This window comes from Pongo abelii, chromosome 14 (genome assembly GCF_028885655.2).
Source record: "Pongo abelii isolate AG06213 chromosome 14, NHGRI_mPonAbe1-v2.0_pri, whole genome shotgun sequence".
Lineage (NCBI taxonomy): Eukaryota > Metazoa > Chordata > Mammalia > Primates > Hominidae > Pongo > Pongo abelii.
This window is the reverse complement of record NC_071999.2, coordinates 41,359,951-41,432,039: the sequence shown is the minus strand read 5'-3', so window position 1 is coordinate 41,432,039 and position 72,089 is coordinate 41,359,951. Positions and strand designations below refer to the sequence as shown.

At 39.8% G+C, this 72,089-nt stretch overlaps 1 protein-coding gene across 7 annotated transcripts; it reads right to left on the bottom strand.

The window, feature by feature from the left end:
* Nucleotides 1-25,260: 25,260 nt before the first annotated feature.
* CCNA1 (cyclin A1) lies at nt 25,261-39,745 on the bottom strand. Of its 7 annotated transcripts, none has more exons than XM_024230888.3 (9): nt 36,406-39,745; nt 35,362-35,550; nt 30,741-30,987; nt 30,425-30,549; nt 29,748-29,971; nt 28,432-28,636; nt 27,374-27,487; nt 25,823-25,956; nt 25,261-25,517 (listed from the first exon to the last, which is right to left on the bottom strand). In XM_024230888.3, exons 2-9 carry the CDS (start codon nt 35,524-35,526, stop codon nt 25,466-25,468), a joined length of 1,266 nt encoding a protein of 421 aa, XP_024086656.1. In that variant the 5' UTR covers nt 35,527-35,550; nt 36,406-39,745; the 3' UTR covers nt 25,261-25,465. The 7 variants fall into 7 exon arrangements, with proteins under 7 accessions (XP_024086656.1, XP_024086658.1, XP_024086655.1 ...); XM_024230890.3 differs by having other exon boundaries at nt 35,362-35,547; XM_024230887.3 differs by lacking the exon at nt 36,406-39,745 and adding an exon at nt 35,854-36,359.
* Between the last annotated feature and the right edge of the window lie 32,344 nt (nt 39,746-72,089).

Below are 72,089 nucleotides of genomic sequence, written 5' to 3'. Positions count from 1 at the left end.
AAAAAAAAACTGTTAAAACTGTTTAACAAATTCAGTAAAGTTACAGGATACAAAATCAACATACAAAAAGCAATAGCATCTCTACATGACAACAAAAAAATCTGAAAAAAATAAAGTTATTTCATTTGCAATAGCTACAAAAAATACTTAGGAATAAAACTAACCAAACAAGTGAAAGGTCTCTACAATGTCAAATATAATACATTGATGAAACAAATTGAAGAGGACACAAAAAATTGGAAAAGTATTCTGTGTTTGTGGACTAGAAAAGTCAATATCGGCAAAGTGTTCGTGCTACCCAAAGCAACCTACAGGCTCAGTGCAATCTCTATCAAAATACAAATGACATTCTTCACACTCACACACAAAAAAATTCTAAAATTTATATGGAACCACAAAAGACTCAGGACAGGCAAAGCCTTCTTCAGGAAAAGCTCTGAGCTGAAGATATCACATTACCTGACTTCAAATTATACTACAAAGCTGTAGTAGCCAAAACAGCATGGTACTGGCATAAAAACAGACATACAGACAAATGGAACGGAATAGAGATCCTTATATAAATCCACACATTTATAGCCAACTCATTTGGGACAAAGGTGTCCAGAACCTACAATGGGGAAAAGACAGTTTCTTCAATAAATGGTGCTGGGAATATTGGATATCCTTAGGCAGAAGAATGAAACTATACCCCTATCTCTAACCGTATACAAAAATCAAATCCAAATGGATTAACAACTTAAATCGAAGACCAGAAACTCTAAAACTACTAGGACAAATCATTGGGAAACACCTCAGGACAATGGCTGGGGCAAAGATTCCTAGAGTAATACCTCTAAAGCACAAGCAACCAAAGCAAAAATGATCAAATGGGATTACATCAAGTTAATAAGCTTCTGAACAATCAAGGAAACAACAAAGTGAAGAGACAGCCTACAGAATGGAAGAACATATTTGCAAACTATTTAACTGGTAAGGGATTAATAACCAGAATACATAAGACACTCAAACAATTCAATAGCAAAAATAATAATTTTATTTTTAAATGGGCAAAGATCTGAATAGACATTTCTCAAAAGAAGACATATAAATGGCCAATAGGTATATGAAAAAATGTTCAATATTGCTATTCATCAGGGAGATGCAAATCAAAACTACAGTGAGATATTATCTCACTCCAGTTAAAATGGCTGTTATCAAAAAGACAGAAAATAACAAATGCTATGAGAATGGAGAGCAAGCGAACCACTTTTATTCTGTGGTGAGAATGTAAAGTAGTACAGCCACTACAGAAAACTGTATGGAGGTTCCTTCCAAAACTAAAAATAGAACTACCATATGATTCAGTAATTCCACTGCTGGGTATATATCCCAGAGGAAAAAAATCAGTATATTGAAGAAATACCTGTACTTTCATGTTTATTACAGCACCATTCACAACAGCCAAGATATAGAATCAACTTATGTGTCCATCACTGGGTGAATGCATAAAGGAAAAGTGGTATTTATACACAATTGAATATTATTCTGCCATAAAAAGAATAAAATCCTTTCATTTGCAACAATATGGATGGATCTGGGGGTCCTGGTGTCAAGTAAAATAAGCTGAGCACAGAATGACAAATATTGCATGTTGTCACATGTGGGAGCTAAAAAAATGTACATCTCATGAAGATAGAGAGTAGACTGGTGGTTACTAGAGGACAGGAAGTGTAGGGGAGGTGGATGGGGGTGAAGAGAGGTTGATTAAGGGTTACAAATATACAGTCAGATAGAATAAATAAGGCCTAGTGTTCGATAGATCAGTAAGGTGACTATACTTTACAACAACCTGTTGTACATTTCAAACAGAAGAATGATTCAAATTCTAGTGTAAAGAAAAGACAAAAATTTAAGAGCAACTAGTCTAACTTGGTCTTTACACATTATATGAATGTATTAAATTATCACATGTACCCCAAAAATGTGTACATATATTATGTATCAATGTTCTAAAAGAGCGAATTTTGTCAGAAAGAACATTTCTACCACAAAACATTTACCCGTAAAGGATTCTTTGCAATGAAGAGCACTTATCTTTTCTATATAGTGAAGGTACGTAGTGTTTAACTATCCCAGCTGCTGATGCTTCCTTGTGATTATTGTATTTGTTTTGAGATTTATAGCAGTAAAGAAGACATTAAGAAATGAGGTCCTGGAAGCCTGCTGCAGTCCCAAGATATCAGGATTAAGTTTATGAGTAATAATATTCACACACCAACAGATTAAGATAATAAACACCACCATCACTTTATAGTTAGGTTATCTTGGGATCTAAAATTACTTGTACTACATTGAGCAGTTAAGATTCACAACCCTCATTTTCCCATACTGAAGAGCTCGACTTCTCTGGGTATATAAGCCCTTTTGTGGGAAAGATAAGTAGATTGCTGTCATGCTCTGTGATTACCCCATAGAGCATGATGGCAATGACAACTCTATCCTCCCATTGATAGGAATTTGTTCAGAAATGCCTGGTTAGTATTATGATTGCTATATTATAATGAAAACATCTGTTCTGAAAATAATTTTGGCAGTTATCTATAGCACTTACAATCTTTTACTTCTTTGATAATTTCTCTGCAATATTTAAAGACCTCAAAACCTAGGATGTTGGTCTTGCCTAAAATGGAGAACAAAGTGTAACTTAATCGCTCCCTCCTTCCATATCCTACTTCCCAATCAATCATGTAAAAATGAGAACAGCAGCAAGTTGTCCAACATCGCAGCACTGCACAACTCCAGTGTCACCATTTACCTTGTATCTCTGGTGTGCAGCATAGGATACTATAAAATGTGAATTGCACCCCTCAAGTTGGGCAACGTGGCAGAAGTAGACGTCTCTTTTCTTCAGGGATGTGAGCTTCAAGCTACTTACCTGGGATTTAAAACCAGATCCTGAAAATGTATGCAGGATAAAGAGTCTGGATTTTCACTTTTTTCAGATTAACAATTGCATTTTTTCATGTACTATGATTAGGTTTGCCAGACTTACCGCAACAGTAACGGATACTAGGAAGAAATATAGAGCTGACTTAGAAAATTGATTAGTACTGGTCAGTACAGTGATATTAATATACTGGCATGACAAGTGGGACTGATGGATGCAATGTAAGTTTGTGCTTGCTTAAGAAGGCAAAGAAACCAGCACTTACCAAACACTATGTGTCAGGCAGCTTAATGTGTATTATCTCATTAAATGCTCAGAACAACACTGTAAGGAAAGCACAGTTATTTCTATTTTAAAGTTGAAGAAACTGAGACTCAAAAAGCTTAAGGAATTGGCACAAGTTCTCAGAGCTCTTTGCACAACTTCATATTGTCACTCAAGTTAAGTTTAAGATGAGTTTCTCCTACACAACAAAAAAAAAAAATAAAGTTAAGTCGTTACCAGCTTAGAATAGACTGTTGACATTTTATGTAAACCTCACGGTAACCACAAAGCAAAAGTCCCATGCTAGATAAAAACCAGATAAAAAGTAAGAAACCAAAGCACACCACTAGAGAAAATTAATAATTACATAGGAAAATAGCAAGACAGGAGGAAAGGAATGTAAGATCTACTAAAGGATCTACTAAACAGCAAAAAAAAAAAAAAAAAAAAGTAATGGCAGTAGCAAGTTCTTACCTGTCAATGATTACCCTGAGTGTAAATTGATTAAATTCTCCAATCAAAAGACATAGAGTGGTTAAATGGGTTTTAAACCCAATACAACTATGCTGCCCACAAGAGACCCATGACTCTTTTAAGGACACATGTAGACTGAAAGCAAAGGGGTAAGAGAAGATATTCTGTACAAATGGAAACCAAAAGAGAGCAGAAGTAGCTATACTTATATCAGATAAAATAAACCTTAAGTCAAAAATGCTAAGATGAAACAAAGAAGGTCAATACGTGATGATAAAGGAGTCCATTTTTCTTTTTTTCTTTTTTTTTAAATTTATTATTATTATACTTTAGGTTTTAGGGTACATGTGCGCAATGTGCAGGTTAGTTACATATGTATACATGTGCCATGCTGGTGCACTGCACCCACTAACTTGTCATCTAGCATTAGGTATATCTCCCAATGCCATCCCTCCCCCCTCCCCCCACCCCACAACAGTCCCCAGAGTGTGATGATCCCCTTCCTGTGTCCATGTGTTCTCATTGTTCAATTCCCACCTATGAGTGAGAATATGTGGTGTTTGGTTTTTTGTTCTTGCAATAGTTTACTGAGAATGATGATTTCCAATTTCATCCATGTCCCTACAAAGGACACGAACTCATCATTTTTTATGGCTGCATAGTATTCCATGGTATATATGTGCCACATTTTCTTAATCCAGTCTATCATTGTTGGACATTTGGGTTGGTTCCAAGTCTTTGCTACTGTGAATAATGCCACAATAAAAATACGTGTGCATGTGTCTTTATAGCAGCATGATTTATAGTCCTTTGGGTATATACCCAGTAATGGGATGGCTGGGTCAAATGGAATTTCTAGTTCTAGATCCCTGAGGAATTGCCACACTGACTTCCACAAGGGTTGAACTAGTTTACAGTCCCACCAACAGTGTAAAAGTGTTCCTATTTCTCCACATCCTCTCCAGCACCTGTTGTTTCCTGAGGAGTCCATTTTTCAAGAGCATATAACAATTGCAGATATACATGCACTGAACATCAAAGCTCCTAAATATATAAAGCAAATATTAATAGATCTGAAGGGAGAGATAGGCTGTAATACAATAATAGTAAGAACATCAATATACCACTTTTAGCAATGTACAGATCATCCAGATAGAAAATAAAGAAGGAAACATTGGACATAAACCACACTTTAGACCAAATGGACTTAACAAACATACAGAACATTTTATCCAACAGCAACAGAATACACACGTGGAACAGTCTCCAGAATAGATCATATGTTAGGAAACAAAACAAGTCTCAATAAATTTCAAATTAAAATCAGATCAAGTATTTCTTACAACCACAATGGTATGAAACTAGAAATCAAGTAACAGGGGGAATTTTGGGAAATTTACATGTACATGGAAATAAACAACCTTCTTCTGAACAAACAATGGGTCAAAGAATACATTAAAAGTTACATTTAAAAATATCTTGAGACAAACGAAAATGGACACATAACATACCAAAACTCATGAGATGCAGCAAAAGCAATTCTAATAGGAAAATTTATAGCAATAAATGCCTATGTCAAAAAAAGAAGAAAGATCTCCAATAGACAACCTAACATTACACCTCAAGAAGCTAGAAAAAGAATAACAAACTAAGCCCAAAGTTAGTAGAGAAAGGGAATAATAAAGATCAGAGCAGAAATACATGAAATAGATAGTAGAAAAACAAAGAAAAGATCAATAGAAGGTGTTTTGAAAAGATAAACAAAATTGACAAACCTTTAATTAGACCAAAAAAGAGAGAAAACTCAAATAAATAAAATCAGAAATGAAAACGGAGCAATTACAACTGATACCACAGAGATTAAAAAAACGTAAGTGACTATTATCTACAACCATATGCCAACAAATTGGAAACCTTGAAGAAATGGATACCTTCCTAGACACCTGAAATCTAACAAGACTCAATCATGTAGAAATATAAAATCTGAAGAGATCATTAATGAAAAAGGAGAGACCAGGCGTGGTGGCTCACGTCTGTAATCCCAGCACTTTGGGAGGCTAAGGCGGGTGGATCACCTGAGGTCAGGAGTTCAAGAGCAGCCTGGCCAACATGGTGAAACCCCTTCTCTACTAAAAATACAAAAATCAGCCAGGAGTGGTGGCATGCGCCTGTAGTCCCAGCTACTTGGGAGGCTGGGGCATGAGAATCGCTTGAACCCAGGAGGCAGAGGCTGCAGTGAGCTGAGATTGCGCCACTGTACTCCAACCTGGGAGACAGAGGGAGACTCCGTCTCAAAGAAAAATTTAAAAATAAAAAAATAATAATGAGGAAGGAGATTCAGTAATAAAGTCTCCCATCAAAGAAAAGCCGAAAACTGAATGGCTTCACTCCTTAATTGTACTAAACATTTAAAGAATTAATACCAATCTGTCACAAACTCTTCTCAAAAATTGAAGAAGAAGGAATACTTCCATACTAACTTTATGGGACCAGCATTACCCTGATACCAAAGCCAGACAAGGACTTTGAAAAGAAAAGAAAATTACAAGAAAAGAAATTTACAAGAAAAAGAAAATTACAGGCCAATATCGCTAATGAACATAGATGCAAAAATCCTCAACAAAATACTACCAAACCAAATTCAACTGCACATTTAAAGGATGGTTCACTATGATCAAGTGGAATTTTTCCCAAAGATGCAAGGATGGTACAATATATGCAAATCCACAAATGTGATTCACCACATTAACAGAATGAAGAACAAAAAAAGAAGCTGTAACATCATCTCAGTAGATGTAGAAAAATCATTTGCCAAAATTCAGCCTACTTTTATGATTTTAAAAGAAAAAAAAACCCTCTCAACAATTAGGTATAGAAGGAATGTATCTCAACACAATAAAGGCTATACATGACAACCCCATAGATAACATCATACTAAATGGTGAAAGTTAAAATGTTTCTTATCTCACACGATATACTTAAATCAACTCAAAATAGATTAAAGACTTAAACATAAGACCTTAGTCTAAAAAACTGCTAGAGGAAAACATAGTTGAAAAGCTCTGTGATATTATTCTGGACAATTATTTTTTGGATATAACTTCAAAAATACAGGCAACAAAAATGAATATAGACAAGTGATACTACATCAAGCTAGAAAGTTTTTGCACAGCAAAGGAAATAATCCATGGAGTGAAGAGACAACCTATGAAACAGAAGAAAATATTTACAAACCACACATCTTATAAGGGATTAATGTCCAAAGTATATAAGGAACTCAACTCAATAGCAAGAAAACAAATACAATTTTAAAATGGGCAAAGTACCTGAACAGACATTTCTCAAAAGAAGATATACAAATTGCTAATAGGTATATGACAAAATGCTCAATATTACTAATCATCAAAGAAATGCAAATTAAAACCACAATGAGCTGTTACCTCACACCTGTTAGAATGGCTATCATCAAAAAGACAGAAGATAAGTTTTGGTAGAGATGTGGAGAAGAGGGAACCCTTGTACACTGTTGGTAAGATTGTAAATTAGTTCAGTCATTATGAATGATAGTATGGAGATTCTTCTAAAAATTAAAAATAGAACTACCATATGACCCAGCAATCCCACTACTGGATATATATTCTAAGGAAATGAAATCAGTGTGTGGAAGAGATATTTGCATTCCCACGTTCCTTGCAGCATTATTCACAATAGCCAAGATATGGAGTCAACCTAAGTGTCTGTCAACTGATGGATGAATAGATTTCAAAAGTGTTGTATATGCGATCATGCATCACTTAACAGTAAGGATGTGTGCTAAGAAATGCATCATCAGGTGATTTCTTTTTTTTTTGGAGACTTAGTCTTGCTCTGTCGCCCAGGCTGGAGTGCAATGGTGCAATCTCGGCTCACTGCAACCTCCACCTCCTGGGCTCAAGCCATTCTTGTGCATCGGCCTCCCAGGTAGCTGGAACTACAGGCATGCATCACCACGCCCGGCTAATTTTTGTATTTTTAGTAGAGATGGGGTTTCACCATGCTGGCCAGGCTGGTCTCGAACTCCTGACCTCAAGTGATCCACCTGCTTCGGCCTCCCAAAGTGCTAGAATTAGAGATGTGAGACATCATGCCTGGCCTAACTTTTTTTTTTTTTTTTTTTTTTTTTTTTTTTGAGACGGAGTCTCTCTCTGTCGCCCAGGCTGGAGTGCAGTGGCGTGATCTCTGCTCACTGCAAGCTCTGCCTCCCAGGTTTACGCCATTCTCCTGCCTCAGCCTCCCAAGTAGCTGGGACTACAGGCGCCCACCACCATGCCTGGCTAATTTTTTTTGTATTTTTAGTAGAGATGGGGTTTCACCATGTTAGCCAGGATGGTGTCGATCTCCTGACCTCAGGTGATCCACCCGCCTTAGCCTCCCAAAGTGCTGGGATTACAGACGTGAGCCACCGCGCCCGGCCCCAGCCTTATTTTTTGAACATTCTGTTCAACATGTTACTATACTGAATACTGTTAGTGACTTGCAACACAATTTTATTGCACCTATTTGTGTATATAAACAAAAGATACAGTGAAAAGAAGTATTAAAAATTGAATTAACGGTATTGGCAACTGCTTGGAATAAAGACAAGGAAAGAGTCGAAGATCCCAGGGTGTCTAGTATAGTACTGGTGTCATTAACAAGAGCAAACAACCAAAACAAGACAAAACAAAAAACAGAGGAAAAGGAGATTTGGGAGGAAAGATGATGGCCCAGTTTGGGATATATTGAATTTAGTTGATAATCTGTTATTGGGTACATAAATAAGTAAATAATAAAATAGAGGTACTTATCTCCTCAATTACGCACAACCTAGTGTTTAGGGAGGTTGGAACTCTACTGTTTACATGTGTGAGAGACAAGCAGCCTCACATCTCTGTTTCTCAATATCCTTAAATGTAAAATGATGACGATGGAAAGTTACTCTTGGGGATGAATCACAATCAAATGAGCTGGTATAAGTAAAAGATTAAAACAGTACCTGGCCCAGAGTAAACACTCCAGAAATGCTAGATATTGCCGCTGTTATTTGTTCCTGTGGCAATAAAGGTCTCCTTCTCATCCCACTTTTGTGTGGAAGACAGAGACAGCAAAAGCTTCTGAGATGACTTAGGGCCTAAGATTCCTGGAACTCTTTGTGGGTAGCTCCAGAGGGCAATTCTATGTCTATGGATGAAGAGTTAGTGTTGCTGTGGGAATCTTAGAGTCAAGTGCTGCAATATGCTCTAGAAAAGTGCAAAGTTTTGTGATTTGGTGGAGACAACCTGTACTAACTCTCAGGAGTCAATTGTTAAATGTCTGAGAATTTTGCCGCCAGTTGTTGAACACAGCCATTATTAAAAATAAAATTGTAGACCTGGTGCATTGGCTCATGCCTGTAATCCCAGCACTTTGAGAGGCCAAGGTGGGTGGATCACCTGAAGTCAGTAGTTCGAGACAAGCCTGGCCAATATGGTGAAACCCTGTCTCTACTAAAAATACAAAATTAGCTGGGCGTGGTGGTGTGCTCCTGTAATCCCAGCTACTCTGGAGGCTGAGGCAGGAGAATCGCTTAGAACCTGGGAGATGGAGGTTGCAGTGAGCCGAGATCTCGCCACTGCACTCCAGCCTGGGCGACAGAGGGAGACTCTATCTCAAAAATAAATAAAAAATAGAAATAACAAATAAAATTGTATAAGCTTACAAATAATTAAGTTATACTAGAAATAAGGTAATAAATGCTCAACACTCATAATTTTAATTATTTTTACTACATTTTAATATTATCTATGTTCTTGAGGTTATTCTTATCTATTATATCCATAGGGTGGAAATACTGTATAATGACGTGCTACTCCACATCTCTTCACAGCATTGAATGATGTCACAATGAGAGCTTGAAATCAGCCATGGTGAGAATATTTATATCACATAAGTTGATAACTGCTATGAATTTATTTATTGTTTTGTTGATTGATTAGACCAGAAAATGGCAAACTGTAACACATAAAACAAATCTAGTCCATTGCCCATTTTTGTATGGCTTATGAGCTAAAGTGGCTTTTACCTTTTTTAATTGTTGAAAAAAATTAAAAGAAGAATAATATTTTATGAAAACTATATGAAATTCAAATTTCAGTGTTCATAAATAAAGTTTTGTTGGAATACAGTCACGCTCATTGGTTTACATACTGTCTGTGGGTTGCTTGTGTGCTACAGATGCAGAATTGTATAGACAGAGATAGTTGAGATAGAGACCATATGGCCTGCAGAGCCTAAAATATTTACTATCTGGCCCTTTACAGAAAAAGTTTTCCAGTTCCTTGTTTAAACTTAAGAAAGTGATGGATAAAATGTAAATAATGCAGATTAAACTTTTTAAATATGTTATGTCTCTGGCCATTGCATTGCGAATAGTATTAAAAAATTGAGGAAATATTCTTCCAGCATTCCAGTCAATGACCAAAAAGTGATTTCCCACATACATCTTTGATGTTTTACTTAGTCTCATTCATTGACTTAAATCAAAATATCCAGTAACATTCATGTGACAACTACATTTGTTTCTCAATGGCAACTGTAGATTGGCTATAGATTTTAAAATTTCAGCAAAAATTAACAGAAGTGTTCTGTAAGAATCAATTAGCTATATGAGTATTATATTTTTTATTATTTGTAAGTTGTATGCTACATATTCTTTACATTAGTACAATTCATAAGCATATGTACATATACATAGGCATACTTTTTTTCTCCCAGAGAGCCAGTTGTTAATTTTTGTTTGTTTTTTGTTTTTGATACGGAGTCTCACTCTATCACCCAGGCTGGAGTGCAGTGGCGTGATCTCGGCTCACTGCAACCTCCGCCTCCCAGGTTCAAGTGATTCTCATGCCTTGGCACGCTAGTACCTGGGATTACTCGAGCCTGCCACCATGCCCAGCTAATTTTTGTATTTTTTAGTAGAGATGGGGTTTTGCCATGTTGGCCAGGCTGGTCTCGAACTCCTGACCTCAGGTGGTCTGCCCGCCTCAGCCTCCCAAAGTGCTGGGATTACAGGCATGAGCCACCATGCCCGGCCCAGTTGTTAAATATTTAGTAACATATTGCTGGCTCAGATCCTTTCCTCACCTTTTTGCATTCTTACCTCCCCTGGGAAATGGAAAAATCCCAGTTGATTCAGGGAGTTGGTGACCGTTTCTTCTACAGCAGTATCATTCTGGTATTCTACAATGACAACAATTCAGGGGCTGGATGACAACAGGTCTAGGGACTGAATGAGTTTAAAATGAAGATTAGACCAGGATCCCTCTGCGAGTCTTTTTCTTAACATTAGGCTTAATAACAACCTATTATTCAATCTTAACAGAATTCCTGAACTGTGCCCGTGACTTCTCATGAGTTTTGGCTTAAATTATTTTCATCTGGGATTTCTTTTTTTCTTTTCTTATTCTCATTTCTCCAAATTGGCCTGGAATCTTGCCTGCTGGCACCCCTGAATCATAAAAATCTTTTGATAGTCTCCCAGGTGACTTACAAGCTTGGATGTCACAGGTGACTTACAAGCTTGGATGTCACAGGTGACTTACAAGCTTGGACATCATCTAAACCTGCCTAGTAGAATGCTTCTTCCTTGCTGCCCTTGCCTCAAAAAAGTTACACAAACTGAGACCCCAGGAGCCCCTACCCAAATTAAACCCAGCCTCTGGGCAAACATTAAGTAAGAGACAACTGAAAGGATTACAAGCACTCCTTGTTCTCACTGAAAGCCTCTAACTACACAGACAGAAGGGCATGCTGGAGGCCTCATTGCAGAACTTGGATGTTAATGCCTTAGTCATTCCTTCCTCCCTAAATTTGTTAAGGCTAAGATTATTGGGGTCACTCACAGAAAATGAGCTAGCACAGCTAATTCAGCATTAATAATTAGGTGATGATATATTTATATAAATACAAATGCATAAAAGCTTTGAATTGGTAGCATCGTAAGAGAATATATTAACTGATTATTTTCTAAAGTGAAAGAAATGTATGCTGCTCATTTAGAAACTGTTCATTTCACCCAAATGTGCTTCCTGAGCAAAAACGTGTTTTAGGCACCAAATCAATGCTTTTATGTAATCATTTTAAAACTGGAGAGCCAGTTTAGATTACAACCATAATCAAAATTCATAGCGTGACGTTTTTTGAAACATTAGGTGTCTGAGAAAATTATCACACGACTTCACCATGGGACTGTGTTGCCAATTGATTTTAAAACTACACTGATGATCTCACAGTTAGCTTTGGGCCCATCATTGACTAACATGTCACATCCCACCTTCCATCAGCTAACTATGTTCTTGTCGAAAAAATGTGAAGTCAAATCTGCTTATGTTTTCTCAAACCAAGGAAAAACAGGGGGTGTAATGTTTTAAATTAAGCAAGGTTGTTATTCTTGTAGGTATAGAAGAACTTAAAAATACTTTGTACCAAACCAGAGATCCCTTATTCATATTTCATGTATTAAGGTAGCTCTAACTATTATATTTCATCCTTTTGAAAGTTTCAGATTAAGCAATCTGTCTTTTCCTCCTCATGGATGACTTGCAAAAATAGTAAAACCTATTTTTCCAACAGGTTGCCTAAAGCAACAAGATTCCTATTATTTAAGAAAAAAATAGATTGCTTATATTTAGCAAATTAATTGTTGCCCCAAAATACGCCCCTAAGGTTATAAAATTCCTCCTTAAAGCTGCTTATTAGAATGGAGATCCATTTTAGGAAAGTTACAAATTGTTCATGGCCAACAGTCACATCATTCAATGTGTTGTATAAATAGCAGTAGCTAATGCTTGGGAATAGAATATGATTATGACCTTTATTATATTATCACACAAATTTTGAATGGTTTATTTCATTAATAACACTGATTATTAAGTGAGAAGATGGGCTTGTATACTGAGGCTTGACTACATAGGATAAACATTTCTAATTCCAGGAATAAAACGAAGACATATGTACATGTATATCCATATATGTATCTATATCTTTCTATGCTTACACATATGCATTCATATCTATATAATCTGCAATGAGTTTGTTTTCCTCAGGCATAATTCAGTTTTACTGAATTAGACAAAACCCCCCAGAAAAGGTATTGTATCATCATCCAACTGATTAGAGTCTGAGTTTTACACTTTGCTTCAAGCACCTGACATTTTCTTCTTGTTCTGGCAGCCCCATTTTTAGTTCCTCCCTCCTGTTTGGCCAGAAATGAAACCTTGACAACATTCCACATTCCCTTGCAATCTGATTATAAATCACATCTGTGTGTCTTCTCAGCAGCAAGCAGGAGCTTCATGTGGGGCTGTAGAAAGCTGCACAGCTGGAGCTAAACTGTGTTTTTATTCAGACTCTGCAAGAGAATTGGAGAATTATAGGCATAGATAATAAATACACCTCCAGGAGAAAGGATAAAAGACAAAAGGGGGTCAAACAAAATGAAGAAGCACAGGTAGAGGGATACAATGTGGTCTCAGCTGCAAAGACTGAACAGGAGGCTGCTTCCTGTCAAAATTCACATCAGCACTTGGCCAGGAACTGGGTGGCATCAGAAAATGCTTCCTGAAGGAGACAATGCCTAAGATGTGTCCAGAATCACTCACACTGATGCATAATGAAAAAGGAGACAATGCCTGAGATGTGTCCAGAATCACTCACACTGATGCATAATGAAAAGATCATTGGACTTAGAACCAGAGATCATGGTTCAAGTTCTAGGCCTACTACTCATTAGCTTTGTGATCTCCAGCAGTAATCATTGAAGCTAACAGTTATCACCTCCTACTGTGTATAGGCAAGCACTATGCTAAAATCTTTGTGTGTATTAACTACCATATGAATAAGGCCCAATTATTTTCATCTCCATTTACTGCTACGGAAACTACATTACAGAGACATTAAGTTACTTGAGTCAAGGAATGAGTAAAATAAGTGGATTTGAGCCACTGCCATGAACCACTACTGCAAACTCTAAACTTGCCAAGAATTTGGTTAGTTTTCTTAGATATAAAATGAGACTAACAATGTCTGTCCTAGTCTCACATAATCTTGTAAGGATCAAATGTAATAATGTAGTTGAAAGTGCACTGAAAAATTTATATCCCAGAAAAATACAAGACCTTAATTCTTTTTCTAGCCACTGTAGCATTGAATGACTTTGCACTGTTGCTTCATCAACAGGTGCCATAACTATACTCCCCAGCCCAGAGCTACAAAAGTTCTTTGTGGTCATGTCGTGTGCTTAATGCCCAGAGGATATGCTAATTGTTGGCTTCACCACCCATAGGACACACACCCCTGGATGAAAACAATTCTTGCCTAGATGCTCCCACTCCCAACACTGTAAATGTGATACGTCATGTGAAGTACCAAATGTGAAGCACCAAATGTGAAGCTCATGTTACTCACAGGAAACACCACGTCATTAGGGTTGTGCTTAAGGATTCCATCTGGAAGACTCCATCTGAGGCCTGTTCATGCACCAACTCCCTCCAACCTAAGCCCAGGTGTTCAGGAGTTATGATCTTGAACTTGGTTTTTCCATGGTTTCTGGAGTTCCTTTCTAGTTAAGCTTCCTAAGTTAAGGGAGAGGGGGCAGTTGAGTTTACAGTACTGTGATATGACCAGATCCGAGATGTTTTGCCTCTTGAGTTTAACGGAATAGAGAAAGAAGGAGAGAAAACCTCTGAGGGCCTCCCAACTACAAGCAGAGGCCTAACTCATGGACTCTCTTACCCGTCTGTTGTTGTGGGACAGACAGCTCTGAGCAGAGAGATGGCAACTAAAAACTAAATGCTGACTTTCTGCACATTTCTCAGAGTTATACTGCCACATAGAGGACACTATGTGGTTGACAGGAAGCAGGAGAGTGACAGAGATGGCTCCTTCTCTCCAAGTTCGGTGTTTGTTTAAGTACAGGATAGATAATCAAATAGAATGGGACTTTTTAAAAAATTCCATTATTTAAATTTTGTCTTGCTGTTTATTTCTAGCAGATGTGTAACAGTGTCTACAGTCCAAAGCAACTCTTGGAACAATGAAGTTGAAACCGATGATCAGTTCTTGAAGGTTCTAGTCTGAAACACCAGCCAAACTTTATTAAGCTCTTACATTTCCAGCATTGAGTTGGGTGCTATAGGCCAGTGCTTCTCAAACTTGAGTGTGCACACAAATCTTCTATCTTATTGAAGTACAGTTTTCAAATTCAGTAAATCTAGGTTGGGGCCAAAGTTACACATTTCTAAAAGACTTCCAGACAGTGCTGGTGTTGCTGATCCATGGACCACACTTTGAGCAGCAAGGCTATAGAGGAAATAAAGAAAAGAGTAGTTCTTCTCTTAAGGAGCTTGTATTTTGCCACAAGATTGACTACTAATATTTGCTTGAAAGTATCAGTCTGAAGCTTTCCAGATAATTTTAAGGATCTTTGAATAACTCTCAATATATAGAGCCAAAATAATTCTCCTACAAGGAGTATTTGTATGTGTCTTGTGGAATCAATGTTTTTAAGTTGATGTTATGGAGTTATAAGTTTCAGAATTCTACAATGTCAGATGTTAGTAACCCAAACTTTAGTTTTTCCTGGAAGTGAAAATATAATAAAATCACTAAGTGCTTAATAATACGAGACACTTAAAAGTATTCCAGTAATTTGTCTTCTGTCAATATTTAATACAGAACCCATCACTAACCTGGTGATTTGTATTAGCAGCATTCAACAATTTAACCCCAGGGGATTTGAGGAAGAAGGCTGCAGCTTTCCTGATGCCTCATCTGGGCACAAGGGCAATGACTATAATGCCAACAGGTCTAAGGAGCTAGAAATCTTCCTTAACAGCAGCTGAAGAATTCTTTTTTTTTCTTTTTCTTTTTTTTTGAGACAGGGTCTCACTCTGTTGCCCAGGCTGGAGTGCAGTGGTGGGATCATGGCTCACTATAGCCTCCACCTCCTAGGCTCAAGCAGTCTGCCTGCCTCACCCTACCAAGTAGCTGGGACTGCAGGCATGTGCCACCATGTCCAGCTAATTTTTGTATTTTTGTAGAGATGGGGGTCTCACTATGTTGCCCAGGCTTGTCTCTAACTCCTGGGCTCAGGCGATCCTCCCACCTCAACCTCCCAAACTGCCAGGATAACAGATGTGAGCCACCATGCCTGGCCAAGAATTATTTTAAATTCTTCTATTTAAAATAAAGAGCTGGATAAAACTTTGAAAGAATTATAGAAAATTTACTAACAGGTAATTTAAACATATCTGTAAAAATCAAATTATAAATAATATAGAGGGCCAGTCTCGGTGGCTAAAACCTGTAATCGTAGCACTTTGGGGGGCTGAGGTGGGACGATTGCTTGAGCCCAGGAGTTTGAGATCAGCCTGTTTGAGGCCCTGTTGTTACGAACGAATGGAAGGAAGGGAGAGAGGGAGGGAGGGAGGAAGGAAGGAAGGAAGGAAGGAAAGAAAGAAAGAAAGAAAGAACAAACGAACGAAAGAAAGAAAGAAAGAGAAAGAAAGAAAAGAAAGAAAGAAAGAGCGAAAGAGCACCCATGCATGGTGTTGCATGCTTGTAATCTCAACTACTTTGGAGGCTGAGGTGGGAGGATTACTTAAGCCTAGGATTTCGAGGTGGCTTTTGTGGCTTAACTGCTCTATAACCACAAATTTCCTTGCATTAGTTATTCTATTTCTAGGGGCTTTGATGAAGCTGTGTCCCCCTACCATTCTGCCACAAAGCTAAAGCTTTGGGCCTTTATGTCATCATGAAGTGGGTTTTGTTTTTCAGGAATTGAAGAATCATTTTATTAAAAGGGCTTCTGAATTAGCCGGGCATGATGGTGCACACCTGTGGTCCTAGCGACTCCAGAGGCTGAGGTGGGAGGATCACTTGAGCCCGGCAGGCAGAGGTTGCAGTGAGCCAAGATTGTGCTGCTGCACTCCAGCCTGGGCAACAAAGGGAAACCTCGTCTCAAAAAAAAAAAAAAAGTGAGGGGGGTTTTGTTTATGGACTTCAAAAGCAAGTATGATTTATGATACATCAGATTACATGCAAAATAAAGTCATTGCTTATTAAATGGCAGCTCAGAAAGAGTTCTCTTTTGAAGGCAAAAATTTTCTCTCTAAAACAGATAAACACATAAAGGCAAAAAAAGACAGTAAAACTCTGGACTTTTCCTCAAAAAGCCATTGGATCCCCAGTCTTCATCTAAGAAACTCCTTTTGTGTCAAGACTCTAACCAAAGTTTTGCTTTATCTCCCAACTTCTTATACAACAATAAATGTGCTAATTATGAAGAGAATGAACTTTTTAACGGTACATTGATATCATATACTCTTAACCTTCAATTGCAATTTTTTTCTTTTAACTTCATTTTATTGAAACGTATTTTGAAAAGCTTTATACTTCCCAGATATAGTACTTTATAATTGATTGGATCAAGAGCTAGTGATTGTCTAGAAAAAGCATAATCCTTCCATTCATTCAACCAAATGTGACTGACTCTCTAGCTTAAAGCCAGATGCTGGGAGTCCAGGGGTGAAATGCGTCTACCTGTGCTCTAGGAGGGGAGGCAGGCAAGTGGCAGCCAGCCATACTGAGGGACACTTTCCTGAAGCTGCCAGGGGAGCCGAAGCCAAAGATTAGCTCTGAAGAATCACCTCAGAGGTAGCCAAGTGGTAAAGGGAAGTGGCAACCGTTTTTCAAAAAGAGAGAAGTATGTGGGAGAGACCCAGGGGATGGAGAGTGTGGCCCACCCAGGGAACCACAGGTTAACTAAAGTGGGTGCTACTTGGGTGGGCAGGGTCTGGTGTGGGAAGGGCCTGTGCACCCCATATTTTATCCCAATGATGATAAGACATTGAAGAATTTGATGCAGGAAAAAGATATCATCAATTTCATCTCAGAAACACTAGAAACAGTGAAGAGAAAACCGAAGGGTGGTGAGATGGCTGCTACAGGGATTGATACAGATGAGAAATGACGGGCAGGGACAGCAGGAGGTGCAGACAGAGATGGATTCAGGCCCCGGGGACATAACTCCTGTTACGCTTTATTTCAAGGAGAAATTCTAGTTTGACGTTTCATCTCACCTTTAAGCACCTTCTCCAGCCCAGCTCTTGCCCTAAATGTCAGAACTGTCATATCAAATTGTCCATCCCCAAAACACAGTATGTCAATCTTCCCACTTCCCCAGCTCTTGCTTTTAGTGCTTGAGGGGGAAGGAGAGGGAGGAGAAATAAGGCAGAAATGAGATGCTGTACTATTATTTAAAGGCCTAAATCCCTATGACCCCTTTCTGTTGCCCTTAATCATTCTAAAATAGTGCTATTCTCAAGAGAGTATGCAGTTTGTGACCAGCAGTCAAACTTCTTGCCCGAGTACTGTTAGGTTTAAGACATATAACAAAGTGAATTCTTGCTGACGTTTTCTTTCTTAAGCATTGAAGATTTTCCAGCCAGTTACTATGGCTCACTGTGTAATCCTAGCACTTTGGGAGGCTGAGGCGGGAGGATCGCTTGAGCTGAGGAGTTCAAGACCAGCCTGGACCACATGGTGAGATCCCATCTCAACAAAATATCAAAAAAATTAACCAGGCATGGTGGCACATACCTGTAGTCCTAGTTCTAGGGAGACTGATATGGGAAGATCGCTTGAGCCTGAGAGGTTGAGTTTGCAGTGAGCCTTGATCACGCCACTATACTCCAGCCTGGGTGACAAAGCAAGACCTTGTCTCAAAAGAAAAAAATTTTCCAAACAATCGAACAGAATCTCAGATCACTGAATTCCCATGGGCTGATATATGTATCTGAAAGAGCATACATTCAATTGACACACATTCACTAGTTATATATTCTAACGTGTTAGAAAACATGTAACTAGCATATCACATCCATTATTTCAGGAATATTACTGCTAAGAAGATGTTAAATTAAAGTAAGTCTTTTTGGGTTTTTTTTTTTTTTTTTTTGAGATGGAGTCTCGCTCTGTCGCCCAGGCTGGAGTGCGGTGGCGTGATCTCTGCTGCTCACTGCAAGCTCCGCCTCCCAAGTTCACACCATTCTCCTGCCTCAGACTCTTGAGTAGCTGGGACTACAGGCACCCACCACCACGCCCAGATAATTTTTTGTATTTTTAGTAGAGACAGGGTTTCACCGTGTTAGCCAGGATGGTCTCGATCTCCTGACCTCATGATCCGCCCGCCTCGGCCTCCCAAAGTGCTGGGATTAAAGGCTTGAGCCACTGCGCCCGGCTCAAGTTAAAGTAAATCATTTTAAAGGTGACATCTAGATATGGCAGAAATAGTAAAAATGGATCAGTAGCTCAAAACCGAAAAATACTGACCCAATCAAATTTATCATTCACCAAGAGACAGAAGTTTGGAACACTAAGTGAGATGCCCACTGTGGCAAACACAGGCTGTTTATCAACACTAAATTCCCCTTTTGTACTGGTCCATTTTTTTTACCTGAGACTGGGTAATTTATAAAGAAAGGAGGTTTAATTGACTCGCAGTTCCATATGGCTGGGGAGGCCTCAGGAAACTTACAATCATGGTGGAAGGCAAAGGGGAAGCAAGCACCTTCAGAAGACGGCAGAAGAGAGAGAAAGAGCATGTGAAGGGGCTTATAAAACCCCTTATAAAACCATCAGGTCTCACGAGAACTCACCCACTATCAGGAGAAGAGCATGGGGGAAACTGCCCATGACCCAATCACCTACCACAAGGTCCCTCCCTTGACATATGGGGATTATGGGGCTTATAATTTGAGATGATATTTTGGGGGCACAGAGCCAAACCATATCACCTTTCCTCCCAAGCCTGCAGCTAAATCACGTCTCCCAGCCCCCTGCAGTCAGAATGTGTGTGCTCCCCAACCCCCCAGCCCCGCCACGTTCTTTCTCTTTCCTCACCTGCCAAATACAACAATACCAGCGGGGACTCCTAGGGAAGGATGGCCATGTGGAAGCAAAAGCTCTCTTTCCCCAACACACACTGGAGAGTGACATGAGATAAGTCTTTAGGGTGGTGGACCACAGAGATTTAGGGATGACTAAAGTAATTAGCTTACCTAAATGCAACCAGCATCACACAAGTAACAGCCAAGCTGGAATTAGGACCCAGGTGTCCTGCCTAAGGGTCTTTGTTAAGGATAAATTCCTGGGTGAAAGGAGAAAGCCAGTACTTTCCTTTCATTCTCAGTTTCAATTCTCTTAAAAGAATGAGATGCTGAGAAGCACCCAAATTGCAGAAAGTACGTTTTAGATGACACAAATTTAAAGTCAGTACTGTGACAATGAGATACTCATCTCCACAAGTTGATAACAGGATGTTATCATTTCCATTGCAGACTGAAGCAAGGAGAGAAAAACCTTTCCAGCAGGGTTGAGCTTAATCAGATGAAGCCAAGTTGACCCCATTCTCTCCCCTCAGCACCTGACCCAGACATCTATCCAATGTCAGTTTGAGGCTAGGGCAGCGGAGCACAGAAAGCATCCTGGTAGTACTTTCCTGTCATGCTTGGGTCTAACTCCATCCCGAGCTGCTCGCAGAAGCAAGGCAACACATAGGCACAGCCCAGCAGCTGGTAGGTGCAGAGCCCAAGCTTCCACTCTGAGCTTCAATGTAAGTAAGTGTCCTGATGCACCGTCTCCATTAGCTGAGTCTGCGCTTGATAAAGGGCCAGGATTGGCTGCTCTCCCAGCCTTGGGTACTGTGCAACTTTGCAACAGTCTGTATAATTAAAAGGAATTCCATTTGTTCCACGGCAACCCAACAGCAGATTTCCTGCTGGGATTGTAGCTTTGGGTATTCTCTTTCTCCCTTTGCTTACAAACCAGAGGGAGAAAAAGGTGGTTTTGTTTTTGAATGTGATAGCCCAAACCCTGATCATAAAGATGGGATGTCTGCAATGGATGTAAGTCCCCGTCCTACAGGTAACACTTGATAGTGCAGGGAAAGAGCAATCAATGTCAAGGGTTAAACCTGGGGAAAGGGGGAAGGATATTTAGGATAAAAAGTTAATATAACTATAAATCAGTTGAGGACATTTATGCACTTGCTGTGAGTGGGCTGAAACTGCATAACTATCCACCATTCCCTTGTGTGTTTGTTGCAAAGTGGGAATAGCTCTCCCTTTTACCAGTTAGCTAGTCAAATTTCACAGGTAGCAACAAGTTGATGCAAATAATTGTGTCTTGACTGATGTGAGCAAACATACGGAGATGCTCAGCAGGATATCCAGCCAGAGTGAAAGGGAGGAGACAACTAAGGAGAAGCGAGTACCCATCAGCCTGGGCAAACACCTACTCTGGTCAAATGAACGGGCCCATCAGCTCAGTCAGTCAACTTACCTGCCTCAGAAAACTTCATCTTCTTCAAGAACATTCCATCCACAGACCCTGCTTTGACTCAGTTACCCATGGCCTCCTTCCCAGGTCCTTTGTCCTCATGCTTCTCCCCTTGGGCCTTCTCCCTCATTACTCTGGCTCACTGAGCACTGACCATTTAGTTTTTCAAAACTCACCATCAAGTCCAGGAATCACTGATGAAAGACATATTAAACAATTTGCTGCCTAAAGTCAGTTTCTATTCATCCTGTGATGAATGGGACATCCTCCCTGGGGTAACAAAAACCATCCTAGGAGACCTGGGTCTTGCACATGAGCCTTGCCCTGGAGCCAGGATGCCAGTGGGGACAAAGGCATGAGCTCTGAGGAGCACCTCCCCCGCCTCAGGCCCCATCCCCACAGTCCAGACACATGGAACATAAAGCCTAGCTGTGGCACTGGCAAGGGCACTCTCAGCAAAGAGTATACACGCCCGTTTCCAAGTTTTAGTGGTAAAATGTCTAGATATTTTAACTCTGGTGGCAAAAACATACTGGGAAAACAGAAACTGAACAGTTTGAATATATCCATATAATTTCTGGGGCTTTTGCTCCTGATAAAGGGTTGGCAAATGCTTTTCCTATAGTTCTGTCTCATGGCTCACTTCAACAAGAGCCCCTATGTTCATGATCATGCATGAGTTCCTCAGAAAGGCCTGGATCTGTCTGAAGTCACAGGTTAAAAAGCCTGCAGAGGCAGACAGGTATGGCACTCCCACACCCACAGCCCTGTCTGAACAAATTTCCATTGCTGGCTGACAAGGAGTTGGGTAGGAAGATGTGGGAAAATCAACAGAACAGATAATCATCGTGTAGTCATATAAGACAATACAATAGTATAAATAACTAGGATTCTACTTATTCATATAATCTCAAAAAACAATGCCGCCTAAGATCCCTATCACTGAAGGATGTGAGAAAGAGTCAATAACCATTACATTTTAAAAACAAACATTGTTTATGGACACATTCTTATGATGTATAGTCATGCATTGCTTCACAATGGGGATATGTTCTGAGAAATGCATTGTTAGGCAATTTCATCATTGTGTGAACATCATAGAGTGTACTCACACAAACCTCGGTGGGATAGCCAGCTCCACACCTAAGCTGTATGGTATGGCCTCTTGCTCCTAGGCTACACACCTCTACAGCATGTTACTGCACTGAATACAGTAGGCAGCTCTAACACAATGGCAAGTATTCATGTATCTAAACATATCTAAATATAGGTAAGGTACAGTGAAAATACACAGTACTATAATCTTATGGGACCTCATCATATACACAAATCATTGTTGACCAAAACATCATTATATGGCACAAGATTGTATAAAAATGATGCACGGATTTGATCAACACCAAATTCAGGGAAGAAAAAGAATGAAAACAAGGCACACGTAGGCTGCTATTCCCTCTGAAACTGGGCAGGAGATACACAGGTGATGGTTATATTTCTATTTTTAGATAAAGTATTTCAGAGACATAAAAAAGCACTAAGAAAGGGAAGTCTAAGATAAGGATCAGGCCTTTGCAATCAGTGGGTGTGTGTGTTGTGGGGTGGGATGGGGTTTGGGCAAACCACTATCAGCAAAGAACATAAAAGTTACGTGTTCAGTCCTATAATATGTTTTTGTAATTGAGAGTCTAAATTTTGCATTTGGTTTTAGAAACAAAAGCTCCTTTGTAAAATAATTCACAGTGGAGAACCTATTTCTACAAGGTCCCCTCTAGCTGACACAAAACATTGTAAGGTAAGAATATTACTAGTGAAAGAAACTGTTATTGTGTCTGGGTCCATTTCAAAACAAACACACATATCACAGGAAAGTGATCAGCCAACACAAGTGTGTAAAGGATGAGAGGAAGCTTCCCTAGCCAAGTCCAAAGCCTTAAGGCTTGAAAGGGACAAACACAGCACTTCTACCACCAAAACCTTACCCAGAATTGCCCTCAAGCTGGACATGGGTGGCACACACCTTAGTCCCAGCTACTTGGGAGGCTAAGGTGGGAGAATCACTTGAGCCTGGGTGGTTGAGACTGTAGTGAGCCATGATTGTCCCACTGCACTCCAGCCTGAGCAACAGAGGGAGACTCTGCCTCAGAAACAAAACAATAAACAAACAACAACAAAAAAAAACAGAACTGCCCTCTCCCACTCCCCACTTGTGAGGAAGCAATTTGTTTGTCATCCTTTTGAAGTACAAAAGGATAGTTGGAAAGTTCAGCTTGTTCATGCAGTGAACAGAAACATACATAGTCATATATTAGAATATGAAATAATGAGTTATTAATCATATAACATAAAAACAGAATTCAGTATTAATACAGGTCCTGTATCCCCTTTGTGAACTGTGTGCAATAAATGTCAAAACATTTAGGGAAATAATTTCTTCACTGGACCCAGAAACGGAGACACCTTGAGAATGTTTATCTGCTGGGAAAAAAAAGCAGGGTGGAGAGAATGCTAAAATCTTTTAAGAACTTTTGGGTACTTTAAGAACTTGTGGGTACTTTAAAATTTTTTAAAGACTTCATAAAATATGGCTGTATTTTTATGTTTATAATTTCATTAGAGCTTGAAATAAACAATATCTGCAGTGAATTTCATCTATACCCATTTCACCAAAACCTGCCTGAGTGTAATCTCTTCTATGTAAAGGAATCTAGAAGACATGGATTTCTTATCTCCTTGAGAGGTTTTGGAGGTAGAAAAAGCAAATCATGTCTTCGGGACTGCCCCATGGAGTCCCCTCTCCAGAGGCCCCTCTGCAGAGGCACACATAGCCCAGAGAGCTCAAGAACTACTGGTCCAGGGCAACTAATTTTGGTGATAACAAGAGCACAGTGCAAATTCACATTTAATCCCCAAAAAGCACCACCCACCCTCAAGGCCAAATCTACTCATTTTTCCTTCCAATCTTTAAAAGAAATTCTAAACAATTGTTTTGTTTTCCATTTTACCCATCTTGTAGCCTACATAAGTGCTGGGCGGACACATTGGCTCACGCCTGTAATTCCAGCACTTTCAGAGGTCAAGGTGGGTGGGTGGATCACTTGAGCCCAAGGGTTCAAGCCCAGGAGTTCAAGACCTGCCTGGACAATATGGCAAAAAAACCCATCTCTACAAAAAAATAATAATAATAATACAAAAAATTTGCCAGGTGTGCCAGGCGTGGTAGCTCACGCCTGTAATCCCAGCACTTTGGGAGGCTGAGGCAGGTGGAACAGTTGAGGTCAGGAGTTCAAGACCAGCCTGAACAACATGGTGAAACTGTCTCTACTAAAAACACAAAAAAAATAGCTGAGTGTGGTGGTGGACACCTGTAATCTCAGCTACTCGGGAAGCTGAGGCAGGAGAATCACTTGAATCCGGGGGGCGGAGGTTGCAGGGAGCCAAGATCGTGCCACTGCACTCCAGCCATGGTGACAAGACTGAAACTTCATCAGAAAAGAGAAGAGGAGAGGAGAGGAGAGGAGAGAAGAGAAAAGAAGAGAAACCATATATAGATTAGTGAAGTGAACTGTAGATAATGAAAGATCATGAATAATTCAAGCCATACCAAAGCTTAGGGTAGAGGTCTCCCAAGAGACACAGTTGAAGGGTTGGGTTCATTATTCTGATGTTCCTTCCAAAGGTGAAATTTGCTTTTTCTACTTCCCACAGCATCTTCTAAGACAGAAATATATGCTTAATGGGTGCCTAAATCAAACCTGATCATAGACATAATAGCAGCCCTGTACAAATGAGCATGCTATCCTTGGATTAGAATTAAATGTCAGTGACCTCTAAGAGGTATGTGACTACATTTGGGTCTCAACCCCTGTCTTACTGACTAGGATGGTAGAGTGAAGCTAGAGCAGGCAGCGCTTATTCAAATCCCTTCACCCATCTGTCTAGGCTGTCCCTTCCTTCCTTTACTAATCTATGGAGAGCTACCTGAGGAATAAAGAGACAGGAAGGAAAAAAGCCTCAGAGCAGCCATTTACCAAACATGAATATCCCTGGGTGCCTTGGAATACTTAATCCTATAGCATGCCACGTTTACAAAACCAGTTTTGAAGAATACTTGAAATAGACATAACACTTTTAATACTCTCAACAAACATTCCAGACGAATATGTCAGCCATGATAATTAGTAAATAAGTCTAACACATGGTCATAAGACAAGCAGTTTATTGTTTAAAAAATGTTGGACTATATTACAAACTACTAAAGTCTAAGGGAACCTAAATTCATTTACATTTTTAAAATGTCATCTATATTGTAAACAACATTAGTTGATCCAACCTGCAGAAGCCTATGACAATTAATGGTACTTCTGATGTGGAGGTGAAGTTCTGGAAGTGCTTCCATTCAGAAACTTATTGTAGAAGAAGAACTGCAGGTGGCTCCATGAGGGACACACGCAGGTACCTGAAACAAGACCCAAAGCGAGGTCAGCACAAGCCAAGGACTTCGGTTTGATAAAATCTCAGGCCACAGAAAACTTTCCAGTAGTTTTAACAGAATGGAAGGAAGCTGGCTGACTACAAGTATTAAAAGCTGATAAATTATAAATCTAGGTCTCTTCAAATTTATTTGTAAATTTGTACACGTAACCTTACTTTTCCAACCTGGCACCAGATATACAATTTAATCTATTTTTAATCTAGTAACCATTACCATAACCCATTAAGCTTTAAATAGAGAGCTAAGATATGAAAATGTCAGTGACTTACTTTGAAGCCTTGTACTTCTCCCTAATTGCTTGCTGAGGTCGATGGGGTATATCAAGGTACGCTTTATGAAGCTCACTCAGGCAAGGCACAATTTCACTTAATGAATACCCTGTAAATGCAGCAAGGGTTTCTGGCTAATCAAGACAAAAGAAAAAAATTGCTTCACATAACTTTATATTAGATATCCGAAGATAACCAATTTGAAATAAAGGGAATCAATCCCTTAGTAAATATTCACATTCATCTCGAAAGAAACCAGAACCCCCTTCAGAGACTTTAGATGTAAAGTATCAGAAAGAATAGCCAGGGCTCTAAATTTTCTCATATTATAAATTTATAATGCTCAATTTGGGGCTGGATCACTTTTTCCTTGTTCCCTCATGAGTGAAATTTTTACTGGTCCTTATAGAGCCCTGCTTGCCTGACCATTCTATTTGTACACAATATGAAAAATTTTTAGTCAAAACACTGCAGTGCTGGAATAATTGCGGCACTATTCACAATGGCAAAGACTTGGAACCAACCCAAATGTCCAACAATGATAGACTGTATTAAGAAAATGTGGCACATATACACCATGGAATACTATGCAGCCATAAAAAATGATGAGTTCATGTCCTTTGTAGGGACATGGATGAAATTGGAAATCATCATTCTCAGTAAACTATCGCAAGGACAAAAAACCAAACACCGCATGTTCTCACTCATAGATGGGAATTGAACAATGAGAACACATGGACACAGGAAGGGGAACAACACACTCTGGGGACTGTTGTGGGGTGGGGGGAGGGGGGAGGGATAGCATTAGGAGATATACCTAATGCTAAATGATGAGTTAATGGGTGCAGCACACCAGCATGGCACATGTATACATATGTAACTAACCTGCACATTGTGCACATGTACCCTAAAACTTAAAGTATAATAATAATTTAAAAAAAGAAAAAAGAATTGCTTAAAAAAAAGTAAAAGAAAATTTTTTAAAAAAGAAAATGCAGCAGAAAAATACATAAGCATTCATGAAAATAGGGGTAGACACCCCACTTCTTTTAGTACAACAGTGAGCCTTCAGAATAAAACCTAGGGGTCCATTTCTAATGTTGCCACCTTCTTGGGCAAGAGGCAACACTTTACTGCCCTGTTGTCTTAAAAGCCTGAGGTGCAATCTTCTGGCCATCCTAATTGGACCCAGGTTTTTTTTTTGTTTTTTTTTTTTTTAAATATAGAGGGTAAAAGTCAACAACTTTTGCTTGAAGCGGTCAATGATTGTACCTCAAGGGCCCTCCCTGAATAACAGTGGGCACTGAGGTTTCCAGGCCTGCTTCTGTTGAAGGAGCATGTGATGCTATCTCCTTGACTTCCTGCAATCTCAGTCCTCATAGAGTGAAGCCATTGAGTCAAAGCCATGATGACTGACCTAGAAGACTCAGTGGCATGTTGTGGTCTGCTGTCAAGTTGACCAGATCCTTATTAAACTAACTTGCCCTCATAAGAGGCAAGCCCATTCTAGATAGACCTTGAATTTCATCTAGAAAGAAGTTAGAATCTTACCCAAAAGTGCTTGTTCACAGTATAGTTTGCCAGACAAAAAGCTGCTGCAGCTATCAATGAAGGAAGATATTTCAAGAATGGGTCTGCTTCAAGTAGACTCAGCTCTGCTACATACTAAGCACAAGAGAAGAAAACACATTGGAATTAGAAATGTGACTAAGGTCACAAGTAAGCCTGGAAATGGCAAGGAAATAAATGGTATCTTATCTTTGTTCAGTCGGCATCTACAAAAATAGATGCTCAAAATTATTTACTGGGTTAGTAATTGGTATGCCTGTCTATAACAACAGTAACATTTATGTTTTGGTAAAATGTCAATACAAAAGTATTTGGCCTACTCAAAGTATAGGTGATAGGTTACTTTTCTTACGCTAATAGTTTAGGTTTATGCTGAGATAAAGTGGTACTGCTCTGGCAGCTGGAATTGGAACAGAGATTTTAGCCAAAAGACAAAAATATTAAAGCTATTAATCTATCAGGCAAATGCATGCAGTTCAGAGACTAGGACAGCACCAGTGGGAACATCTCATATTAGAAGAAACATAGTAAAACATGTGGACATCCTTATTACTCTTTGCACAGCACATAAATACCAGATATCCTAGATCATGGTCACTGGAAACCCAGTTGACCAATTCAATACTTCAATGCCTTCAACTAAAGTTCTGTAACTCCAAACAACCAAATAATGCTCATTACTTAATATATTAGGATGAGCCTAGAACCTTATTAAACTAGATTTACTTTGTTCCCACTCTATAAACCCAGGAGGTTTTGCTTGTATGTGGTCTGTATCCAATAAGGGAACAGTTTCCAAGCTTAAATTTTTAAATAGTTGGGTGATTAGAAAACCCATGCCTGCCAAACATAGTCAATAGTAATGCCTTATAACCAAAAGCTGGGTTCTTAAAATTAGCTCTCTTTCAGCACTGGAACAGTTTTTCTGGGTCTGTGGGAAGAAAACTGAAAAGGAAAAAAGAACTGAAGGATGATTGGGAAAGGTTGATTTTTACGCTCCTTGGCACTGGAAGTTCCTAGAAATCACGCGGCATACACACCTTAGCCAGGTTCTCAGTCCTGACGCACACTCCTTGTCGCTTCAAGTACTGAAGGAGAAACTGGTTGGTGGTTGGTACTGTCAGATCAAAAGCTAGAACTTTCAGAAGCAAGTGTTCCATTTTTAACAGTTGTCGTTTTGTGTACGTATCATCGGTGATGTAGACAAACTCGTCTACTTCAGGAGGATATATCTCTTCATATTTCCTGGGAAAGGAAGAGTTTTTAGAAGTAAAACTTGGAACCTATGGCTCTACTCCTGTGCTACCATAAGCCACGCCTCTCCGCATGGCCCTTGCAGACTTACTTTGCAGCCACATATCCACTTAAATACCACTAAATGACTCAAGGCTATGAAAATATTAGGAGCTTGTTTCTGGACCAAGAACATGATTATTACAAGGATAGGTTATATTTACTGCTAGGAGTAGTAACAGAAACAATTTCCAACCAAGAATTTTAGGTTTGGGCCTGTGATACACTGAAAGATTCTGAATGACAGACACTACAGGTAAATTCCTACACATTCTACAGACCTCAAATCACTTCACAGAAAAAAGTGTTATAATCAACACAATGATAGAAACAAACTCCACAGGCCTCTAGTTTTTAAAAAGATGCTGTTCAACTTTCTCCACTGAATTAGCAAATGATGCTTATAGCCAAGAGACATAATGATATAATTTCACTATGATCAATCCTTTCTTTTGCCTTTGTTTCTACTTTCTTTAGGGGAATTTTGGCAAGTTTTTTATGCATTAACAATAGAATGTTTGAGACCAGAAGGACAGAAAAGAAACTACTACTCAGCAACAGGTCACTTAAAGGTAGCTCAGCCACAACCCAGCTCTCTTTTCCCACACAATTAGGTACTGTCATGAATGACTGATAGTAACAGGAACCAGTTGAAGTAGTTTATTCACTGTAACCAAATAAACCTGTTATTATGGGTCATTTGCTAGATCATGAAGATAGCTTTTTGTAACCACACTGTCTTTAAATAGGACTTAATAGATAGGAAATAGCAAAAAGGCTACACTGCAAAATAGTTAAATTAGATCCTGAATTTGAGCTGATGGCTGCCTTAGTCATGACATTGAACTTGTTGCTATAAATCATAACCAGGTGATTGAAGAGTAAACATGTGGTAGGATTCAGTTTCTCAGTCAATCCTGTGAAGAGGATGATCTTTTATCAAAGGACACATGACTAGTTTTCTTTATCAAGCACTGCATTTCTTCAATAAGAAATAGAGGACAAAAAATCAGTGTTTTGACAAGTGATAGTTTCATATTATGCAAGCTGAAAGAACACTTACGAAGCCAAAAGAATAGCTGCTGTTCCTACAAGCTGCAGTTTCCCTCTCAGAACAGACATACATGAAAGGAACCTGTCCAGGAAGTTGACAGCCAGATACAGGGTCTCTGCTCGAAGTTTATATTCTTCCCCAACCTCCACCAGCCAGTCCACCAGAATCGTGCGCATGCCTTCCGTGATGTCTGGCTGCTTCTTCATGTAGTGTGCTTTGGGTCTGTGCCTTATCTGATTGGGAAAAGGTTTTGATATTTAGCAGTTGCAATTTCAGAAAGATCATTCCACAATACAGTTGCTATTTAAAAATCTCGCAAGCAAAGGTTGGAAAGATCCTGATCAGAGCCAAATAAGTGTTTATCATAACAAGGAAGAAAGTGTACATTTCTGGTTCTGTAAAGTAATTGGTTACAAATTAACCTGGGGATTCGACGGGGCAGGGGAGAATGGCAATATGAATTATTCCTAAGAGTCAAATATTTAACATATAAACCCTTTGAATCATGTAGAAATAGTCCAAGCAATTGCGACTTGCCATCACAACTATTATTTTTCATAGATATTCTTATGTTTAGCTGGCATAAGAGAGCCATTCACTAGTGGTTATGGACCAAGAGTTTATAATTTATCTTAGTAATAAGAGCTTGGGTCCTGAAGATTGAAGTAGAAGGTGGGAAAACTTACTTCAGCTTCCCTAAGGTACTGATAAATTTCTTCAGCATATTCAGTCACATTTATCACATCTGTGCCAAGACTGGATATATCTTCAGACTGGGAGAGGAGAGATGAATCTACCAGCATAGGGGAAACTGCAAGAGTTCAACATTGTCAGATAACTCATTTAATTTAAACATTTGTTCAATCCACTAACCCTCCACAGGCAGTTGTAAATACAGTTATTACTTGCTGTTTTTCTCTTGCTAGTTACTAGCTATTGAATGCTGCAGGCAGTTATAAATACAGGGTACCATCAGCCATCAACCATAGGCAAGTCAGTTACCTGTGTTGAAATCCAGCAGGAAGTGCAGGTCTGACTTGAGTGTGCTGGTGTCTATTTCATACACATCCTCAAACGCCATCCCCTCTCTGACCAAGCAGCTGTCTCCATCTCCCTGCTCTAGTTCATCCATGTAGATGTCAAACCCTTGCTTGGGGGGTTCTTGGACCCCACAGTCAGGGAGCACTTTCTTTCCAGCTGGAGGGAAGGCATTTTCTGATCCAGAATAACACCTGATTCTTGTGATCCCCTAAAAAACATTTAAATCTTTTGTTAGAGGCCACGTCAAAGACCACAGAGGCAGTGTGAAACTGCATGACTCAAACCAACAGCCTGGGAAGGTAAGATAAATTCTAAACTGAAAAATCTATGTTGGCAATTTAATTCCAAAAAAAAAAAATCTTCAAAAGTGTAATTTCTCCCCCCTTATCTTTGTCTACATTTGATATTTGGAGAAAGAGCTACCTAAAATTTTAATCTACCTCACATATATATCAAAGGAAACTCAAGATTGTAGAAAAAAGAAAACCTATAGCTCTCTTCCGAAATGAAATGGGTACCACATGTAAAGGGAAAACTGTAAATTGGCTTTTATATTTATAGCATTATGAGATTTTATAAGTAGTCAGCATAACTCTTGATGCAGTGACTGAGTTCCTACAATTCCCCTCCTTAAATAAATAACTTTTTAGCCAGAAGTCCCCTATAATGTTTCCATTTTATATCCACTTATTAAGAAACACGATTTTGGAAACTGATGCTGCTAAATTCTCTTACAAGCCACAGAACCTTTACATATGACATAATGCATTTACTCTTGGGGAAATTTCTTAATCACTTCTCCTTTTTCTCTATTCTTATAACACGAACAATGGGAACAACTGTGGTACAACCACAGTAAACAAGCATAATGCATCAAACACTGTTGCATATTAAGGTGAGCCATGCCAGATGGCATGAATGTCAGCTGAATCAGGGCAGGTGGGCAAGCTCTATGAACCTGAGCTATATTTATGCAAATGCCAGCTCTGTCTACCACATTAACATTTTGTTTATAATGTATCTTGGTGTGTACTGTTGAAGGCTACTTCTAAGTTAGTAGGTGATTCCATAACTTTCCCTTTTATTTATCAAGTTAAATAGGTGATTTATGTCTAGTAAGAAAACAAACACTTATGGTAGTAATTGGGGGGAAATCACAAAGACAACAAAGAGTCACAATCATAAGTTACTGTAACCAGATAACCAAGTTACTGCTAAGTTTGACTCTTGTTACAACCACAGCTCCAAGTTACTGCCAGGTTTGACTCTTGCTACACAGATACTGTGTCCATAAGCTGGGACGTATATTTAATAAACAAATATTTACTGAGTATCTACTATGTGCTAGAAGCTTTTCTCGTGCCCAGAATTTAGCAGTGAACAAAATGTTTAAAAAGAACTACCCTGATGGAGTTTATATTCTAGTCTGTGGGAGAGGAAGGAAACAAACTAGAAAAGACACAGTAGGAGCAAACAGAGCAGAGTGAGACAGTCATATACGCCATGAGGACAGAAAGAAAAGAGAGGCCAATCATAAAGGACTTACCATAGGCCAATTAAGGATTAGTTCTCATTACTATTATTTTGTTTTTGTTCACCTGCCAAGGCTGATCTAAGAATTGGCTTTTATTCAGAAACAGGAGCCCCTGGAATTTTGGGCAAAGGAGTGGCATAATCTTTTCATTTCTTAAAAGGATTATTCTGGTTGTGCACAGGTGGAGAGTAAGTAAGCCAATCAATTACAAAACTTGAAAATTCTAAGTGAGACACAATAGGGATTTGAACCAGGGAAGTAATTGTAAACCATGAAGAGCAAAATGGTTCTAGACATTTAAAAAGTAGAGCTAATAATATTTTCTCATTAGATTAGGTGTGGGGTGAGAGAAAAATAAGAATCGAGGAAGACAAATGTTTGGAGGCTAAATAACAGAAAGGATGGATACTCCATTTACTGAGATAAGGAAGACTTGGGAAGAGCAGTCTGGGAGTAGGGAAAAGGATGGGTGTTTCGTTTTACACATTGCTTATTATATGACCTAAGTGGAGATGCCAAGTAGGCTCCTGAATATGTGAGCCTGCAATAAAGCTCAGAGGCCCAGGCCAGAGATAGAAATATCAGTCATCACCAAATAGAGAGTGTTTAATGCTAGGAGACTAAGAGGCTACTAAGGAAGTGAGTGCAAGATTTAGATCAAAGACTAGGTCCTAGGGCACTCTAACTTGTAGAGACTATATATATATATGAGTAACAATTAGAATATCAAACAGTGGCCAATGAGCTAGGTAGAAAACTTGGAGAGAGTGGTGTTCTACAAGCTGAATGAGAAGAAATTATTTCAAGGAAAAAAGAATGATCAACCATGTCAAATAATGCTGATCAGTCGAGGAAGGAAAATACTATGAACTGAGTCAAAATAGAGCAGGAAAAGAACTAGAGACAGAGAGCATTCATCCAACAAACAATGTGTGTCATCCTGGCCAGGCCCAGGTCTGTTCAAAGTAATGGACACACAACAGTGAACATGACAACCTAAATCAACACATGGATGGAGCTTACATGTTAGTGGGAAAGGCAACATTATATATGTCAAGATACGACAGACTCTCAAGATATGTGGCTTTAAATGGGATAGCTTCTGTCCCATTACTTAAATTTCTTTAAGCACTTAAATTACTTTAATCGACATAATGCAAACAGTTCCTAGACCTATTTCCTTGATATTGGAAAACTAACAAAGAAAATTCGTCACCATTTCTAGCTGAGAAAGGGACTGGTCAAGGTGATTTTACAAAATCAACTTCTTCCCTGTGGTCCAGATTCCAGGGTTGTAATACTGAGAGGGAGCGTTTAGTTGAAAGGTTTTTAAGATGGAAAAATGGCAATATATTTGTATGCTTACAGGTTTGGCCCAGTAGAAAAGAAAAAACTAATGAGAGAAAGAGAAGTGGCTAGAGTGACATCCTTGAAGAAGCAAGAAGACATGAGTATATTGTACACATGGCGGAGGGGGGGGCACCTCGCATGAGAGCAGGGACATAGCAGTCACATAACAGGATGTAGATGGCAGATTATATGGCACACGGGGATATGTGGAGATTCTCTTCCGCTTGCTTCTATATTTTTAGGAAAATAAGATACAAAGTGATCAGCTGAGAGTGGACATGAAGGAGGAGGTTACTGAGGATTAAACAGAGAAGGGAAGGTACAAAATAGATTTCTAAGCAGGTTGTAGAGGATAGGTACAGGGAAATGCAGAAGTGGCACCAGGTAACATAAGAGGTTAGCAACTGGGAATTTAAAATGCGACCATTCAACACAGGCACATCTGACAATTCGTAACAACCAAATTTTAGGCTTTAAGTTTTAAAAAGCAAACATTGCTGAGCAAATTAAAATTTGTTAAAACCACTTCCACTCAATTTTCTCCAAAGCTTTGAACAGATCACGTGAAGAGTCAGTAGATGAGGGGCTTCTAATCTAGTTTCTACCATAGCTTTCTTTTGGCAGAGGCTTAAACCTTTCAGATTTTCTCACCTATGAAATAGGAAAGGCATAGTTTTCAGTCTGTTAAGGTATCTATGATCAGTTAAGTTCACACAACTAATATCTGAGGGACCATTACCTCTTAGCATAGCTGCTTAGTCAGTACTGGGAAGGTGTCTGCCTTCAAAGCACCCATTTTGGAGTAATCTAGTCTAGCCTGATCTAATCCTGATTTTAACACTATCCGCAATGAACACAGCCAAGATTACCTAGGTTTGCTTTAGGCACAGCCTGCATCAATGTGAACACTGCTCTAACTTGGAGGAATCCCAGTTCCACAGTTTATTTGGAAGCATTCACATTTCCTTTTAGCCCAACCCTTAAATTACTTTAATATACATAACCCAAACAGTTCCTAGACCTACTTCCTTGATAGTGGAAAAAATAACAAAGAAAACTAATCACTATTTCTAGCTGAAAACCGAACCCCTCAAGGTGATCTTAAGAAATCAACTGGCCTGCCACCGTGGCTCACGCCTGTAATCCCAACACTTTGGGAGGCTGAGGTGTGCGGGTCACCTGAGGTCAGGAGTTGGTGACGAGCCTGGCCAACATGGTGAAATCCCATCTCTACTAAAAATACAAAAATTAGCCAGGCGTGGTGGTGGGTGCCTGAAATCCCAGCTACTCAGGAGGCTTTGGCAGGAGAATCGCTTGAACCCGGGAGGTGGAGGTTGCAGTGAGCCGAGATCGTGTCACTGCACTCCAGCCTGGCGACAAGGGCGAAACTCCGTCTCAAAAAAAAGGGAAGGAAAGGAAAGGAAAGGACAGGACAGGACAGGACAGGACAGGAAAGGAAGAAAGAAAGGAAGGAAGGAAGGAAAGAGAAGGAAAGAAAGAGAGAAAGAAAGAAAGAAGGAAAAAAGAAAGAGAGAGAAAGAAAGAAAAAAGAAATAAATCAACTTCCCTGTAGTCCAGATTCCAGGGTTGTAATACTCAGGGGGAGTTGTAGGTACAAGGGCAAGAGAAAAGCACCTGGCACCAAAGCGGGAGAGCCGTTCTCCACAAGCATCATTCCCAGTGCGTCTGAGTCATTACCTGGCCACAGGTCCTCCTGTACTGCCCATTTTCAGTTAGCAGCCCTAGCACTGTCCTCTGCGGGGGATCCTGGCCCAGCGGGGCTCTGGTGAGTATCTGACAAGCATCGGGATCTCGGGCCGCTGTAGCCAGCACAACTCCACTCTTGGGGTTGCTGCAGTGCATTGCCTCAGACTCCACGGGCTGCTGCTACCAGGGAAAGAGAAACAGACAAGCCGGTTAGTCAACCCCGTCCACCCGGGGCTCCAAGGACACAGAGAACCTCTAGGAGGGAGAGCACCAAGCAATGGGACTAACACCAATTGCTGATCTTCCCAGCAATTATTAGGGCTGAAAGGACAGGTGCGACCGCACAGGCTCTCAAAGTTGCTCTGAATCAAAACAGTCATTTGAATCCCTGAGGGAGGCTTTTTATCCCAAGACCTCGTGTTGGGCTGGAAGGAGAGAAAGATTCTGACAAGCCTCCAAGTCGGCATACTAAACCCACATTACCTGGAAGTTGAAATCTGGGAGCCCCGTTCTTCCCCAGATGAGATATTCTTCTGCCCAGCCCCCAATAAATGATCCAGGGTACATGACTGCGGGAAGGCCGGTCTCCATCCCAAGTGACAAGCAGGGTGCTGCGCTGCGGCCTCCTCCCACCAGACAGGAGGCCCCAAAACCTGCCTGGACCCCAAAGCGCGCCCCGCTCTTCCCGGCGTTATCTTCCTATGTGTCCGAACAACTGGCAAGTGCACTGGAGGATCGGAGTTAAGAAGTGGCCGGCTGGGCGGGGCAGGGTTGGGCAGGGCCGGGCCGGGCGGGGCAGGGCGGGGAAGGGCGGGGCAGGGCAGGGCAGGGCAGGGAAGGGCGGGGCGGGAAGGACCAAGTGTCAAGGGATTCCAGCCTGGGAGGCGGCCGGGCTTAGCGCTGCGGCTGACCTGCCCACCAGCGTCTGTTGAATCGGCCAATCAGCGGCGCTCCCGGACCTAGCGGGAGCGTTTCCATGCCGACCGCGGCAGGCGTGCGCTCTCCTGGGCCGCATCGCCATGGCGACCTGCTCACCTGACTCGCTCCGGGTGGACTCGCCGCGACCCCTGGGCGTTCAGGCCCCTGCGGGACCAACGGGCGACGGCCCTCCAGCTCCAGCTGTGCGTTTCCGCCCGGGCGAGGTGGGGGTGGCCGCGGCCGTCTGCACACGTCCCCTCTGGTCCGCGCCCCCGGCCTGGGAGGGCGGACTCGCCCACCCCACGATGGCCCCGGCTTTGGAAGGGACTGTTTCCGTGACCCGTTCTCCCAACAGCCGCTAACAACCCCCTCTAACGTCTCCTGCGCGGCCCGCTCCTGAGAACCCTGGCTCGGGAGAGCGACGCGGGGTCCTCGGGGCTGCGCAGGCTGCGGCGCCCTGCCCACGCTGGCCCGAGGGCGCGGCTCGCTCCGGGTCGGCTCACACACCTACGCTTCCTGCCGGGAGGCGGCTGGGACGCCGCGGGGCTGCCCCAAGTGCAGTCGCGGCAGTGTTGCGTCTCCATCGCTGGGGGTCCTTGTGGGCCGCGCCTGCCCCGCCCGGCTCCCGGTGCATGTGGCCTGCGAGGCGGCAGAGGAGATGTGGGGATTTAGGGTCGCACGCGGTGCTCGAGGTCCCCACGAGAGGTCTTCCCCCGCGGGCTCCTGCGCAACTGCGTGAAGCCGGTCCGGGAAAGCCAAGATTGTGGTCCAGGAAGAGGAAGGAACGTGGGCGACAGAGCTGGGGCTTGGGACGTTGAGGGGGTCGGTGGCAGCGCTCCGGGCTGGGGGCTGGGCCGGCGGCCCGGCCGCGTGGGGAGAGGAGTCCCTGGGGTCCTTATACGGGGGGCTCCTGGAAACCCGGGGGCTCAGACGCCTGCATAGGTGACTGACAAGCCAGGTGAAATAATCGAACTTTATTTTTAAAAAAATAACATGTATATATGCACACACACATTACCAATGCTATATAGTCTGTTACTACTTTTGCTTTTTTTTAAACATCCATCCCTAAATCTCTAAATCAGACCCAAAGTCTATTCAAATGGCCACTTTATGCAAGCAACGGTTATCACCGTTTTTCTAAGTGTGCGTTATTAACATTTTCACCAAGCAAACTGAGTGTGGGCATTGCTTTAATGGGAAAATAGTAGTAGTCTAACTAAAGCGCGGGTTGAAAGCCGTGCAGTTGAGTCAAATATTAAGAAGTTGGTAAACATCTGGAGAATCAAGGCTGGATGAGGGAGGAACGCCGAAACGGATTTTGTTCAACATGAAACTCATTTCTATACGTTTGTCACAGACTTCTATTCCTTGAGGGACAGCAGTCCGCTTGCACCCCAGATTTCCTGTGCCTTTGAATATGAAGGAAACACGGGAACTCTGGTAACATCTAGATTGCCGCAACAGAGAGTCAGAGGCCAACGGGGACCAAATGCTCTGCTTCGCAAGGTGAATGAAAGGAGCATTTCTGTCCTCTTGCCTGGCGCCACTATTGGATATCTTCCCGGGAGCCCTCCCCCACCTGCCAACAGTGTTGTTATTTCCTGGGACGCTGAAGGACTCAGTGGCTAACTCCGTCTGGGACTCTACAGCAAGTCCTGCCAAAAGCCTGAGTCGCTTGGGAGCGGACAAGATTGGCTGCGCTCACGAGACCTGGTCCTTTGTACACCCCTTTTCATCTGATTTCTTCGGACAAAAATGACCGAAACCTCACGCCCTTTTCCTTTTCTCCAAAACAGAGGGGCTGGCGCAGTGTTTGTTAGTGGAACCTGTCGTTTTGATCCTCTTTTCTGGGATTGAAGCTGAAGCCAGGGTTGGAGTCGGGGCGTGCAGGGAGTGGGGAGCGCCCGACTCCTGCAGAGGCGGATCTGAGGCTGGTTTTTCTCAACTCAGATGTGGCCAGGACCAGATGACAAGGCTACAAAGGTGTCCAGTGACTTTCAGCCGTCTTTAGCCTTAAAAAAAGCCTTAAGAAATAATAGTAACCAAATGAGAACCTCGGATAATTTAATACCCCTCCCCTTATCTGAATGGCTGCACCTGAATCCAGCCTTAATCTTTATGAAACAGGATTATCATGAATATCTTTTTTCCTGTTCCATCCACTTTGCTAAACTTGGCAAAGGGAAATGGTTAGTTTATGATTGTTTTATTGTGCTATCTTAGAATTCTACATTGTCGTTACAAGCCTCTGGTCATATCTTAAACAGGAGAGTGAGTCCGATGAACTGATATCTACGTGTGCATGTAAATTCAGATACGTGTATAACTTGTGCAATACTTATGGTTTTCTTGGCTTTAAAAAATATCTACACTGAGGCCGGGCACGGTGGCGTACGCCTGTAATCCCAGCACTTTGGGAGTCCGAGGCAGGCAAATCACGAGGTCAAGAGATCGAGACCATCCTGGCCAACATGGTGAAACCCTGTCTCTACTAAAAATACAAAAAGTAGCTGGGCGTGGTGGCGCGCGCTTGTAGTTCCAGCTACTCAGGAGGCTGAGGGAGGGGAGTTGCTTGAACCCGAGAGGCAGAGGTTGCAGTGACCCCAGATCATGCCACTGCACTCCAGCCTGGTGACAGAGTGAGACTCCATATCAAAAAAAAAAAAAAAAAAAGTCTTCACTGAATATTGTGTTCCAACGAGTAATGATTTATGACATAAAAACAAATTTAACTGAATAGGTGTTCGATTTTTACTTTAAAAATCTAAACTAAAAACTTGGCCTTAGAATTAAGAACAAAAGGAGCAGAGGGAGTAGAAAGGACTTTCTCACAAATTACACAGTGTTAGTGGAATGCATAATTATAATGTTGCATTTAGCAACATTATAATCTAATCTTGATTTTGCTATGCAATCACGAGGCACAGTGTTTGTTCGTGGAACCTGTCGTTTTGATCAGGATTAGATCAGGATTAGATTTGCATAGCAAAATAGGATTAGAACTCAAACATAAGTAGATTTTAATTTTTCCCATCTTTAAATAAACTGTATATTTGGTAGTATGTTGAGAATTAAACAATATAATTGTAAATATAACTTCTTTAATATCTAAAATATTTGGCATAACTTAAATACTAATATAACCCCTGTTTTTTTTAACTTAAAAAGTTCGTTGGTCGGCGCTTCCAACCTGGCAGTGAATGCTCAACTAGCTTTAACTCTAGGATTAATTTTCAAAATAAGGATGACAGCTGAATTCTTTACTAGGAATTTTGTTGTTGTTGAGACGGAGTCTCGTTCTCACCCAGGCTGGAGTGCAGTGGTGCGATCTCGGCTCACTGCAAGCTCTGCCTTCCGGGTTCACGCCATTCTCCTGCCTCAGCCTCCCAAGTAGCTGGGACTACAGGCGTCGGCCACCAGGCCAGACTAATTTTTTTGTGTGTGTTTTTTAGTAGAAACGGGGTTTCACCATGTTAGACAGGATGGTCTCGATCTCCTGACCTCGTGATCTGCCCTCCTCAGCCTCTCAAAGCGCTGGGATTACAGGCGTGAGCCACCGTGCCCGGCCCTTTACTAGGAATTTTTAAAACCCAAAAGTCCTATTAAAATCAATTCCCTTCTCCAAATTACAATTCAGACAGTCCTTTCAGTTTGTCAGCAATTACCCGGTATTTCAGAGGCAGTTATTCTATTGCATTTGTTCATCCTAGCTAGTAATTAACCTCCTCTTGAAACATTTCAGTTTTTATTAATTAGTATGAAATCAGGTTGTTTTTCAGGATGAGGCTGAAAGAAAGATTTTTTAAAAAACCCGCCAAGTTTATTTAAGGACAGAGGTCCATTTAGGGACATATTTTGCCTCTTCATAACATGCCTCTGTCATTCTCAGGTATACATTTAACTAAGAACATAGTTTGAACAGTAAGATGAGAGATAGATGTTGGAAAGAAACAAGGAACCAGCTGCAATTTGTGACATTTTAGCACTTAGCTCCAGGGAAGATGACTAAAGGATTGAGTGAGTCCAGCTTGAAAAGCAGCCAAAACTGTACACACCTTAAGGAGCATATTTCATTAGGTTGTGAAAAGTGGATCCCTTAGTACATAATGGGTGAAGTAAGTTTTCATTAAGACTTGTAAGAAGTCACCTTCTCCAAGTGAAAATAGTATGAATACATACATGAGATTAGACAAAGTCTACTGTTCATTCATTTCCCAAAGTTTTTTGAGCATCCATTGTATGCCAGGCAGTAGCTGGGTATGAGTATGACAATAAAAAATGATCCCTGCCCTCAAGGAGCTGTTGTTCCAGGTAAGGAAAAATAACAGATAGTCATGGTGCAGCATAATTAGTGTTTATTTTACCATGAGGAATACAGATGTATAAAGGGGGAGCAGTTGGAGCTTAAGAGAAAAGGAACAAGGTATGTTGCTGGGAAGACTTGGAGGCAGTATCCAGATGATTAAAGTCTTAAAGACAGGGCGAGGGCCTGGCACGGTGGCTCACGCTGTAATCCCAACACTTTGGGAAGCTGAGGCAAGCAGATCAATTGAGGTCAGGAGTTCCAGACCAGCCTGGCCAACATGGTGAAACCCCGTCCCTACTAAAAATACAAAAATTAGCCATGCGTGGTGGTGAGCATCTCTAATCTCAGCTACATGGGAGGCTGAGACAGGAGAATTGCTTGAACCCAGGAGGTGGAGGTTGCAGTGAGCCGAGATCATGCCACTGCACCCCAGCCTGGGTGACGGAGCAAGACTCTGTCTCAAAAAAAAAAAAAAAAAGACAGGGCAGGAAGTATAGTCTACATACATCCTAGAAACGGGGCACCCAAAGAACGGGAATTTTCAGCGGTGTTTACCCAGCACCTTCCAAGGGAAAGCTCTAAATTGTGATGTCCAAAAATACCCCTCACAACTGTCTCTACTGGCTCAGGTACAGACTCCATGAGCAATTAACTCATCAAGAAGCCAACCTCCCAGGAGCTTGGTGAGAGGAAGAAGTTTCTGCTGACTTTACTTACCATGAATTAGTCCCTAATCATGTGCACAACTAGAGATGCATTATTAAAATCAGTTTCCCATGATGCACAGTTGAGGCCTTTCCCAGATTCTGCACCAAGGAAAAAATAATTTCAGTGGGACAATACAGCCATTTTCCATTACAAATAATTGGGAAAGTTATTTTTAATTTCTGTGGATACATAATAGGTGTATATATTTATGGAGTACGTGAGATGTCTTGATACAGGCATGCAATGCATACAAATCACATCATGGGAAATGGGGCATCCTTCCCTCAATCATTTATTCTTTGTGTTACAAACAATCCAACTGTACTCTTTTTGTGATTTTAAAATGTACAATGAAATTATTGACTACAGTCTCCATGTTGTGCTATCAAACGGTGGATATTATTCATCTTTTCTATTTTTTTGTACCCATTGCCACTTCCCCAAGCCCCCAATTATCTTTCTCAGCCTCTGGTAACCATCCTTCTACTCTGTATGTCCATGAGTTGAATTGTTTTGATTATTAGATCCCACAAATAAATGAGAACATGAGACGTTTGTTTTTCTTTGCCTGGTTTATTTCACTCACCATAATGATCTCCAGTTCCATCCATCCTGTTGCAAATGACGGGATCTCATTCTTTTTTATAGCTGAATAGTATTCCATTGTGTATATGTACCACATTTTCTTTATCCATTCACCTGTTCATAGACACTTATGTTGCTTCCAAATCTTGACTATCCTGAACAGTGCTGCAACAAACATGGGAATGCAGATAGCTCTTCAATATATTGATTTCCTTTCTTTTGGGTATATACTCAGCAGTGGGATTGCTGGATCCTGTGGTAGCTCAATTTTTAGTTTTTTGAGGAACCTCCAAACTGTTCTTCATAGTATTTGTACTAATTTACATTCCCACCAACAGTGTACAAGGGTTCCCTTTTCTCCACATCCTCCCAACATTTGTTATTGCCTGTCTTTTGGATATAAGCCATTTTAACTGGGGTGAGATGGTATTTCATTGTAGTTTTGATTTGCATATCTCTGATGATCAATGAGGTTGAGCACCTTTTCATATGCCTGTTTGCCATTTGTATATCTTCTTTTGAGAAATGTCTAATCAAATCTATTGCCCATTTTTGATCCAATTATCCATTTTTTTCCATAGAGTTGTTTGAGCTGCTTATATATTCTGGTTATTAATCTGTTGTCAGATGAGTAGTTTGCAAATATTTTCTCTCATTCTGTGAGTTGTCTCTTCACTTTGTTGATTGTATCCTTTGCTGTGCAGGTGCTTTTTTACACTTGATCTTAGCCAAAAGCCTAAGAAGCAATATGCAGGAGCTTTTTAAACTTGATGTGATGCAATTTGTCCATGTTTGCTTTGGTTGCCTGTTCCTGTGGGGTATTTATTGCTCAAGAAATATTTGCCCCAATCTATGTCCTGGAGATTTTCCCTAATGTTTTCTTGCAGCAGTTTCATAGTTTGAGAGGTCTTATATTTAAGTCTTTAATTCATTCTTATTTAATTTTTGGATCTGGCCAGGGACAGGGGTCTAGTTTCGTTCTTCTGCATGGGGATATCCAGTTTTCCCAGTACCATTTATTGAAGAGACTGTTTTTTCCCTAGTATATGTTCTTGGCATCCTTGTCGAAAATGAGTTCACTGTAGGTGTATGGATCTGTTTCTGGGTTCTCTACTCTGTTACACTGGTCTATGTGTCTGTGTTTATGCCAGTACCATGCTGTTTTGGTTACTGTAGCTCTGTAGTATAATTTGAAGTCAGGTAATGTGATCCCTCTAGTTTTATTCTTTTTGCTTAGGAAAACTTTGGCTATTGTGGGTCTTTGGGGGTTCCATATACATTTGGGGATTGTTTTTTCTATGTATGTGAAGAATGTCATTAGTATTTTGATAGGGATTGCACTGAATCTGTAGATTGCTTTGGGTAGTATGGACAGTTGAACAATATTGATTCTTCCAATCCAACAACAAGGAATATTTTCCCATTTCTTCCATAAGTGTTTTCTAATTTTCATTATAGAAATCTTTTACATCTTTGGTTAATTCCTAGGTATTTAATTTTATGTGTGGTTCTTGTAAATGAGATTTTGTTTTTATTGCTGTTTCAGATTGTTCACTGTTGTCATATAGAAATGCTATTGATTTTTATATGTTGATTTTGTATCCTGCAACTTTACTGAATTTATCAGTTCTAATAGTTTTTTAGTGCATTCTTTAGGTTTTTTTTCAAATATAAGATCATATCATCTGCAAACAAGGATAATTTGACTTCTTCCATTCCATTCTGGATACCCTTTATTTATTTTTCTTGTCTGATTGCTCTAACTATACTTCCCACACTATGTGGAATAACAGTGGTGGAAGTGGGCATTCTTGTTATGTTCCAGATCTTAGAGGAAAGGCTTTCAGCTTTTCCCCCATTCAGTATGATACTAGCTGTGGGTCTGTCATATATGGCTTTTATTATGTTGCAGTATATTCCTTGTATCCCCAGTTTTTTCAGGGTTTTTAATCATGAAGGGATGTTGAATTTTATCAAATGCTTTTTCAACATCAATAAAAAACCATATGAAATGATCATATGGTTTTTATCCTTTATTCTGTTGATATGATGTATTATAATGATTGACTTGTGTATGTTGAACCATCCCCACATCCCAGAGACAAATCCCACTTGGTCATGATGAATGATCTTTCTAATATATTGTTGAATTAGGTTTGCTAGTATTTTGTTGAGGATAAAATTTTGCGTCAATATTCATCAGAGATATTGGCCTATAGTTTCCTCTTTTTTTTTTCTTTTTTTTTTTTTTTGAGATGGGGTTTCACTCTTGTTGCCCAGGCTGGAGTGCGATGGCACAGTCTCAGCTCACTGCAGCCTCCACCTCCCAGGTACAAGTGATTCTCCTGCCTAAGCCTCCTGAGTAGCTGGGATTGTAGGTGCCTGCCACCATGCCTGGCTAATTTTTGTATTTTTAGTAGAGATGGGGTTTCCCCATATTGGCCAGGCTGGTCTCGAGCTCCTGACTTCAGGTGATCCACCCGCCTCCGCCTTCAAAAGTGTGGGATTACAGGTGTGAGCCACCGTGCCTTGTCTGGCTTGTAGTTTTCTTTTTTTGATGTGTCTTTGTCTGGTTTGGGTATCAGGGTAAGACCGGCCTCATAGAAGGAGTTTGGCAGTGTTCCTTCCTCTATTTTTCAGAATAGTTTGAGTAGGGTTGGTATTAGTTCTTTAAATGTTTGGTAGAATTTGGCATTGAAGACATCAGGTACCAGGCTTCTTTTTACTAGGAGACTTTTTATTATGGCTTTGATCCCATTATTTGTTATTGGTCTGTTCAGGTTTTGGTTTTTTTTTTTTTTTTTTTTTTTTTTTTTTTTTCTGGTTCAATCTTGGTAGTTTGTATATGTCTAGGAATTTGTCCATTTCTTCTAGATTTTCCAATTTATTGGCATATGGTTGCTCAAAGTAGCCACTAATGATCCTTTGAATTTCTGTACTATCAGTTGTAATGTCTCCTTTTTTCATCTCTGATTTTATTTATCTGGACCTTTTCTCTTTTTTTTCTTAGTTACTCTGGCTAAAGTTTTGTTTAGTTTAACTTTTCAAAAAACCAACTGTTTGTTTCATTGATCTTTTGCATTTTCTTCATTTCAGTCCCATTTATTTCTGCTCTGATCTTTATTATTTCTTTTCTTGTACTAATTTAGGGTTTGGTTTGGTCTTGCTTTTCTAATTCTTTAAGATGCATCATTAGATTGTTTATTTGAATTTTTTCTTTTTTGATATAGGCACTTAGAGCTATCAGCTTCTCTGAGTACTGCTTTTGCTGTTTAGTATGTTGTTTTGACATTATCATGTTTTCAAGAAATTTTTCAATTTCCTTCTTAATTTCTTCATTAACCCACTTGTCATTCAGGAGCATATTGTTTAATTTCCATGTATTGATTTCTAGTTTTATTCCATTGTGGTCAGAGAAGATGCTTGATATTATTTCAATTTTTTTAATCTTTAAGAGTTGTTCTGTGGCCTAACATATGGTTTATCCTTGAGAATCATCCATGTGCTGAAGAAAAGAATGTGTATTCTGCAGCCATTGGATTAAATGTTCTGTAAATATCTATTAAATCCATTTGGTCTGTAGTGCAGATTAAATCCAGTGTTTCTTTGTTGATTGTCTGTATGGGAGATCTGTCCAATACTGAAAGTGGACTATTGAAGTCTCCACATATTACTGTACTGGGGACTATCTCTCTCTTTAGCTCTAATAATATTTGTTTTATATATCTGGGTTCTCCAGTGTTGGGTGCATATACATTTAAAATTATTATGTCCTCTGGCCAGGCGCAGTGGCTCACACCTGTAATCCCAGCACTTTGGGAGGCTGAGGCAGGCAGATCACCCAAGGTCAGGAGTTCAAGACCAGCCTGGCCAACATGGCGAAACCCTGTCTCTACTAAAAATAAAAAAAATCAGCCAAGAGTGGTGGCATGCCCATAGTACTAGCTACTCAGAAGGCTGAGGCAGGAGAATTGCCTGAACCTGGCAGGCAAAGGTTGCAATAAGCTGAGATCGCTCCACTGCACTCCAGCCTAGGTGACAGAGCAAGACTCCATCTCAAAAAAAAAAAAAAAAAAAGCCTAAAGAATCTGTATAGTTTTCAGTTGTGAAAATTCTGTTTGGAAAGAAGAAATCACAAACACATATAACTTTTTAATAATAATGATAAGTCATAAAGTTGTGTGCATGAATATGTGTTCTTTTTTGGCAATTAATATTTTTTTCTGACTGAATAAGGCAGCTTGGTGGCTCTATCCATGATATCAGAACTATTTATTATTATTTTTGGTTTTTATTGACAAAGAATATCTTTTTTCATCCATCAGTTTCCATTACTGAACACGTTGCCTAATCAACAGTGAAAAAAAGTCCACCTGAAGTACACTGTTCTCTGTTTATATGAAAAGCACAACACATTTTAATTTATTCTAATAATAGACACAGAAGTTGCATAAATGAGTAACAAAGAGTCTTATGCAAAGTTTAGTCTTTTAGGAGACTTTAGTCTTATTTAGTCAAATACACAATTAGCCACAAGATAATTAGAGTGAAGTAAAAATTTTCTAAGAAGTCCAGAGAAAGTTCTGGTTAAAAGCCACATATGTTTTCAGTTAATTACAGAAATGAAGAAAGGTTTCTTGAAAGTGGTGATTTTGTGTTTAGCCTTGAAATCTGGATCTGGTTTTGATCTGCAGGGTTTGGGGAACCTATTTTAGGAAAAGAGTTCTGCATAAGTAAAGACTCTGAGAAGATGATTATAAAACATGTTTTGGGTTATGCTGATGTCCTATAACATCTGAGATTATAGTAAAGGATACACTTTACAATCAGGAACATTGGGATAATGTCCTGTAGTATTTTTGAATGCTAGAATAAGGAGTTTGCTGTGGCACTTTTAAACAGAGGAATGATGAAGTTAGAACTATGTTTATAGAAGAACCATCTGAGAGCAATGAGTAGCCCGGGATTTGGGAGTAGGAGATGCTTCAGGAAACACTTGCTAGAGGAAATGACGACCTGAACAGATCATGCCCTGGACACAGAAAGAACAGGAGGCTCAGTGAAGTCACTCTGACCACAGAATCTAGATGACTTAGCAACTGACTGTATGCTGGGTTTGAAGGAGAAGATGGAGACAAACATATTTTGCAATTTCTAGGTCAGGTTGATGACAGGATAGTGGAGCCAGAAGATTAGCTAAATTCTGAGGAAAAAGAAAGTGAAGAGCAAGTTTGATTTTCAGACATCTTAATCATAAAGTCTTTTCTAATAATTGCCCAGAACTGCCACCTTTCCCTCCACCTCCATCCCTACGTATGTATGAGTTTTGATAATAATGAATTCACCTTATTAACAGAGATTGATTATGGAGTTGGAGATAAAAGTAGATTGATTGTAATACATTTGATACAATGTACCCCCACTGTAAAATAATTATTAGTAGTTAGACAGCTATTCTAGGAAAACCCGTGAAGAGGGAAAGAGCAGCAGCTTCCTGTCTACAATTTCAGGGTCCCACTCTCCCATTCAAAAGGCCCTCTTCCAAAATCGTTAAGTCCCTTAGCGTCATGGATGACATCTTCCTCAACTTTGCAAGCTCTTTTCCTGGCATAGTGCTCAGAACATAGTAGGTACTTCATAAATGTTTGTTGATTAAGTGATTGAGCAATAAGATGCAAGTCATGCTTGTTCCAAAAATGAGAAAAAGATGGCCTCTCTATATTGGTGTTATGTGGTTTACTTCTTCATTACTGACCAAGACCATTGGCTCAAAAGCCTGCCGGCAGCAAACTCAAATTCTTGTACAGCCAATTGTTTTAAATTTGGCCCAAGAAAGCATATTTTTTAGTCATTCAGAGCCTGCCTGCTTTGCTTACCCCAGAAACTCCACAGACATCTGTTAGCCTTAGATATGCCAAACCCTGAGGCTGTAGAAGACCCAAGTCCGTGCTGTTCTTCCTAACTCTGACCCAGAGCCTCCCACATCGTGAGGCTGAGGGACATCACCTAGCCAGGTAACCTCCTTTCTCTGATTTTCCACTCCCCAGGGAGTTCCCTTGCTCTCTTCCCCTTTGGGTGGTGGCCCCACGCCATTGTCTCTGGAAGGTCTCCAAGATCCCTGGGCTTCACCCCCATCTACACTCCTACATGCGAGCCTGTCCAAGCACCACACAAAGCACTTTGTGTACTGCTGCCACCTGGTGGTCATATCTTTCCCCTACCAGCCCCGAAATTCCTGCTTTCATGACATTATTGTTCGTGTATGAGGGAGGAAATCTGATGTATTAAATTGTTTTTTCAAACCTATGTGTTTTTTTCTTTCTTCCTTCTTAGGAATTTCATATTTTGTCACTCACTGAAAAAATTCTTAGATCTGAAAAGCTAGGAGGGTACTTGGAGATCATTTTATTAATCCCTGTCTTATGTAGGTGAGAAAACCTTGGTTCAGACCTATCTCCATCAAATTAAATTTCTAAAAGTGACGTTTCAGAAGTAAATTAACACTAATGAATTCTAATTCTATGATTTATACTAAGAAACTAATCATAAATAGGTTCACCTATAGAGCTTTTTATAATAGAGGAATTAAAAATCATCCGTATGTTTCAAATGAAGGGATTTGTTAAATGAAGTATAGGGCAGTAGTAGTCTATAGTGACAACTATGCAGTAATAGTCTGAAAAACTATTATAGAGTCATGTGAAATTATGTAGAGAAAAAGTGACATACAGAAATGTTCATAACTTATTTTATGAGATAAAGTATAAAAACAGTAAGTTTAGTATGTTGGATTTTCACTTAAAATTTTTATATGCTTGGAAGAAGCACCAAAAATAAATACCAAATATTGAGTAGTTATCTGTTTGCATCGCAGGATTAGCTGATCCTAGTTGAATTCATTTGGTTTATCTGTAGTTTCCAAATTTCCTATAATAAAAATATTAATTGCTGAATAATTAAAAAATTATTATTAAAGAAGTCAATTATCATGGCAAGCTGCAAGTTCAAGCTAAATGTGTTATCCAATATAACTTTCTGGCTGGGCACGGTGGCTCACGCCTGTAATCCCAGCACTGTGGGAGGCCGAGGCAGCTGGATCACTTGAGGTCAGGAGTTTGAGACCAGCCTGGCCAACATGGTGAAACCCCGTCTCTAGTAAAAATACAAAAATTCGCCAGGCATGGTGGTGCACGTCTGTAATTCCAGCTACTCGGGAGGCTGAGGCACGAGAATCACTTGAACCCGGGAGGTGGAGGCTGCAGTGAGCAGAGATTGCCCCCACTGCACTCCAGCCTGGGTGATGAAGTGAGACTCTGTCTCAAAAACAAAAACAATAAAAAACTTTCTGCAATGATGAAAATGTTCTGTACCTACATTTCCTATGACATGTGGCTACTGAGCATTGGAAATGAAGCCATTGCAACTCAATAACTGGATTTTTAATTTATGTAGTCACAGGCAGCTAGTGGCTACCATACTGGTTAATGCAGGATAGACTAGGTGGTAGTTGAGAACAGTCATAGCACATTAAGAGTGATCATAATTAGTCTAGATCTGCTACTGTGTATGCAAATGTGTATGTTTTTCTTGACTAGCTTCCCCCTAAGTTACTATACCATAATTTAGGATAAAGTGTACCAATAAATGATGACATGAAACCATCTATGTAGAGGTTTTTTTGAGAAACAACTACTTCATCATGTGATTTATAAGGAAGATCCATTTATAAATGAACAAGGAGAGTTCATCCAGAAATTACATCTTCCTTGTTAAAAAACTGTTCATTCTTTTCCAGGATCATGCAATAGTCCAGGGGTAGAACAAGAACAGCTAAAAGATCAATCTGGATTCTGTTAACCTGGAAAATTAACCCAACTCTTATCATTTAACTTTATAGATATACTATCTACCTAGATATGCTGAATGCTAGACTTACATAATAGTTGTGTAAATTGTTGCTTAAGCTTCATTTTTGTTACTGAAGTTGTTATGTTAAACTTTGTGACCAAATTCATACCCTCCTTCCATAATTTAAGAATTTGCCTCTCAGATTGACATTTAGACTTGTGATATCCTCATTCCTCAGACAATGCTTTATCAGCACCCAAGATAAGTCCTTATTTGAGATATATTGCTTCATTTCTTGCTTCGTGACTGAACAGACACATTATTTGTGTAAATGAACCTTATTGGAATACAATAAGCTGCCTATCTGCTTTCTGGAAAATATGAAATAGATCATTTACGCAGCAGTGTGCTCACAGTTCTGTCTTTTGATACTATTGTTATTAGACTAACAGGTTCATGTGCCTGCTCTCAGACCAATACACTGAGACAGCAGAGAAAGTTTAATGATTATGAGGCAGACGAGTGATAAGATGGGAGGAGACCCTTAACTCCATCTCCCTGAGGTGTTCTGGGCTGAAGTTTTTGAGGGGATTATGGAGAGTAAGGGGCTGGAAAATTGGAGTCATTGATTGGTTAGGGTAAGGGGCATGAAATCATCAGGATGTGGAAACTGCATTCTTTGGTGAGTCAGCTCTTTGTGGTATCCTTCAGAGCAGCTGGTGTTAGTAGTTTTACGGGTACAGGGGAACTGAAATCATATCTCAAATTGAAAACTCAATATTTCACAATGCTTTGGTTTTCTATAGAGCAGTTAAGAAAAACGATAGTCTACAAGGTCCAATGATTCTGGAACATTAAGCAGCAAACAATTATGAGGAAGCTGGTCAAAGAACAAGCTGACCTAATGATTAATGTCACTATGCTGTAAGCTTGGCTTATTTTTGTTTTGTTTCTCCACCTCCCTTCTTTCCTGAGTAATTTTATAAAATTTATAGGGACAGTTTCACTTTTAGAAACAAATAATTTCTATTACTAGTTTACTTGAGTAGACTTACTTTTCAATAGACAGATTCCAGAGTGCTTTCCTTTATATACTTATTTACCTAATAAAGCAAGCATACTGTATTGTGATGAAAAATCCTGGAGTTGTGATGAGAATAACATTAAGTATTAAGATGATATGTTTTTCAAGTAGAAATTTTCTGGGAGAAATCTTCACGATTACAATGAATATGGAAGATATACAGCTAGAACTATGACTTTTTTGGCTTTCAAGTCCAAGATTATTTATAACAAATTAGAATTTTTTTTCTGAAGCTAGCAGGCACAGTTACTAAAAGAGGAAGAGAAATAGAGTTTGCAATTCAGGCTGGGGGGAACCAAAGGAAGCTAGTGAAATAGAGAGGTCAGTTTAACAGCTTGTTGCTATACCAATCCTTTAGGAGAATAATCTGAAAGATTATTTACCCAGTCAGTGAAAATAAATTCAACTCAATAATGATAAAATACTGTGTACTTTATAAGTGGGATTTGGAAATAATGGCATACTCTAAGCAATATTTGAGATGATCAATATAACAAATATTTTCTTTGTTTCTATTTACTTGCTTTGAATCCGCAATCAATATTTTACCCCACCAGAAGCAGATATTGAATCATGTTTAAGCTGTCTTTGTGTTATAGGAAGCTGGCCTTTGATCCTTTTCCTGAAGAAGTACATAAAAACAAGATAGGAATTTGCTTTTTTGATAAGTAAAGAGGTATAACCAACATATAAACTTCTGAAATTCTGATTAACTATTGATTACAAGCTAAAACCACAACAATAGTGAGGGAGAAACACTCCAGAATAATTGAAGGCCACCAAAAGAAACAAAAGGGAAAATTTTCTTAGGCTGGGATTGACAGGGCTGGGCATGTCCTCTCACATGTGTTGAGGTGCAGTGCTCTGCCCTCCCTCTAATATTAATAAACTGGCATTTGTTGGGGGTTAATCATCTGTCGGTTCAACAACAGCAATGATTTCTGTGTGATAAGTAAAATGCAATTGCTAACTCATATGAGTGATTTAATAATCTCTAGCAATGTATTTCAAGGGTGATTCAGGGTGGAACTGATTTTAAACATATCCATTTAAAATTTTGTCTTAGACCATTAATCAGAAAGACTTTGTTAATCTTTTTTCCTACAAGCCATATATCATCCCTCTCCTCATTTTCCACTTCAAAACTGCACTTTTGAGAAAAGATGGGGATCTGAATTGTATAAAAACAAAGTTGTACAGCATTTTTTTTAACTTCCAACTTTTATTTTAAGTTCAGGGGTACATGTACAGGATGTGTAGGTTTGTTACATAGATAAACATGTGCCATGGTGGTTTGCTGCACAGATCATCCCACTACCCAAGTATTGAGCCCAGCATCCACTAGCTATTCCTCCTGATTCTCTCCCTCCTCCCACCCCCTGCTCTCTGACAGGCCCCAACGCATGTTATTCCTCTCCATGTCCACATGCTCTCATCCTTCAGCTCCCACTTATACGTGAGAATGTGCAGTATTTGGTTTTCTGTTCTTGCATTAGTTTGCTAAGGATAATGGCCTGCAGCTCCATCCACGTCCTTGCAAGGGACATGATCTTCTTCCTTTTTATGACTGCACAGTATTCCATGGTATATGTGTACCACATTTTCTTTATCCAGTCTATCGTTGAAGGGCATTTAGGTTAATTCCATGTCTTTGCTATTGTGATTAGTGCTGCAATGAACATACACATGCATGTATCTTTATAACAGAATGATTTATATTTTGGGGGTATATACTCAGTAATGGGATTGCTGGGTCAAATGGTATTTCTGCCTCTAGGTCTTTGAGGAATTGCCACAGTCTTCCACAGTGGTTGAACTATTTACACTCCCACCAACAGCATAAAAGCATTCCTTTTTCTCCACAACCTCATCAGTATCTCTTGTTTTTTCGACTTTTTAATAATAGGCATTTTGACAGTGAGAAGGTATCTTACTGTGGCTTCGATTTGCATTTCTCTCATGATCAGTGATGTTAAGCTTTCTTTTATATGTTTGTTGGTTGAATGTATGTCTTCTTTTGAAAAGTGTCTGTTCATGTTCTTTGGCCAGTTTTCAATGGGGTTATTTTTCTTCTGTGAATTTGTTTAAATTCCTTATAGATGCTGGATATTAGATCTTCGTCAAATGGATAGACTGCAAAAATTTTCTCCCACTCTGTAGGTTGTCTGTTTACTCTGTTGATAGTTTCTTTTGCTGTGCAGAAGCTTTTTAGTTTAATTAGATCCCATTTGTCAATTTTTGCTTTTGTTGCAATTGCTTTTGGTGTCTTCATCATGAAATCTTTGCCTGTGCCTATGTCCTGAATGGTATTGCCTAGATTTTCTTCTAGGGTTTTTATAGTTTTCAATTTTACATTTAAGTGTTTAATCCATCTTGAGTTTATTTTTGTATATGAAGTAAGGAAGTGATCCAGTTTCAATTTTCTGCATATGGCTAGCCAGTTCTCCCAGCACCATTTGTTAAATAGGGTATCCTTTCCCCTTTGCTTCTTTTCACCAGGTTTGTTGAAGATCAGATGGTTGTAGATTGCAGTCTTATTTCTGAGTTCTGTATTCTGTTCCATTGGTCTCTCTATCTGTTCTTGTACCAGTACCATGCTGTTTTGGTTACTGTAGCCTTGTAGTATAGTTTGAAGTCGGGTAACATGATGTCTCCAGCTTTGTTCTTTTTGCTTAGGATTGCCTTGGCTATTTGGGCTCTTTTTTGGTTCCGTATGAATTTTAAAACAGTTTTTTCTAATTCCGTGAAGAACGTTAATGGTAGATTAATGGGAATAGCATTGTATCTATCAACTGCTTTGGACAATATGGCCATTTTCATGTTATTGATTCTTCCTAGCCATTAGCATGGAATGTTTTCTATTTGTTTGTATCATCTCTGATTTCTTAGAGCAGTGGTTTGTAGTTCTCCCTGAAGAGCTCCTTCATTTCCCTTGTTAGCTATATTCCTAAGTATTTTATTCTTTTTGTTGAAATTGTGAATGGGAGTTCATTCGTAATTTGGCTCTCAGCTTGCCTGTTGTTGGTGTATAAGAGTGCTAGTGATGTTTGCACATTGAGTTCATATCCTGAGACTTTGCTGAAGTTGCGTATCAGATTAAGAAGCTTTTGGGTTGAGACAATGGGGTTTTCTAAAAATAGAATCCTGTTATCTGCAAACAAAAATAGTTTCACTTCCTCTCTTTCTATTTGAATACACTTTATATCTTTATCTTGCCTAATTGTCCTGGCCAGAACTTCCAATACTATGTTGAATAGGAATGGTGAGAGAGGGCATGCTTGTCTGTCTTGTGCTGGTTTTCAAGGGGAATGCTTCCAGCTTTTGTCCATTCAGTATGATATTGGCTACAGGTTTGTCATATATGGCTCTTATTATTTTGAGGTATGTTCCTTCAATACCTAGTTTATTGAGAGTTAACATAAAGGGATGTTGAATTTTATTGAAGGACTTTTATGCATCTAGTGAGAAAATCATGCAGTTTTTGTCTTATTTTCTTTTATGTGATGAATCACATTTATTGATTTGTGTATATTGAACCAACCTTGCATCCTGGGGATGAAGTCTACTTGATTGTGGTGGATAAGCTTTTTGTTGTGCTGCTGGATTCAATGGTTTGCCAGCATTTTGTGGAAAATTTTTGCATTGACGATCATCAAGGATATTGGCCTGAAGTTTTCTTTTTTTGTTGTATCTCTGCCAGGTTTTGGTATCAGGATGGTGCTGGCCTCCTAGAATGAGTTAGGGAGGGGTCCCTCCTTTTCAGTTGTTTGGAATAGTTTCAGTAGGACTGCTACCAGCTCTTCTTTGTACCTCTAGTGGAATTCAGCCATAAGTCCTGGGATTTGTTTTGTTTTGTTTTGTTTTTTGGGGGGGTTCGTGGGCTATTTATTACTGCCTCGATTTCAGAACTTGTTATTGGTATATTCAGGGATTCAACCTCTTCCTGGTTTGGTCTTCAGAGTGTGTATATGTGCAGGAATTTATCAATTTCTTCTAGATTTTCTAGTTTATGTGCACAGAAGTATTTATAATGTCTCTGATGGTTGTTTATATTTCTGTGGAGTCAGTGGTAATATCCTTTTTATCATTTTGATTGTGCTTATTTGAATCTTCTCTCTTTTCTTCTTTATTAGTCTAGCTAGAGGTCTATCTATTTTATTAATTTTTTCAAAGAACCACCTTCTGGATTCATTGATCTTTGAAGGTTTTTTCATGTCTCTATCTCCTTCAGTTCAGCTCTGATCTTGGGTATTTCTTGCCTTCTGCTAGCTTTGGAGTTTGTTTGCTCTTGGTTCTCTAGTTCTTCTAATTGTGATGTTAGGTTGTTAACCTGAAATCTTTCTAGCTTTTTGATGTGGGCATGTAGTGCTATAAATTTCTCTCTTAGCACTGCTTTAGTTGCATCCCAGATATTCTGGTATGTTGTATCTTTGTTCTCATTAGTTTCAAATAACTTTTTGATTTTTACCTTAATTTTGTAATTTGCCCAAAAGTCATTCAGGAGCAGGTTGTTCAATTTCCATGTAGTTTTATGATTTTGAGTGAATTTCTTAATCTTGAGTTCTAATGTGATTGTGCTGTTGTCCAAGAGACTGTTTGTCATGATTTGTTTCTTTTGCATTTGCTGAGGAGTGTTTTACTTCTGATTATGTGATCAATTTTAGAGTATCATGTGGCAATGAGAGGAATATATACTCTGTTGTTTTTGGGTGGAGAGTTCTGTAGATATCTATGAAGTCCACTTGATCCACAGCTGAGTTCAGGTCCTGAATATCTTTCTTAATTTTCTGTCTCAATGATCTGTCTAATATTTTCAGTGGGGTGTTAAAGTCTCCCACTATTATTGTGTGGGAGTCTAAGTCTCTTTGCAGGTCTCTAAGAACTTGCTTTATGAATGTGGCTCCCATATTGGGTGTATATATATTTAGGATAGTTAGTTCTTCTTGTTGAATTGAATTCTTTACTATTATGTAACGCCCTTCTTTGTCTTTTAATCTTTGTTGGTGTAAAGTCTGTTTTGTCAGAAACTAAGATTCTAACTTCTTTTTCCCTTTTCCATTTGCTTGGTAAATTTTCCTCCATCCCTTTATTTTGAGCCTATATGTGTCTTTGTATGTGAGATGGGTCTCTTGAATGTAGCACACTGATAGGTCTTGACTCTTTATCCAGCTTGCCATTCTGTGTCTTTTAATTGGAGCATTTACCCCATTTACATTTGAGGTTAATATTGCTATATGTGAATTTGATCCTGTCATCATGATGCTACCTGGTTATTTTGCAGACTTGTTTATGTGGCTGCTTTATAGTGTCACTGATCTGTGTATTTAGTGTGCTTTCGTAGTGGCTGGTAACAGTTTTTCCTTTCCATGTTTAGTACTTCCCCCAGGAGCTCTAAAGGCAGACTTGGTGGTGACAAATTCCTTCAGCATTTGTTTGTCTGAAAAGGATCTTATTTCTCCTTCGCTTATGAAGCTTAGTTTGGCCAAATATGAAATTCTGGGTTGGAAATTCTTTTCTTTAAGAATGTTGAATATTGGCCCCCAATCTCTTCTGGCTTGTAGAGTTTCCACTGAGAGATCCACTGTTAGTCTGATGGGCTCCCCTTTGTTAGGTGTCCTGGCCTTTCTCTCTGGTTGCCCTTAACATTTTTTCTTTCATTGAAATCTTGGAGATTCTGAAGATTATGGATCTTGAGGTTGATATTCTTGTGGAGTATTTTACTGGCATTCTTTAGATTTCCTTAATTTGAATGTTGGTCTGTCTTGCTTGGTCAGGGAAGTTCTACTGGATGATATCCTGAAGCATGTTTTCCAACTTGATTCCATTCTCCTTGTCTCTTTCAGATACCCCAATGAGTCATAGGTTCACTCTTCTTACATAATCCCATATTTCTTGGGGGTTTTATTCATTCCTTTTCATTCTTTTCTCTCTAGTCTCATCTGCCTGTCTTATTTCATTTGAAAGACAGTCTTCAAGCTCTGGGATTCTTTCCTCTGCTTAGTCTATTCTGCTACTGTTTGTGATTGCATTTTGAAGTTCTTGTAGTGTGTTTTTCAGCTCTATCAGGTTAGTTATGTTCCTCTCTGAACTGGCTATTTTGTCCATCAGCTCCTATACTGTATTATGATTCTTAGCTCTTTTGTATTGGGTTACGATGTGCTCCTTCAGCTCAGCAAAGTTTGTTTTTATTCACATCCTAAAGCCTACTTCCATCATTGCAGCCATCTCAGCCTCAGCCCAGTTCTGAACCCTTGCTGGAGAGGTGATGCAGTCATTTGGAGGAAAGGTGGCATTCTGGCTTTTTCAGTTTTTAGCATTCTTGCGCTGATTCTTTCTCGTCTTATCTACCTTTGATCTTTGAGATTGCTGACCTTTAGATGGGGTTTCTATGGAGTTTTTGTTGTTTATTTGTTTTCTTTTAAGAGTCTGGCCACTCTTCCGTAGCGCTGCTGCAGTTTGCTGGGGATCTGCTCCAAACCCTAGTTGCCTCGATTTTTTCATAACCAGGAGGTATCAGTGAAGGCTGCAAAACAGCAAAGATGGCAGCCTGCCCCTTCCCCTGGAAGCTCTGTTCCAGTAGGGTACTGACTTGCTCCGGCCCAAATACGCCAGTAGGAAATGGCTTGATACCCCGGTTGGGAGGTCTCACCCAGTTAGGAGGAACAGGATCAGGGACCTGCCTAAAGAAGCAGACTGGCTGTATTTTGGTAGAGCAGCCGTGCTGTGTTGGGGATCCCTTCAACCCGCGGTCGGTTTGGGCTCTCCAAGGCCCGCAGGCTGGTCCAGCTGAGATGCACAAACAGAAATGGTGGCAGCCGGCCCCAATCCTCAGGCACTCTGTCCTAGGGAGAAATTAGAACTCTGTCAGCCATAGAACATGGGCGGGGGTAGCTGGAGGCCTCAGCTGGGGGACCTGCTCAATGAGGAGGAATGGATTGGGGTCTCTTTTGAAAAAGCAGTCTGACCACGCCTCAGCAAAACAGCTGTGCGGTGCTGGGGAAACACTTCTGCCCCAGTCAGCTTGTACTCTCCAAAGCCTGAAGGCTGGAATGGCTGGGTCATCCAAACAAAGGTGGCAGCCTGCCCCGCCTCACAGGCACTCCATCCCAGGGAAAGATCAGAGCTCTGTCTGTGGAATAAGGGTGGGAGTGGTTGGAGGCTCTGGCTTGGTGGTCCCGCACAGTGAGGAGGAATGGATCAGGGTCCTGCTTCAAGAAACAGCCTGGCCATGTGCTGGTAAAGCAGCTGTGCTGTGCTGAGGGGTTCCTTCCTAGTCAGGACTGTTTGGACTCTACAAAGCTTGCAGGCTGCAATGGCTGAGTTATCCAAATAACAAAGGTGGCATCCCTTTCCTCCCCGGGGCACTCTATCCCAGGGAGAGATCAGAGCTCTCCCTGTAGTGAGAGGGCAGGCAGGGGTGGCTGCAGGACCCGGTGAGAGGTCCTGCCCAATGAGGAGGATTGGATCGGGGTCCCACTTAAAGAAGCAGGCTGGCCGTGTTTTGGTAAAGTAGCTGCGCTGTGCTGGGGAATCCCTTCTTTGTCAAAACTCTTTGGATTCTCCAAAGCCCACATGCTGGAAAGACTGAGTTATCCAAACAACAACAATGGCAGCCCTCCCCTCCTCCAAGAGGCTCTGTGCCATCTCAGGCAGCTCCACCCTGTTGCCAGTGGCTGGCTGGAATTCCAAGCCAGTGGGTCTTCTCTTTTAAGGTACTGTGGAAGTGGGGCCTGCCAACCCAGGCTGCTTGGTCCCCTGGATTCAGCCCCCTTCCTAGTGGTATGTACGGACCTCTGGTCTCACCTGAGTTGCAGTCACCTTTGTTGAGGATCTCGGGGCCTGAGTATGTAAAGTTCCTGGGTCTCTGTGTGTGCCTGAGCAGCTGTTCTGCCGAGACTCCGCGCAGCCCTGTGTGTCAGACCCAAGGCCCCAGCGGAGTGGACTCACGAGGGGATCTCCTGATCCAAGGGTTGCAAAGCTCCATGGGACAAGTGTGGTTTCCCAGATTCACACATTCACTCACCAGGAGAAATTTTTTTTTCTGAACATTGTTACATTCTTTGAGAAAAAAAATTGTATACTGCATGATATATTTGGAAATCTTCTAATTTAAAAATTAAAATTTGTTATGTTCTATATATGTAATAGAAAATATTTTAATATTATTAAACACTAACTTTTTTTTCAGAACAGAAATAAGTATAAAATCCCCTCAAATTCTGATTTTCCTAATGGCTTTCTACATATGCTTCTAAAATACTACAAAATCTGGCCCCTAATACTGGCTTTGATTTGTTTAACTTATTTGTAGAGCTTCAAAAAAAGTTTGAAGAATATTTGCTGTTTCCTTTCATATAATACCTTACCATAATAAGTTTGAAATGTGATTTGTAAATGTATTATTTTCTTGTAGCTCTTAGGATGTTTCAGAAAACAGTATTACCAAACACTTTGGTTTACATTATTATATCTGAATTTTAAAGAAATAACCTGATATTTATCTATACTGGGGTATTCCTATAATATTTATTTTAAATATATGCAAAACAAAAGTGAAATAAGAATTGCCATTTTCTTGCTAACAGATTCTTAGACCTCTCTCCTCTTGTTAAGCTGCAAGTAGAGTACAGTTTGGGCCCAGGGCAGGTTCTGGGATGGGAATCAGAACTACACAAAGCTAATCAGTTTCATTGTCTCTTTCTACTTGTGTGTTCATCATGTCATTTTCTGCAAATGGGCACCTACTATGTGCTAGGCACTTCCTTAGGTATTGGGACTATAACAGTAAACAAGGGAGACATGGTTCCTGTTCTCACAGAATTTACAATCTAATCCCTACCTTTCCTATAGCAGCTGTGAATCAACCTTACTGATTGTTTTAAGTTCCATATTAAACTATAGATTTAAAGCAATGAGTTATTTTAAAATAACTTTTGCTCTTGCGCAGGTACCTGAGCTGATCCCTCTGGAGCTGTCTGGTTCCCAAGACCCTGAGCATCCTGGCGATTCCTGTGACTGGATAGGGTGCTGCAAGATCCCCAGTCTGAGTTCTCTTCCAGAGAGCATTACCCGCTCACCAGCCACCTCCACAGGTCCCCTCCTTGCTGCCCCTATCACGTAGGAAACAATCCCTAGTCTGAACTGAAGATCTCTCTGGCCCAAATTAGCCAAGAATCTTTAAAAATGTAGTAGCACAGCCCAATGCAAGCACTGTAACCTGGAAGGTTAGTACAACCACGTCCTCGGTGAGAACCGGACCCTCTAAGACTCCTCTTTTCCAGGACTCCTCACCTCTCGTCTCCTTGCCTCACCCAGTAGCTGTGGGCTCTGCCTTCTGCTGCCTGAGACCTAATCTTCCTATGGTTCTTAGAATCCTTTTGTGATAAAACTGGTCTTTGTGGCAACATCACAAAATATGGGGATTTGTTAACTTTAATTTGTGAGGATGTTGTTTTTGAAACCAGCTCTTTTTTTTTTTTTTTTTTTTGAGACAGAGTCTTGCTCTGTCACCCAGGCTGGAGTGCAATGGTGTGATCTCTGCTCACTGCAACCTCCACCTCCCCAGTTCAAGCGATTCTCCTGCCTCAGCCTCCCAAGTAGTTGGGATTACAGGCGCACACCACCACACCTGGCTAATTTTTGCATTTTTAGTAGAGATGGGGTTTCACCATGTTGGCCAGGGTGGTCTTGAACTCCTGTCCTCAGATGATCCACCCGCCTAGGCCTCCCAAAGTACTGGGATTACAGGCATGAGCCACCACACCTGGCCCAGGTCCTTTATTCTTTGTTAACCTAAAAGCGTGCATTTTTTAAAAACCCATTCAACGTTATTGAGCTCCTACTTTGTGCCTGGCAGTGTTGCAGGAACTAGGATAGCACAGTAGCCTAAATTAGGCACAGTTCTTGCCTTCAAGGACTTTACTTCCCTTTGGGGAAAACAGAAAATCACAGACAAATGTATAATATCATGAAAAGTAGTGATAAGCACTATGAAGACAATCTAAAGCAGGTAAGAGGATAAGGAGTCAGTTGAGGCAGAACCTGTCCTTTATAAGGTGGCCTGGGAAGGCCTCTGTTGAAGTACCGTCTGAGCAGAGATTTGAATAAAGTAAGGGAACAAACCCTGTGGCTATCTGGGAGCATAGAGCTTCAGGGAAAAGGGCCAGCAAGTATAAGGCCCTGAGGAGGGAACATGTTCAACATGTATATTAGTCTGCTCTGGCTGCCATAACAAGACACCACAGACTGGGTGACTTAAATAATAGAAATGTATTGTCTCACACACAGTTCAGGAGGCTGGCTGTCCAAGATCAAGGATTCAGCAGGTTTGGTTTCTCCTGAGGCTTCTCTTCTTGGTTTGCAAATGGCTGTCTTCTTACCCTGTCCTCACATGGCTTTTTCTCTGTGCATACATCCCTGGTGTCTCTTCCTTTTCTTATAAGGCCACACACAGTTCCGTTGGACTAGGGCCCCATCCTTATGATGCTGTTTACCCTTAATTACCACTTTAAAGGCCCTATCTCCAAATACAGTCACACTGGGGGTTTGGGCTTCAACACAGGAATTCGGGAGGGAGGCACAGATTAGTCCATAACAGCATTTTGGGAATAATGATGTCAGAAAAAAATGTATCAGTGTTGCCGTTGGAAAATGGAAATTATATTCACTTTGATTTACTATAATCATATTCACGTGTTTATTCATTTGGGAATTCTTTATTAAGCATTTACTCTGTAAGACACATACTGTTTTGTAGTCCTATGATCTGTGTGTTTTGGTTATCTTCTGTTGCATAACAAACCACCCCAAAAACTTAGTAACTTAAAACAACAACAGTATGTATTTTGCTCACAAATCTACAATATGGTCAGAGTTCTACTTGATGTTAGCTGAGGCAGCTCAAAGGCTAGCCACGGGAATCATCTGATGGCTCATTCACTTACATATCTGGCAGGTGATGCTTGCTTTTGGCTGAGACCTTAGTCTTGGCTATTGGCCTCTCCATGGAGCCTGGGCTTCCTCAAAACATGGCACTGGTTCAGAGACAGGGATAGACAGAAAGATAAAAAGATCACCAGGCAGACACTATCTTGCCTTTTCCAACCTAGCCTCAGAACTCACACAATGTCACTTTCAGAACATTTCATTTATTAAACTTGAGTCACTTAGGTTGGCTTATATTCAAGAGAAGGGGAATTGGGTTCTATCTTTTTATAGGAGTACTGTCAAAGAATTTGTAGGCATGGTTAAAACCACCATGCCATGTTGATATAGTTTGGTTCTGTGTCCCCACCCAAATCTCAGCTCAAATTGTAATTCCCATAATCCCCACATGTTGAGGGAGAGTCCTGGTGGGAGATGATTGGATCATAGGGTGATTTCCCCCATGTTGTTTTCATGATAGCAAGTGAATTCTCACAAGATCTAATGGCTTTATAAATGGCAGTTTTCCCTCCTCTCCTCCCTCCTGCTGCCTTGTGAAGAAGGTGCCTGCTTTCCCTTCACCTTCTGCAACAATTCTAAGTTTTCTGAGGCCTCCCCAGCCATGCAGAACTTCAAGTCAATTAAACCTCTTTCCTTTATAAATCACCCAGTCTCAGGCATTTCTTTATAGTAATGTGTAAATGGTTAAACATGAATTTGTTAAATACCTTAAAGATTTTCTGTGGCTTCAATGATTGAAAAACTTTACCCTAAAGAACAATAATACCAAAGACAAAACTACAACAAAATGTGAATAACTGTTAAGCCAAAATATAGACCAGGTTATTTGAAGAATGTTGTTTGTTTTTGTGTTTTACCAAATTAGTCCTCAGAGAAAAAGAGTCACTTAATGCTATAGACTAAATATTTATGTCCCCTCAAATTCATCTGTTGAAATCCTAACTTCCAAGGTGATGGCATTAGGAGACTGAGTCTTTAGGATTCGATTAGGTCATGAGGGAGGAATCCTGGAGGAAACCTCATGAATGGGGCTAGTGTCTTTCTAAAAGAGACCCCAGAGATCTCCCTCTCCCCTCCCGCTCTGTGAAGACACAATGAGAGGACTGCCACTACGAATGAGCAAGCGGGTCCTCACCAGACACTGAATCTGCAGGCACCTTGATATTGGAGTTCCCAATTTCCAGAACTGTGAGAAATAAATATTTGTTGTTTATAAGGTACTCACTCTATGATATTCTGCTGTGGCAGCCCAAATGAACTAAGACACTTAATATCCAAGCCCTCTCCAAGATTCTTGTTTGATGGAAGTATTCTTCCAATTATTCTATTTTAATTACGAATTGTTTAGGAAAGACAAATTAGCCTGAAAAGATGTCAATTAGAGCTATATGGGGAATCTTAAAAGGTCATCTAACTGAGCTAATAAAAGAGACAAAGCCTTTTAGTACAGATTTGGTAATTATTCTTCCAGGTAGGACCTTCAAATTCTAGTGCTGGGATATGGATATAAACAAGATTATTAAGATCAGTTTTTTATAAAGCAATTCACCTTTGCTTTATGGAGATAACAAACGTATGTCTCACAGGACAATGAAAAACAATTGTTCTACTGTTTCACGATTGGCTACTTTGTTTTGGAATAAAACTTACAATTATAGTATCACATGCCAATTCAAAGGTATTTTATCTTAAAAGTTGTTTTATCTCAAGATACTTAAAATTGGAAAAAATCAGATGGCTCAAACAGTGGCTCTTCTGATAATGAAGACTCTTGTCTTCAAGAATTTGAAGAAAATTTGAGTAAAATTATTTCTGAAATGAGAAGAAATATTTCAAAATTGGCACGTTTTTATAATATTATTTCAAATACGATTGTATAAGCAGATTCATATTAACTAGCTCAAGTAAACATTGACTATTTTGTTAACATCCATTGTGTCTGTATATTCATGTTGACCAAAAAGCTTTTTATATTTTTCCATTATGAAAACAGAGAACCAGCTCATATTTAGGGTTGCCTTTTAATCAGCATATATATTATTTAAAAAGATTAGCTTTCAGTAATTATCCTTGAGTCCAAATCTATGAATAACATAGTCTGTGTTTTTACTAAATTGGTTTCTTTTCCCTTTGTATTGTTGTGTGAGAACTAATACAGTATTACAGATTTTCATGGAGCAGACACATTATCAATGTGATTAATTTCTGAATACAAGCAACCCAACACAGTACCGTATACACAAAGGCCCATTTAACAAAGATTTCACTGAAGTAATTCAGTGAGTCTTACTTAATGTGTATCACAAAGAAATGATGGGATCATCGGCAGAGAAAGCTTTCTTCTCAATCTGTGGGGTGGTGAGAGCCAGGAGACTGAATGCTAGAAGTCCATGGTCAGAACTGCTATCTGGAAAGGTCCAGATCCACACACGGTCATCTGTTGGAAAAGAACTACAGCTCACTCACCTGTGCAAACTCAGGTCACACCATAAGCTCTCTGTGTACATTAGCATTTTTACGCTGAATTAGATTATTATGCTTTTTATACATTTTAATTGAAATATTGTTATATCTCTATCATAATGAAACTAAGGAAAATATAGTTCCTTTTCTTTTTCAATGTACTGTTAACATTTAAAAGAAAAATTTGTATTTTGGCTCATAGGCAATGACTATGTCTACATATTTCATTTGTCCAATTCTTTTTTTTGGTTTTTTGAGACGGAGTCTCACTTTGTCACCCAGGCTGGAGTGCGGTGACTTGATTTTGGCTCACTGAAACCTCCACCTTCCAGATTCAAGCAATTCTCCTGCCTCAGCCTCCTGAATAGCTGGGATTATAGGCATGCACCACCATACCCAGTTAATTTTTTTTTGTATTTTTAGTAGAGACAGGGTTTCACCATGTTGGCCAGGCTGGTATCAAACTCCTGACCTCAGGTAATCCTCCTTCCTTGGCCTCCCAAAGTGCTGGGATTACAGGCGTGAGCCACCGCACCCAGACAATTTGTCCAATTCTTGGTTTCTTGTTTCCTAGAACAATCATAAATGCACTATTATTCTACTTCTGACACTTTCTCCACAGAGTTCAAAGTATTAGGAATAGCAGATGGTCAACAGCTTTCTCTGGACTGACAAAAGCAATTACTTACTTCTGAAAACAAAGGGAAGTATGTTTTCTATTTTCACTAAATATGACTGGTGACTTACTAATTAATTTTCACTTAGAACACATTATACAATAACTTATTATTCAAAATAAGTAGACATAGTTATTCCTCTTTGAAATGAAGAATTAAATTGAAATTGAATAACTGTCTTGAATGAGGATGACTTTGTAAAAGGCCAGACTAAGATCTCTTTAGAATTGGTCTCCTTCCCCTATGAAATTAGGAACATGAATTAGTATTATTTAATTTGGGCAATTAAATAATGTTTCAGGATTAATTAGATATGAAGCTTAGTCTTCTGAGCTATCCTGAATCTTATGATATTCTGCTGATACCATTTGTTGAAATATGTCACCCACTTTGACTCTTGTTGGTATCACTGATAGATTCAGTGCTGATAGCACTATTTAATTCTGCATTATTACTCAACTGTGTCTAAGGATTATAAGACCTTTGTGGAAATTATATATTTATCCTTCAAGCTCTGGGTAACTGAATCTTTACCTTATGGGAACATGCACTCTTCAATAATGAAAATATTTAAATGGTGATTAAAGTTTAATAAAACTGCAAAGTCAATGAGATGAATGTCTTTAGAGATAATTTCCCTTGCCAGATTTTAGAAGTGATATAAAATTTGTTTTCACACATTTATCTGCAAAGGCTTTTCAGATCCACTTACATTAAGGAGATATCATGGAAACTCCAAGAAAAATAGTTTCAGATATTTGGAGGCTTCAGGGATTTTGTTGTTATTTGCTGCTGGGGCAAAGAAAAGCATTCTGGAAAAGGTACCAAGTTACAAAAAGTAATATATTATCTAAATTTGCTTTGGAAAGAAAATAAAAAGGGTATTTGGTGCTGTTTTGATTATTATTTCTCTTAATTATGTGGTCTTCTGGAATTACAAAGCTAGATTATAAACAGAAAGGGTAGCTGATAAAACACATGTATTTGGGATAAACCACTGCTCAAAAATAAGCTGATAGTATTTCTCTCACTTTTGTTTTTAACAATGATTAGATTAATGTGCTTGTTATTGAATTTAACAAAAAACATCATGGTTACCTACTAAATATTCAGAGTAAAGGATACAAGACGGCTAAGATAGTCTGCCTCTGGCAATAGGGCATTCACGTTTTGGTTTTTGTTTTGTTTTTAAACTCTCCTGAAACCAAACACTTAGATACCAGATAAATTTCACAAAAGTCATTTTAAGTGTGTAGCAGGGATCATACAAGGGTACGAGAATACCTAGGGATCTTACATGAAGACGGGATTAAAGAGCTAGTCTAGCTCTGAAGCCTCCGCTGACCTCAAGGTATTTGATCAGCAAAACCTAGAGCTTTGTTTCTTAAATAATTCTTCTTGTTCTTGTTTTTCTTGTTCTTCTTGTTCTTCTTGTTCTTCTTGTTCTTCTTCTTCCTCTTCTTCCTCTTCTTCTTCCCCTTCCCCTTCCCCTCCTTCTCCTCCTTCTTCTTCTTCTGAACTGATTTATCACTAAGCACCCTGAAAGTCAACATTTCTTTCACTTTTCATGTTTACAGATAAGCAGAGCTTTTCTCCCTGATATTAGGATCCCCCTCCACTCCCCCAGGAGTTCTACATACTCTTAAGTGCAGAAGCTGGCTCATGGGACTCTGCCCGTAGCTTCCCTCTGGACCCATAAGGATGAGTTAGTGCTTCCCCAAAATAAGTCTAAACAAGATATTCCCGGGAGATTTTTTGGGGTACATCTACTGCTAGACTCTGTCATGGAAACTGATGGAGAACTCCTAGAGACAGCTATAAATATTTAACAAAATATTTACATAGAAAGTAGCCAGTTTTCTTCCACTTAATAGCAATCTTCAAAAATAAGTGCTGCCATCTAAAAAGTGACATACCATTCACCAAACTACTGAAAAGAACTGAATTTGTATGAAACATTACAAATTAAGGTATGAGATGTGGGTTGTGCTAAATGGCTTTTAAGGAATAATCAGCTCTTTTAGTCTAATTCTTTTTCAAGGAAGATATGTGTTGGCCAAACATGGCTTAAACTAACAGTTCTGCTGTGGACTAATTTCATTATGTTAATAGATGTTCATACTCATGCATCAGAGCCAACTTCCTTTAACAATATACAAGAAGATAAATTTTTTAGGGTGCTAACCAAACACTTTAAGCAATGATATTTATTAGTAAGGATAAAACTGTATGATTTTTCTTATTGCTATCATATCCATATTATCCTAAAATACACCTCTTCCCAATTACTTTTATCATACATGAAATTGTTTTTATTTTTGTTCTTTACCCAAAAGTGCCAAGAAAATACAACCTGACTTCATGTGGTTTTAAAATCACAACTCCTGATATATTTGTATATTTAATATAAAATTGTCCAGGAGTTATTCCACCGTCAAAGACTTTAGTTCCTTTTAGTGATATGGCACACAGTGAAAAACTATTCCTACACAAAAACACCTCAAATACAGTAAAAAGAGCCTTGAATTTTAATGACTGTTCTGGAGCAAAAAGGAAAGACCTTCGGCCTGAACAAAGCTGAGTTAGATTCCAGGCCTCAACAAACATTAGTACACTCGAAGGACTATACTCTTTTGCTCTGGGTAGAAAAGAAAAATAAAAACTGAAAACTCTCACCTGAGAATCTTTACTTATTTATTTATTTAGAGACAGAGTCTTACTCTGTTGCCCAGGCTGGAGTGCAGTGGTACAATCTCTGCTCACTGCAACTTCCACCTCCTGGGTTCAAGCAATTCTCCTGCCTCAGCCCCCTGAGTAGCTGGGATTACAGGCATGCGCCCCGCGCCTGGCTAATTTTTGTATTTTTAGTAGAGACAAGGTTTCTCCATGTTGGCCAGGCTGGTCTCAAACTCCTGACCTCAGGTGATCCACCCACCTTGGCCTCCCAAAGTGTTGGGATTACAGGTGTGAGCCACTGCGCCTGACCAGGATCTTTAATAATAACCCCCTATCACTTGGATTTATGGTTCAAATTACTCTACCTGCAGCATCCAGGAAACCCTAAACATTTAAAAGTGTATTTGATTGGTAGTATCTTGGAGTACCTGGTTAAGACACCAAAAGATTTCGGATTTGAAATTTTCAAATAGATAATAGAAAATAAATGTTAAAGAAGCCAGGTGTCCATTTCAACATGGTTCCTCCAAAGGTATCAAAAATATGAAGAGAGCATAGGCAATGACCAGAAGGTTTCAGAAAAGAATCAAATGTGTAACTTTTAAAAATTAAAATATTATCACTGAAAGCAATTCAGTAGATTGGCTAAACAACAGAATAGACACAGTTGAAGTGCAATTTATTGAACTTAAAGACAGAACTGAAGAAATTATACATATTATAGCACAAACAGGCAAAAAGACAGAAACCATGAAAGAGAGATTAAGAATCATTGAGGATAGAATAAGAAAATCTAATATAACTTGGAGTTCCTGAAAGAGAGCATGAATAGAATAGGGAAGAGACAATATTTCAGAATATAAGAGTTAAGCCACTGAATTAATTTACAATAGTGAATTTTATGTTATGTGAATTTCCAGGATGGATTAAAGGCATCCGTTCTTGAGATTCAGGAAGCACAACAAATTCCAAGTAGGATGAATAAAAAGAAATGTACTACAACAGCTGGGGCAACCAAGGGAGTGCTCGCATCACCCTTCCCCTCACCCTAGGCTGCACAGCTTGCAGCTCCAAAAGAGACCACTTTCTTTGCTTGAGGAGAGGAGAGGGAAAAGTGGGGTGGACTTTGTCTTACATCTTGGATACCAGCTGAGCCACTGCAGGATAGGGCACCAGACAGAGTCGTGAGGCCCTCGTTCCAGGCCCTAGTTCCCAGACAACATTTCTAGTCACAACTTGGGCCTGAAAGGAACTTGTTGTCTTGAAGGAAAGGAGCCAGTCCTGGCAGCATTCATCACCTGCTAGCTGAAGAGTCGTTGGTCCCTGAATAACCAGCAACAATACCCAGATACTACATCAAGAGCCTTGAGTGAACCTCTGAGACTTGGTGGCTTCAGGCACCACCATGGTCACAGCAGAGAAGAGACCAAGTGGGCTCTTGAGGTCCCCAATTCCAGGACTTGATTCTTGGAAGGTACTTCTGGACCTGCCCTGGGCAAAAGGGTAGCCCACTGCCCTGAAGGGTGAGTCCCAGGCCAGGCAGCATTCACCACAAGCTGACTTAAAAGCCCTTGGGCTTTATGGAAACATTGGCTGGTAGTCTAACAGTACTCCTCATGGCCTGTGGTGGTAGTGGCTACTGAGTGGGGCTACACTGCCTTTGGAAAAAGGGAAGGAAGAGTGGGAAGGACTATATCTTGTGGTTTGAGTGCCAGCTCAACCACAACACAATACTGCAGCAAGTAGACTTCTAAGGTTTTTGACTCTAATCCCTGACTCCTGGATGATACCGCTGGACCCACATGGGGCCGAGAGACCTCACTGCCCTGAAGGGAAAGGCAAAGGCCGCTGGCTTTGTTACCTGCTGATTGTAGAGCCCCAGAGCCTCCAGTGAACATAGGCAGTAGCCAGGGAGTCGTTACAGCAGGCCTTGGGTAAGACCCAGCTTCAGGTCTGACCCAGTGCAGTCATAGTGGGGGTGGCCACAGGGGTGCTTGTGTCACTCCACCCCCAGCTTTAGGTGGCTCAGAACAGAGAGAGAGAGAGAAACTCTGTTTGTTTGGGAGAAAGTAAGGAACGAGAACAAGAGTCTCTGCCTGGTAATCCCAAGAATTATCCTGGATCTTGTCCAAGACCATCAAGGTGGTACCTCTATGAGTCTATAAGAACCACATTGTTACTGGGCTTGGGGAGCCCCCTAAAGTAGATACACCTTAGATCACAATACCCAGGCCCTTTCAAATATCTGGAAAGCCTTCCCAAAATGATGGCTACAAATAAGCCTAGACACTGAAGACTACAATAAATACCTAACTCTTCAATGTCCAGACACCAAAGAACATCTACTAGCATCAACACCATCCAGGAAAACATGACTTCACCAAATGAGCTAAATAGGATACCAGGGACCAATCCTGGAGAAACAGAGATATGTGACCTTTCAGAAAGATAATTCAAAATAGCTATTTTGAGGAAACTCAAAGAAATTCAGGATAACACGAAGAAAGAATTCAGAATTCCATCAGATAAATTTAACAAAGAGATTGAAATAATTAAGAACAATCAAACAGAAATTCTGGAGCTGAAAAATGCAATTGGCATACTGAAGGATGTATCAGAACCCTTAAATAGCAGAATGGATCAAACAGAATAAAGAATTAGTGAGCTTGAAGGCAGGCTATTTGAAAATACACGGTCAGAGAGGACAAAAGAAAAAATAAAAAACAATGAAGCATGCCTATAGGCCTCTTTAAGGCCAATAACTCTTAGATTTGCCCTTTTGTGGCTTAAAGAGGTAGTAGACAAAGAGGTAGAACGTTTACTCAAAGGGATAACAACAGAGAACTTCCCAAACCTACAGAAAGATATCAATATCCAAGTACAAGAAGGTTATAGAACACCAAGCAGATTTAACCCAAAGAAGACTACCTCAAGGCATTTACTAGTCAAACTCCCAAAGTTCAAGAATAAAGAAAGAATCCTAAAAGCAGTAAGAGAAAGAAACACAAATAACACACAATGAAACTCCAATACATCTGGCAGCAGACTTTTCATTGGAAACCTTACAGACCGAGAGAGTGGCATGACATATTTAAAGTGCTAAAGGAAAAAAAAAAACTTTTACCCTAGAATAGTGTATCTGGAGAAAATATACTTCAAACATGAAGGATAAATAAAGACTTTCCCTGACAAAGCAAACAAAAGTTGAGGGATTTCATCACTACCAGACCTGTCCTACAATAAATGCTAAATGAAGTACTTCAATCAGAAAGAAAAGGATATTAGTGAGCAATAAATAATCACTTGAAGGTGTAATCACTGGTAATAGTAAGTACACACAAAAGCACAGAATTTTTTTTATTTTTATTCTTTTATTATACTTTAAGTTTTAGGGTACATGTGCACAACGTGCAGGTTTGTTACATATGTATACATGTGCCATGTTGGTGTGCTGCACCCATTAACTCGTCATTTAACATTAGGTATATCTCCTAATACTATCCCTCCCCACTCCCCCCACCCCACAACAAGCCCCGGTGTGTGATGTTCCCCTTCCAACACAGAATATTATAACACTGTAACTGTGGTGTGTAAACTGCTCTTATCTTAAGTAAAAAGACTAAATGATGAACCAATCAAAAATAATGACCACAGCTTTTCAAGACATATCAGTATAATAAGATATAAATAGAAACAACAAAAAGTTAAAAAGCAGGAGGACAAAAGTAAAGTATACAGTTTTTTTAGTTTCCTTTTTTCTTCTTTGTGTATGCAAATAGTGTTAAGTTGTTATCAAGTCAAAATAATGAGTTATAAGGTAGTATTTGAAAGCCTCATGGTAACCTCAAACCAAAAATCATACAATGGATATGCAAAAAATAAAAAGCAAGAAACTCATAACACCAGAGAAAATCACCTTCATAGGGGAAGACAGGAAGGAAAGAAAGAAGGAAAAGAAGGCCACAAAACACCCAAAAAACGAATAACAAAAATGGCAGGAATAAGTCCTTACTTATCAATAATAACATTGAATATCAATGGACCTAACTCTCCAATCAAAAGACATAGACTGGCTGAATAGATGAAACAACAAGACCCATTGATCTTTTGCCTACAAGAAACACATTTCACCTATAAAGACACACACAGACTGAAAATAAGGGGATGGAAAAAGATATTCCATGTCAATGGAAACCAAAAAAAGAGCAAGAGTTGCTATGCTTATAACAGACAAAACAGATTTCAAGACAGAAACTATAAGAAGAGACAAAGAAAGTCACTATAAATGATAAAGGGGTCAATTTAGCAAAAGGATATAACAATTTTAAATATATATAACACCCAGATATATAAATAGATAGCACCTAAATATGTAGAACAAATATTATTATAGCTAAAGAGAGAGATAGCCCCCCAATACAATAATAACTGGAGATTTCAACCCCTGACTTTCAGCATTGGACAGATCTTCCAGACAGAAAATCAACAAAGAAACATTGGGCTTAAT

What these genes read in the sequence shown, in the direction of transcription:
- CCNA1 (XM_024230887.3), bottom strand. Translation starts at nt 35,961, where the DNA reads ATGGAGACCGGCCTTCCCGCAGTCATGTACCCTGGATCATTTATTGGG. An exon ending in ACAGGAGGACCTGTGGCCAG is followed by an intron (nt 30,988 to 35,361) that starts GTAATGACTCAG and finishes AATGTTTTTTAG; the next exon opens with GGGATCACAAGAATCAGGTG. An exon ending in CCTGCTGGATTTCAACACAG is followed by an intron (nt 30,550 to 30,740) that starts GTAACTGACTTG and finishes GAACTCTTGCAG; the next exon opens with TTTCCCCTATGCTGGTAGAT.